This window comes from Hydra vulgaris, chromosome 06 (assembly GCF_038396675.1).
Source record: "Hydra vulgaris chromosome 06, alternate assembly HydraT2T_AEP".
In the NCBI taxonomy this organism is placed as follows: Eukaryota; Metazoa; Cnidaria; class Hydrozoa; order Anthoathecata; family Hydridae; genus Hydra; species Hydra vulgaris.
The window spans coordinates 53,145,615-53,217,703 of NC_088925.1; the positions used below are offsets into that span (position 1 = coordinate 53,145,615).

General features: G+C 27.2%; 3 protein-coding genes and 1 long non-coding RNA gene across 4 annotated transcripts; 3 read left to right on the forward strand and 1 right to left on the reverse strand.

The window, feature by feature from the left end:
- Positions 1-2,279: 2,279 nt before the first annotated feature.
- On the forward strand, positions 2,280-6,035 carry LOC136081975 (uncharacterized). Its single transcript, XR_010639310.1, has 3 exons — positions 2,280-2,518; positions 2,794-2,862; positions 5,795-6,035. It is a non-coding gene; the product is annotated as an uncharacterized LOC136081975 (long non-coding RNA).
- Positions 6,036-11,380: 5,345 nt separating this feature from the next.
- LOC100208899 (thioredoxin-like protein 1) lies at positions 11,381-12,370 on the forward strand. The gene has a single exon (XM_065800460.1). It carries the CDS (start codon positions 11,444-11,446, stop codon positions 12,329-12,331), a length of 888 nt encoding a protein of 295 aa, XP_065656532.1. The 5' UTR covers positions 11,381-11,443; the 3' UTR covers positions 12,332-12,370.
- Positions 12,371-14,828: 2,458 nt separating this feature from the next.
- LOC136081976 (la-related protein 7-like) lies at positions 14,829-47,381 on the forward strand. Its single transcript, XM_065800461.1, has 12 exons — positions 14,829-14,963; positions 15,065-15,140; positions 20,426-20,526; positions 23,076-23,156; positions 26,052-26,128; positions 30,424-30,511; positions 30,663-31,615; positions 32,917-33,220; positions 40,962-41,018; positions 43,714-43,801; positions 44,072-44,178; positions 47,114-47,381. Exons 1-12 carry the CDS (start codon positions 14,889-14,891, stop codon positions 47,141-47,143), a joined length of 2,037 nt encoding a protein of 678 aa, XP_065656533.1. The 5' UTR covers positions 14,829-14,888; the 3' UTR covers positions 47,144-47,381.
- A 6,785-nt stretch (positions 47,382-54,166) lies between these two features.
- Positions 54,167-55,439, reverse strand: LOC136081499 (uncharacterized). Its single transcript, XM_065798820.1, has 3 exons — positions 55,027-55,439; positions 54,616-54,868; positions 54,167-54,406 (listed from the first exon to the last, which is right to left on the reverse strand). The coding sequence occupies exons 1-3, from the start codon at positions 55,437-55,439 to the stop codon at positions 54,182-54,184; spliced, it is 891 nt and encodes a 296-aa protein (XP_065654892.1). The 3' UTR covers positions 54,167-54,181.
- Positions 55,440-72,089: the final 16,650 nt, after the last annotated feature.

The window sequence follows — 72,089 nt, forward strand, 5'->3', positions numbered from 1 at the left end:
AAATAAACAAAACTTTGTTACAATAATAAAAGTTAACAAGTCAAGATATCGTTAAGAAATAAATATTTAAAATAAAAATAAAGAACGCGGATTACTCAAAGAAGACCATCAGATCTTGTCACAGAGTAACCGCTAATTGTTTGTGGATAAAAAAACAAACAAAAAAATAAATAAAAAAGAATATACATTAAATATATACATATATTAATATAGATAAGGGATTTTCAAAAAAATTTTAAAATATAAAAGTAGATTAGTATCCCAGCAAACATGTCAGCGTTGAATCAACGTTGAAAACCGGTCGCAGCGTAGAAAAAGCGTTGCAGTCACAAAAACAACGCGCTTTCAACGTTGAATCAATGTTTGTTTTTGTATACTAAATCGCGGTAAATTTAAACGTTGAATAAGCGTTGAAATTGTAACGTAATTTAGCTTCTCAAAAAAAGACGTTTATTCAACGTGGAATCAACTTACGCAAAAAGCCATTTTAAAGACGATTCAAAATCTATGCTTCATCAACGTTAAAAATAAACCGCTTTTTAAACGTCACATTTCAACGTTGAATAAGCGTATAAATATTAACTTATATTATCTTCTCAAAAAACCGCGTTTATTCAACGTTGAATAAAAGTACGCAAATAATCACTGTAAAAACGTCGCAAAGTTGAAGGTTTATCAACGTTAGACATTGGCTGCTTTTTTAACGTATTTATGAAAGCTATTTATGAAACAACGCTTATTCAACGTTACATATACCAACGTTGAAAATGTGGTAGTTAAAAAACGTTGAAAAAGTGTTATTTTGCCAACGTTAATTAAACGTTGTTTTGACAACGTTGAGGATGTGACACATTGAAAATTGTTGTCTCATTAACTAGCCATTATAAAAATAATTTGCCGTAAAGAAAAGGCAAGGAATATTTAATAAAATGCATGCAGATGGTATAAAAAAAATATTTTGATAAAGTTATGTTTTATAACTTCTTTTTATTGCGGCTAATTTAAAACTTTTAGATTTTGCATCAAATTGTATATAATATACATAAATCTCAGAGTATATTCGGTTTATTCAGGTTATTTTTGTTGATGATTTATTTATTTTAAAAAGACCATTTTAATAAATTGCAAAGTTGTATTAAAAATGTTACTTCTAAGTTAAAAATAGCACTTAATTTTAATAAGATTCAGATGTTTTAAGTAATATCAAAATTAATAAAACATAATAAGTCAGACTAAATTTAGTCTGTTCACAGACTAATTTTTTTATTTATTTAAAAAAATTTAAACACCTTACACTAATTATCAACCAAATATTCAGTATAAAATCTTCGACCAATAATGAAAGTATGCATTATTAAGTTTTTTTTTATATAAAAACACGTTTGGATAAGAAACTTTATTTCCATTTTTTTGAAAAACTTCTAATTTTATTAGGAAAAGTATTAAGTCCTAATTATAGAATTTGTGGTGTATATTTATTTCTAACATTTATTCTTTATCATATATTTTTATTTATTTTAATAATATGTATTTATGCATATATATATATGGGTAAATTTATGAATATATATAAAAGAAATATATACATTTTATATATGTATATATAATGCTTATATTTCTAGTCCTAATTTTAGAGTTGGTGTTGTATATATAATTCTAACATTTATTATTTATCACATACCTTTGATATGTATTTTTATTTATTTTAATATTATGTATTAATGCATGTAATTATGAATATATATATATATATATAGATATATACATATATATATATATATATATGTAAATATATATATATATATAAATATATATATTTATATATATATGTATATATATATATATATGTATATATATATGTATCAGAAATATATGCATTTTATTTATACATATATATATATATATATATATATATATATATATATATATATATATATATATATATATTATTTATATATATGTATATATACATATATATACATACATTATATATATATATATATATATATATATATATATATATATATATATATATATATATATATATATATATATATTATATATATATATATATATGTATATGTATATATATATATATATATATATATATATATATATATATATATATATATATATACATATATATATATAAATATACATATAAACATATATATTTGTTTATAAATGTTTTATATTTTATATTATTTATAAACAATTATAAATATAAACATATATATAATTGTTTATAAATAATTATATATATTTATATATATATGTAAATAAAACAAATAATGCCTTTTTTTTTAGATGATCTATTACAATGACTTCACAATCTTGGGCTTAAGTTGTTTATTTTAAAAACAGATTGAAGCAGAGGCAGTTGCTCTATGTTGTTGGGTAGAAGATGGTTGGTTATTTTTGTCAACTGGTGTTCATGCAATGAAAGCTGCCTGTAATAGTTTTCCAATTGATTATTCATGGAACAAGCTTAAAGTTAAAAGATTTAAAGTTACTGGAGGTCATTAAATTTTACAGTACTCATTGCTATTTTAATTGTTTTATATGAATAAAAGAACTGTTATAGTTTTATATTAATGGTGAAGTACTATATCAAATAAACATCTAATAAATCTTATTTTTATTTTGGGATAAGTAAAATTTTGAATCTGTTTATTGTATTATGATTGCCTAGATATATATCGTAATCTGTTTGCACTGGGTCTACATTTTAGTTTTTACATTTTTGTTTATATTTGTTTTACTAAATAATTACTTATAAGTATCTATTATTAGATAAAGAAGAAGGCGAAGGATTTAATTTTACGACTACAGAGGACTCCAAAAAAGAATGAAAGTAATTATGTTAGTGAATGAATTTTTTTTTTAAACTTGATTGTAATCAAGAAAAAAAATATTTATAATTTTTTTTAAATCATTGTAAAAGTAACTCTATTAAATGAAATGAGCTATTTTACAATTATTTTAGATTTCAAAATTGCCCATATATATTTTCAACAGGGTTAAGGTCTGGACTTTATGGCGGCCATTTAAGGATGTTAGCTTTACTTTTTTTTTAGGAACTGTTGTGTCGCTTTGCATGTGTGTTTAGGGTCGTTGTCATGGTGAAAAAAAAATTTGCGATCAATTCTTAAACGGATTAGCATAAATTTTTTGAAAGCCAATCACATACAACTTTCCTGTCATTATACATTCAACATTCACCAGTCGTCCCACACTATTTTAATCAAAACATCCCTGAGCCATAGGCGAACCACCTCCATGCTAGACTGTTTTTGTAAGGTTTCTATCTAAGAGTGCATCACAAGGTCTGCGCCAAACTCTTTGTCGTTTTTTAAGCCAAGTATTTGACATTTATTCTTATCAGTCCATAACACTAAGTTCCAAAATGCCTCACACTTGTTAATATGCAGTTTTGCAAATGCTAAAAGTTTTTCTTTGCTTATACGACTAATGAGGGGTTTACTTTTCTGGAAAAGGTTTATTTAAACCACCTAAATTATTAAACCACTTAAATTAAGTCTTCTCTGTACAGTTCAATAGGAATCATTTAATTTAAGATTTTCAACAATCTGCCTTTAGGTTAGTGTTGAATTTTTTTTTTATCAGTGCAATTAGGATATTGGTTATTGTTGAAGTCTTAATGGGGCGACCAAGTCTTTTCTGATTTTCAGCAGAACCAGTTGTTTCATACTTTATACACATCTTCCTAACACCACTTACTGATATTTGATATTTTTCATCACATTGCTTGTATGTTAGGCTCTTTTTTCGATCAAAAGTGACCCAAGATCTGATGTCCAATGAATAATTTTGATGATAAACCATTATTATTATTTTAACTTTTTTTAAAAATAAATTCCAAAAAGTATAGTTTAAAATGCTTATTGTTAATAACTTTAACAAAATATTTTTGATGTTAATACTTTTAAGTAAATAGTTATTGACAAAGCATTATATTTCATAATAAAAATGTAGATGTTTCTTACTTTTGTCACATTTATTTTAGACAGAAAAACTGTAAGTTAGCAAAGTTCATTTAATAGAGTTACTTTTGCATTGAGTTAAAAAGAGTTATAAATGTTTTTTTTTCTCTCTGGAATCAATTTTTAAAAAAACCTTAAAACTTTTGCAGTTATATAGATTCTGACGTAAATAATATTGTATAAATATATATATATATATATATATATATATATATATATATATATATATATATATATATATATATATATATATATATATATATATACAAAGTTATATAATTTTGTATATATATATATATACAAAATTATTTTTGTATATAAATATATATACATATATATATATATATATATATAAATATATACAAAATTATTTTTGTTATAAATATATATATATATATACATATATATATATATATATATATATATATATATATATATATATATTTATATATATATATATATATATATATATATATATATATATATATATATATATATATATATATATATATATATACACAGTAAACTCACAGTTATTCGAACCTCCAAGGGGTATAAGAATTTATTTCGAATAACCCGAAACTCGAATAACTGAATATGCTCTTTAAAATGACCTACTTTAAGTTTCTTTCAAATTTTAATAAAAGTAGGAAGTAAAAAAGAAAAAGACCCTTGGAATTTGGTGGTACTTCAGTTTTATCCTTGTAAAATAATAAATGTTTTACAATTCATTGAAAATATAGTCCATTTTTTATTTTTTTTTTGTTCCTTAATGTGTTTTTTTATCTTTAAGGGGAGCAAAAATTGTTTCGAATAACCGAAATTTTGAAGAACTGCAGGTTCGAATAACTGCATTTCTGCATAACAGCATTTGCATGAGTTTGTTAAAGAAAATTCACAGGAAATAAAAATTGCTTCGAATAAGCAGAAAAATTTAATAAGCGTTATTTCGAATAACCGGGAGTTTACTGTATAATAATTATATATATATCTATATATATATATATATATATATATATATATATATATATATATAATTTATATAAATATATATAATTTATATATATATATATATATATATATATATATATATATATATATATATATATATATATATATATATAATTTATATATATATATATGTAATTTATTTATCTATATATTTTATATATAATAATAATAATCCATTTAATTAACCATAAAATATGAAAATTTACAATAATATTTATAAACTCACATAAATAAGGTTAGATGTCACTCATATAGTTAAAAACTAGTCAATGGAGTCATACCTGAACCTATAATTATAAATTATATGTATAAATAAGTTATATATATATATATATATATATATATATATATATATATATATATGTACATATATATATATATATATATATATATATATATATATTATATATATATATATATATATATATAAACTTTTTAAATTTAATAATAATTATACTAATTTAATAACATTTTTTTTTTACATTTGCTTTCAGACTACTAATGGTACAAGCTTTGCATATATATATATATATATTTTGTATATATATATATATATATATATATATATATATATATATATATATATATATATATATATATATATATATATAAGTTTTGTATACACACACACATATATATATATATATATATATATATATATATATATATATATATATTTACTTTTTAAATTTAATAATAATTATACTAATTTAATAACATTTTTTTTTTTACATTTGCTTTCAGACTACTAATGGTACAAGTTTTGTTTTTTGATTTAGATTCTGTATCTCAATGATATCCTGGCCTATCGATACGATATCCTGTTAAGTGTATTTTTATATATTACATAAATATATATGCAAACACTCACACACATAAATTTTAAAGAAAATATTTATATTTTTATATATATATCTATAAATTGTATATGTTAAGCTTTTTTATATTTATCATTGTATATTACTGTTTGTATTAAAAATTGATTTTGGAAATATTGCGGGGGCAGAGTTCAACTTACAATTTAGTTTTATTTGCCCATTCAATATATATTACAGCCACGTTTAATTACGTTTAATAATATTTTGCGATATTTTATACAGCGCATTTAAGCGTTGATTCAACGTTATATTTCAACCTTTACTCGACGTCTTTGAGTCACGTTAAATCGACGTTTTACTAACAACGTTACAAATCCTTGCAAAATAGACTGCTTTAACAGCGTTTATGCAACGCTTTTTAGGTAACGTTTTTTCAACGCTAAGTTGCGACGTTTATTCAACGCTTTTTATGTAACGCTTTTTCAACGTTTAGTTGCGACGCTTTTGTAACGTCATTTAGTAACGTTTTTTCAACGTTACGCAATAACGTTTAATCAACGTCTATTAAACAACGTTACATATCTTTGCAAAATCGATTACTTTGTCAACGTTTCCGCAACATCTTTTGCGACCGGTTTTCAACGTTGATTCAACGTTGTCATGTTTGCTGGGATATTATCAGTTGAAAAAATTTTTTAGATTTTGTTTAAAAGAATCAAAATTACATTCGTGAGAAAAATCTTAAGAAGTATTTAAAACTATACTATTCCATAAAAACGGTCCGCGAAATGAAAAAAAAATTTTTCCAAAATTAGCTTGAGAAAATGGTTGTCGAATTAAATTATCGTTCCTTAAAATATATTTATTTCTATCTCTTTGTAAATAGTTACGAAAAGAAACGGGTGATAGGTGGGTCTTGCATTTATACATAAAATAAAGAATATTAAAAACATTTAACTCATATATATTGAGTGCTTTCATATCATATAAAAGAGGCTTGGCGTGAGCAAAACGGTCCTTGAAATTTATAAGGCGTCCGACATGTTTCTGTTGCCGATAGAAAGGTTTAAGTTTACTTTTATAAGTGCTACCCCAACCAAGGTTTGTATAATTAATATGGCAATGAATTAACGAATAAAATAACTGAATTAAGGTATGTTTATCTAGAAAGTTTCTTATTTTGTATAAAATGCCTATACTCTTTGAAATTTTATTGCACAAGTTAGCAATGTGGCTTTTCCAATTAAGATTTTCATCGATATATACACCTAAAAATCTTGTCATTAGAACTCTTTTAATAATTATGTTATCGATAAAAAGAAAGGCTGAGTTGCTAGGCAGCTGGTGCTTTTTACCATAAGGATGAAAAAGAATCCATTTAGTTTTATCAATATTTAATGATAGTTTGTTTAATCTAAACCATTCGGAAATTTTGGCTAATTCAATGTTCATGTTGCTAAAAAGTGTAAAAATGTTTTTATAAGAAAGAAATAAGTTAGAATCATCAGCAAACATAATTGTCATTAGGTTAGAAGCTTTTGGTAGATCATTAATATATATTAGAAATAGGAGGGGTCCTAATATGGATCCTTGAGGAACTCCACATGAAATATTTAACAAATTAGATGATACGTTATCATCTGCATAAACAAATTGTTTCCGATTATTTAGGTAATTTTTAAGCCAAATTAATATATTTCCAGTAATTCCGTACCACTCCAACTTTTTAAAAAGAATTTTGTGATGAATAGTATCAAAAGCTTTTGCCAAGTCAATGAAAACACCTAAAGTAAATTGAGAATTTTCAAATGAGTCAGATATATTTCTTGTAAATTGTAAAATGGCATGTTCATCCATATTGATTGCTGTATAATAAATTGCTTAAAGTAAGATGATTATAAATTTTATTGTACAAAATTCTTTCTAAAACTTTGGAGAATACAGAAAGTAGTGAAATTGGACGATAGTTACTTATATTCTCAACGTCACCACCTTTTAATATTGGTATGACTTTTGCTAATTTTAGAGCTTGTGGAAAAATTCCCTGTTTAATTGATATCGAAAAAATCTTAAAGAGTATATCTTTTAAAACATCAAATGAACTTATAATAACATTTCCGTTAATACCACCAGGGCCTACTACTTTGTTAGATTTCAACATTTTAAATGCAATTTCAAACTCTTCAAAAGATAATTCAAAAGAGTTCAAGTAAGAGTTTAGAGGGAAACTTAGATCAATCATTAAGCTGTTTGCTATACGAATGTTTTTTGCAAGATTTGGTCCTACAGACACAAAATATTTATTAAACTCTTCCGTAATTTGTCTTTTATCATATAAAAATTTATTATTATGTTTAACTATGTTTGGCAAAGGGTGAGATGTACTTTTTTTGCTGCCAGTAATTTCTCTTATTACAAACCAAGTGCGCTTAAAATTTAATTTATATTTATCTAGTAAATTTAAATAATATATATATATATATATATTTTTTTTGAGGCTTTCAAAAAGTTTAGCGTAATTTTTATATATAATTTTATTTTCATTTGTTTTACATTTTAAGTAATTAATAAATAATTTTTTTTTAATTTTTGAAGACTTACGCAAACCCTTTGTAATCCAAGGCGATTTAAAACTTTTAGCTTTGAGATTTAAATTAACTTCAGGGAAATTAGTGTCGTAAATATCATAGAAAGTTTAAAAAAAGGAGTTATAAACTAAGTTTGTATTATCAGAGGCGTTAATAAAGTTCCAATCAATTAAAGATAATTGTTCTTTAAAAGATTCAAGGTTTTTATTTGTAAAAATTCGCTTTTTGAAAACTCGTTTTTCATTAGGAAGTAATTTACTATCTATATTTATAGAAAAGAAAACAGCAAAATGATCAGATATGTCATTTTTAATTGTGCCTTTTTTTAAGGATACGTTAAAAACATCAGTGGTTAAAATATTATCAATTAAAGAAACACTTGATTGAGTAATTCTTGTCGGTTTGCTAATCAAAGGAATCGCACCATTTTCAAAAATGCCATTATAAAACTTTTTAATGTTATTATTGACGTGGTATTGAAAACAATCTAAATTCAGATCACCCAATAAGTAGATAAATTTATTTTCGCAATTACTTTTTTTAATAACGTCATTACATAAGAACGAATTAAAATTTTAATTAAAATTTAATTTCACCTGAAGGTGGGCGATAACAGCATCTTAGAGTTTTATTTTTTAATTTATTGGTTAAAGTTTCAATCGTTAAAACCTCTTTATCAGCATCGGTGATGCTCGAGTCACGCCGGGTAAAATATTGTAAGTTAATTTTAACATAAATAAGAACGCCTCCGCCACGCTTATTTGTTTTTCGTGCCAATGAAATTACATTAAAACCCGGCAGTTCAAAATTGGTAAAAGAATTTACGTCATCCGAACTGCACCATGTTTCTGTTAAACAGATTGTATTAAAAAGATTACTAGTTTTTTCAATAAAATTACTGAAGATTTCAAATTTTTTTTTAAACTTCGAATATTAATGTGAATTGTGTTAATATTATTTTGATCAAGAAATCCTTTAATTTCATGGGTATAAAAGTAGTTGCATTTATTTTGCAAAGCATCAGAATCAGTAAAATAATTAAGATCAAGATCAGATTCCTCGTCTAGTAAGAAATCATTTGTTCGAAAAAAATCGTCGTATATTTTCTTAATATCGTCTTGAGTTATTGTAGGTAACTGGTTATTGAGTTATTGTAGGTAATATCGTCTTAAGTTATTGTAGGTAACTTAAAAGCGAATTGAGTTATTGTAGGTAATGCGTCCACTAAATTTTTATCTAAAAGTAGTTTGACAGTAGTAGAACTAGTTTGAAAGCAGTTTGAAAGTAGTAGAGTTAGTTTGACATTAACATCTTGATTTTCAATAAGTTGTTGCAACATGCTTATGCTTTAAATTTTTTTTTTTAGATTTGGAACTTAACCGTAAATTTTCAGTAAATGCGTTAGAAACCAAGTGGAACACTGTGATATTACCACCTCAACAGTTATTGAGCTTTCCTCCATTTTAAGTGTCTTGCAATGGATGACGTGATTTCTGAATTAAAAATCATGGGCGCACGCTGGACAAGTAGAGTAAAACCGGGTCAAACCACACACCATATCATTCCGCACACTGGTCAAGATTATCAAATAAAAACTAAACGGATCTGGCTATGAAAAAAATAAAAATAGATTCAAATACAGAGCTATCTCCTCTATTCGAATTGTTAAAATTATTTACTGATTCAACTCCATTTTATTCTTTTCTTATGCAACTTCAATAGGGAGTCAAAAATTTTTATATACTTTTTTATCCTTGCGAACAAAATGGCGCATGACCCGAAACTGATATGAAAATAATTTTCAACATCAGAATTAAAATTAAATTTCCAACAATCTTGTTGGAAATTTAATTTTAATTCTGATAGTATAATTTTTATGCAGCTAGAACAAAAGGTTAAATCAAAAAAGTAAAAAAAATCCTTTTTCTAATAAACTCACACCCTCGATTAATTACTTAGTTTAGTTTTTCAATCTTTATCTAATTAACTTTGTGTTAATTCCGGTTTAGTTAAAAATGAACTATAATGTTATTTTTTAATATAATCATCTCTAACTCATTAAAAACCAATTAGTATGTTATTTCTCAATATAATCACCACTCACTCAATCCAATTTAACTCACTCACTTTAACCCTTTAATGAAAAAAAAGATTGATGGTTCATGCGTTCCAATTACTTGGTGACTGGGGTTATGGTTTAATCCGAAATCAAATCCTAGAATTTGTATGTGGCTACCTTAAACGTAAAGATCAATTGCACTTATTCAAAAATGGCAAACCTGCTAAAGACTGGTATTATGCCTTTATGAGAAGATTAAAAAAAAATTTCAACAATAAAAGTAGATAACTTAGCATCTAAAAGAGCCGCTCCTTGTACGCCAGAAATAATTAATCGTTATTTTGAATGCGTTGCCAATCAACATCAACAGACTGGTATAACTTACTGGTATAACATGAAACAGATTTTTAGGGTGATCAAGGCAAAGCAACCGTAGAGCGTTGAAAAGGAACAAGATGTGCATTTAAACTTACTGGCAACACTAAAAAAAATTCATTATCTGTAAACAATTGCTGCAACGCTGATGGGCATTTTGCACCACCATTTGTGATATACAAAGCCACAAGAAACTTTCGTCCTGACTTGGCACAAGGTGGTCCAGCTGGCACCAAATATTTAATTTTAAAACCAGGCTGAATGAAATACAATACGTTTATTGCATGGCTGAAAGAAGTATTTATACCCGAAACTGAGAAAATTAATGTTTCATTAAACTACAAACTTATTATTGTTTACATTCTGTTTGTGAAAAATATTGGTTGCGTTGTTCAGTATGAACCAAGGAAAATATAAAACAACGCGCAAAAATAGAATCACCCAATATTATACCTACGACACCTATGGACTGATTTGACGTTCAACTCCGTTCAACTTTGAAAAATCGGTTAGCGATGATTAGTTCTCAAAGTTTTGAGTTGCGAGTGTTATAAGCGTTCTATAAAATTATTATATATAGTTGCTAAAATGGCGGCAAATGGCAATGTGAAAATAGTTTCTAATGATTCAAGTTTTTTGTCTGAAATCCAAAATGCTGGATTAAAGTTAGTCATAATAGATTTTCATGCTACATGGTGTGGTCCATGTAAAAATATTGCTCCTGTATTTGTACAAGAAAGTCTTAAATATCCGAATAGTTTATTTCTCAAAGTAGATGTAGATGTTTGTACAGAGACTGCTCATAAGTATGGCATAAATGCCATGCCAACGTTTGTATTTGTACTTCAAGGAAAAAAAATCGACGAACTAAGAGGCGCAGATCCTAAAGCTTTAATTGCGAAAATTAAACAACATTCTGGCGACTCCATGGGTACTGGTAGTAATTCTGCAGGAGAATCAGAGGTTCCTGGTCACTCTGATCTCATAAGCTACATAACGGCATCAGGGTGCAATTGTTTAAATGAGAGCGATGAACACACTCATGCAAATATTTTTAAAAAAGATAACACATACCTCGAAAGTGATTGTGATGAGCAACTGTTGTTGTCAATCTCTTTTAATCAAGCAATGAAAGTACATTCACTTAAAATTGATGCACCTACTGACGGAAGAGGTCCTAAATTTTTGAAATTGTTTGTAAACCAGCCAAACGCGATAGGATTTGATCAAGCAGAAAGTATGGAAGGTGTTCAGCACATAGATTTAACAGTAGAAGATATTACAGGAGAGAAATTAATTCCACTTCGATTTGTTAAATTTCAAAATGTTACCAATTTAGTGATTTTTTTTGCAAGTAACCAAGGTAGCGAAGAAACAACTGTGATCAAATATTTAAAAATTATTGGAAGTCCAGTTGAATCAACAAATATGAATGACTTCAAACGAATTGCTGGCAAAGCAGGAGAAAGTCATTAAAGCTTTTTTTATATTGTTTATTAAATATGAGTTACTCAATTTTTAGTGTTATTCTTTCATACCTATATAAAATTAAAGAAATTAGAGATATCAAAGGGAGCACAAAGTTTCTAGTAAAAATTAATGATATAGTTTACCATAAAAATAATTAAAAAAAAAGTTTTTTGATTATGAAAAATAGTTATTGAATTGAAGTTTAACAAGTTTTCATAATTATAAATTAATATAAATTTGAATACAACTTAATTATAAATTTATAATAAAAATAACAAATAAATAATATGTTTGATAAGTTTTTAAAAAATTTACTTTCCTCAAATAATAAAACAGTTATATTGTTTCTTTTTTTTTATAAGTCTTTCAATGCATTGAAGGCAAGGGTTGTTTTTAATTGTTATAGTAAGGTTTGGGTCTGATTTTTTCACTCATTCATTATACCCAAGACCATAATAGTTCTCTTAAAAAGTCTTAAACATACTCAGATCATTTTAAATTCTTTGTTCATAATAACCTTTCCTGTTTTTAAAAAAATATAAGCAACTTTTTGAAATAAGGACAATAGAAAATCTGTCAAAAATGGTAAATGTTTCAGATTAGTTTAAATCTCTTTCTTTAAATCTTTAAACTCTGAAAAATGCAATTTAGTTTCATTGTTATGCTATTATTTTATACAATCATATTTATTTAAGGATAAAAAAAAATCATTTAAATTATTTAGTAAATAAAAAAACTTCTAAAATTTGATTTATAATCTAAAGATTTAAATGAATTAGAAGAAATCTAGTCTCTTGGTGATGCCAGTTTAAGTTAGCAGGTTTTGAGGACATTAACAATGTGAAAATTTTTAGGCCATTTTTTTGAAGCCATTTTAAGAATTTTTATTTTAGTGCCTACAAATTGCTTCACCACTTTAGTAAATGAGCTGTTGACTGCTATTCACATGCTAATTATTTGACAGAGTGTTCTTGTTAGTTTTAAATAGCAGTCAACGCTGTTGACTGCTATTTAAAACTAAAAAGAACACTCTGTCAAAAGTTTTAATAACAGTGTGGTATATTGGGACTCGAAAGTTCTGGTTGATTGTATGCATTGTATATACTGTCAAAATTGTTATAGCTTTATATATATATATGTGTGTGTGTATATATATATATATATATATATATATATATATATATATATATATATATATATATATATATATATATATATATATATATATATATATATATAGTGCTCAAAGTGGAGAAAAAAAAGTAACTGTATGGTATTAGTTAAATTAAAAATATCATCTGGCCTAATCATTGTTATATATATAGATTTATAAAAAGGTGGTGGAATGGTTTATACTTTATAAGAAGGTAATAGGATAGAATCCTGCCACATTCCGCCTTACTCCGAGCACTGTGTGTGTGTATATATATATATATATATATATATATATATATATATATATATATATATATATATATATATATATATATATATATATATATAAATGTTTAGTATTAAGAATTTGTTATTAATAAAATCAGCTGAATATTATCTTCAAAACACTAAAAAATTAATAACCCAAGATCAAGCTAATACAAGCTATATCAAGCTAATATTAGCTTGAGCATTTAGCTTGATTACTAATGATCAACCTAATGTACAGAAAAGGTTAATGTTAAGTTAAAAAAAAGTCATAAAAAAATGAAATATTCAAAAAATAAAAATTACAATTTTTTTGACTGAATTTTACTTATATTACTATACTTTTTGTTATTACTACAACAGTTTTTTTTTTTTTTTTAATATTATTATTATTAAATGTTATTTCACCTGGTAAAGATATTTGGTGGGCAAATACCTTGTAGTCAGGCAATATAATAAAGTTTCCCTCATACCAATTTTGGAAAATTTGCAGCTCTGATACATACATATGTATATTTGGTTTAATATTTTTTGTTTTATTTAAAAACATTTTGTTACTTCAACACATGCTTTGACTACATATATTCATCATCAGTTAAAACTAGTATAAAAAAATCTGTTAAAAGCTGTATAAAACATGGTATATAATTGTAGGATAAAGTTTTAACTGATGATTATGATATGATTATTAATATAATATAAGACAAGTCAAAACATGTCTTAAAGTAATAAAGTATTTTAAAATAATAAAAGAAAAGTTTTCTTAATATTAAAAGCTTTTACGCATTATGTGCTGAGAAGAAGTTTTTGAAATATATAAAAGTAACAGAATGGTTTTCATTTATTTCAAACTACCAAGCTATCACCCCATACAGCTCACTTTGTGTATAGTTAATGAATACATTAAATGCTTTTGTAATAACTATTAATATAAATAGTATTAATGTAAATAATGTTGTTGAAAGTAATGTTACTTTTGGCTTTGCTTTATTGCTTGTGATATGGTTTTTATGACAATTATGTGATTCTTTGCCACTATCTTATTTTCATTATATATTTGTTTTAAATGTTACTGTTTTTTTTATTAGAAGTACCCAACATACAATTATAAAAAATCTTTAAAGTTTTTGAATTTTTTGAAATGCCTGAGCAAGATACAGCTGATAAAAAACATAGGAAGAGGCTAAAAAGTCTCTTAAAACAAGCTCGCAATCAGGTAAGTGAGAATAAGTATTTTGAAATTATTTTAAAAAAGTATTTTATAATTAAGTTTTTTTGTTGTTATGATTTGTATCTTTGAATTTCTAATTTTCATAGCTAGAGTTTTACTTCAGTGATGCAAACTTACGGCATGATCGCTTTCTTCGAAAAGAAATAACCGATAATGACGGCTGTAAGATGAACTTTTTAAGTCAGTTTTTTGTTTAATGCTTATTAGGAAATACATAATTTCCTTAAGATGGCCAGGAATTGCAAAATATATCACTAGGAGGTAGAAGCAATTGCCTCACTAAAGATTTAGAGAATAGAAATTTTTAACGATAAAACAATAACAAAAAAAGATTTCAGTTAAGTTTTTTTTCTATTATTAGATAAATACATACAGAATACAAAATTTAAAAATAATTTACAAAAAAAATACAAATACTAAGTAATAATTAAGTACAACTACATGGTATTAAAAAAATAAGACAAAAAAAATTATTCATAAATTTAGACACATGATACATTAGGAGGTGTAATTTATGAACCAATCAATATTTTATGTATCCGCTTTTTGCTTTAATACAACTTAGAACTCTTCTAGGCATAGACTCAACAAGATTTTTGCATATCGCTTCTGGGACCCTATACCAGGTCTCCTTAAGGATGTCCTTTAGCTGGTCAAGTATGGAAATTTGAACCTTTGCCAATTCACAGTCAATCCAAGCCCAAATGTTTTCAATTGGGTTCAAATCAGGTGAGTATGGAGGCCACGGTATTGTCTTGATATTATCGCTAAACCACTTTTGTATAGTATGCATTATGTGCAGTAGCGCCATCTTTTTGAAGTTTCCATAGTCTATCATTGAGCATAAGCAGGTCAATTGATGGAATTAGGTTGTTTTCCAGTACTTCTACGTATATTCCTGAGTTGATTCTTCCGGTGTATGTTTGGCACACATCAACACCTTTGTAATTGAAGCATGACCAGATTCCTATCGAGCCTCATCCACTTTGTAAAGTCGGTCTAGTGTATAACTTTTTGTGAGCCATTCTTTTGACTGTTATGTTAGATTTGCGATTGATAAGCTCAAAGTTACTCTCATCACTCCACATAATGTTTTTCCATTGTTGTCTTGTCCAATACCTTCTTTCAAGACACCATTTTTAGTCTCCTTTGTTTATCATATGGACGCAGGAGCAGTTTCTTTAAAGCAGAGTAGACTCCAATTTTGTATTTGATAAGTATTCGGCAGACTGTGCTTTGAGAAATAGATGTATTTCCTGTTGTATTGAATTCTATGGTCAACTTGTGGCCCAGACAACATACCTGTTATTGTCTTGCAGAAGTGTTCTCCGGAGCTGTCGTCTATACTCTCAAAACTGTTCAACAAGTGCTTATCAGAGTCTTGTTTTTCAGCCTGCTGGAAAGAGGCATCTGTTATCCCTATCTTCAAAAATTCTGGAGAGCGATCTGATTCGTCTAACTACCATCCCATTAGTCTTCTTCCTATCATAAGCAAGGTTTTTGAATCTTTAATTAACAAACACTTAATTTCTCATCTTGAATCTAATAACTTACTTTCTGATCATTAATATGGATTTCGCTCTTCTTGTTCTACAGCTGATTTGCTCACAGTAATAACTGATAGGTTTTATCGTGCATTAGATACAGGTGGAGAGGTTAAGGTTATCGCTCTTAACATTTCTAAAGCTTTTGATATAGTTTGGCAAGCTGGTCTTCTCCATAAGCTTTCTTCTTATGGTGTATCTGGTAACATCTTTAAGATTATTGAATCCTTCCTTTCCAATCGCAGTATAAAAGTTGTCCTCAATGGACAGCACCCTTCTTCTTATTCTGTAACTTCAGGGGTTCCTCAAGGTTCTATCCTTGGCCTTATACTCTTTTTAATTTACATTAACGATCTTCCAGATATTCTCACATCTAAGGTGGCATTGTTTGCTGATGATACTACCATTTATTCTTGTCTTGATAAGAAGCCAACACTCTCTAATTGCTTGGAGGCGTCTTTGAGCTTGAAAAGGATCTCACTTCTGCTACAGAATGGGGCTCACAGTGGCTGGTGAACTTCAATACAGATAAAACTCAATTTTTTTAGCCAATCGTTATCGCAATAAGTTTGTTCTTCCTATATTTATGAATGGTGATGTACTCGATGAATCATCTAGTATTCATCTTCTAGGATTAACTCTTACTTCCGATCTTTCTTGGAGACCATGTATCAAATCAGTTGCAAAATTAGCATCTGCTAAGTTACTTCTCTTTATCGAGCTCGACACTTTCTTACTTCGGATTCTATTCTCTATCTCTATAAATCTCAAATCCGGCCTTGTATGGAATACTGTTGCCATATCTGGGGTGGATCTTCTAATAATGCTCATTCTGTTTTAGATAAGGTGCAAAAATGCATTGTTAACATAGTTGAATCTGTCAATCGTTATCTTGCTCTATAATCTTCATCTTTTCTCTTCCAGTAACTTTCAAACTTATTTAGTGGTTGCTTGCAGCCTTGTTGGAAGCGAAGATGTTTAAAAAAAAAGGGTCTACCTGGCCTTGTTTTCTTGCTGGCACCACCAGTGTGAAGAAAGTTTTGCTTCGTTGTCCGAACGCATTTCTCAGAAACTCCAATTAACCTGGCGATTTCTCTATTACTTTAGGTTCCTTCTTTGATGTGAGCAATAGTTTGCCATCTTTCACCTTGAGTGATATGTCTTTTGCCCATTTTTCGCGTCTTTTTAGTGTAAAACTAACTTAACTTTTGTTTATTTATTAAATAATGATTAACTAATTCTAGGTAAGTCATATTTATATAAGGTTTATTGACAAAATCAATTAATTTAGGCCTGTTAATGAGAAGTATGGAGAAAAAACTACTAATTAACTATCAATTAACAAGATATAAGACATTTTTGACTGTGCGTCTAAATTTATGAATAAAATAAAATCAAGCTTATCAATTAACTTTTTTGTGTTAATTGGTATAGAATGAGTAATAAACATCCTGTAAAAAAAGTTAAGGTACTCTATAATAGAGTTTCACTTCTTCTATTAAATTATATATCAAACATAGTGGTAGCACTTTTATTTTATTTTTATTTTAAGTATTTTCTTACATATATGTAAAAAAAATGAGTGCGTCTAAATTTATGAAAACCACTGTATAAATGGTTTTTTGATTATTTGTAAAACCTGAAAGTTTGAGTATTTTGCATAATTCTCTTTACTGTTCTTGAAATATTCACTCCTCAATTCTGCTGATTTGTACCAACCCATTTAGTGAGCTTTTTTTTAAAATTTTGCACCTTTTTTTTTTTACACAAATGAGTTACATTGGATGATCATGTAGAAATAAAGGGGTCAGGTTGTTTCAGTTTTATAGTTCAAAATTTTATTTTTGATTAGTTTAGCTCTGTGCCATGCTATGTAAAAACCGAAATAATGTAATACTAGTTCTAATACCCTTGAATAGTATTAAGAATTTTTTAGAGCATTATAACTATGTAGTAAAGTTATCTGATTTATGTTATTTTTTATATTAAATTGGTGTCACCTCAATAATTTTTTTTGGGGGGAAGGGAGGCTTTTTTTAACTGAAAATATAGGAATCACTTTTAAAGCAAAGATTATTGTTCAATTTTTTATCTTTTTTAAATACAGTTTTGATGTATATATACTGAGTTGATATGAAATTTATTTTTATTTTATTTATAGCAAAAATAATACTTTATTTTAAGTTGTAAAAAAAGTTAGTTTTAGTGTGCTATTTATACATTTGCATTAGCTAGATTTTTCTCATAATGATGTTTTCCCAATATACATGGTTATGAGCTTTTTTTTTCTTAAACTGTAGCTTGTTTATCTGTATTCTTTCCAAGAATTTTTTATTTACAACTACCTATCATATGGCACCTAATCATCCTTATGCTGTACATGTCCAAACCACCTTAATTTTCACTGAGGCATGTCTATTTGGTTCCTATCTATTTTAACTCTATTTGGTTCTATTTCATCTTTCTAACTTTAAAGTCCTTGTAACAATTCTTCTGTTTCTGCAATTAAGCATAAATCAAGAATTACTCTAATAGTAAACTGAACTGCTCTTTTTATTTTTATTTTAATTGCTGCTATGACATTTTCATACATGCCCATGACAATCCTTTTAAACATCTAAAAAAATACCTAAAGCCCACAACACTACCTCTCTTGATATCTTTATTAAAAGATTTTTTAAGGTCCACAAATGCCATCTATTGGTCATTTTTCTTTTAAAATTTTTTTCTTGAACTTGCTTTCCAATAAATATTACATTTGTTGTTTTATTTCTTGGCTAAAAACCAATCGCATGTTAATGATAAATGCACTGCTAATTTTATTGCCAATAATTTATAACGATATTTTAAGACATGAACATTCTTGTGCATCTAATTTTTAAATCTACCATCCAACTTTTCTTTTAATGATTTTGGCATTTACTTTCATGTAAAATTGTATTACAAAGATCTGATGCATATTGAAAATCCGTATACTTAAAAGCTTTCAACGTTATTACTGAGTACTCTAACTATTTGATTTTTACTTCATAAGTTTTAGTTCCGCTGGTTGACTAACATTATTCACTGCAGGTAAATATTTATTCCAATTAAACTTTTAAGCAACTTTTCAAAGTCAGCCATCTACTTTGTTTCTTAACTTCATTTGTAAGTCTTTTTTTAACTAGCCCTTTAGAATTTTCTAAATCTTTATTTTTCTTAAATTATTTATTTAAACAAGTAATTTCTGCTCATATTTGATTACAATAGCAAAGCTATTTATTAAAATTTTTATTTCTGTATTTATTTTTTTTTAGTAAAGTTTATTATAAATTAACTTGGCGTCACTTATAACAAACTAGACAATGTTGTGACATAAACTAGACAACAGTAAAATAGAAAAAATTTTAAAAAAAGGAAAGAAGACACAGGAAATCAATATAAAATGATACAACACATAAAATGAAAATTAATTTTAAATAAAATGAATAAACAATAACAGTAATAATAATGATAAAAATAATATTGTTAATAGTATTAAAAGCCTTACCTTGACCTCTTTAAATTGAATATTTATCTAAAGTTAAACTACCTAAAATTAAAGTGTTTTAATTTAGTGATAAGTTAACAAAAAGTTTTATGCTGACTCAGCATTTAAATAAGCTTTACATAAAAGGTAAATTGTAATTAAAAAATACAAAAGTGCAATACTGTTTTTGTTTTTAAAAGTGATTTTTGATGCCTAATTTTTAAGTTGTAAAAAGGGTCAAAAAAAAGTTAGTCAACATCATTTGATTGCCAAAAATACCCCAAATTGTTTATCCTTATTATTCATCTATTGGTATTATTTACACTTAATTTTTATATTTTAACTGTTTTATGTTCATTATAACCATTATATCTGCTGTATTTGCATAATTTTAGATGTGGATTTGAAAACTATGCTAAAGTTTAACAAGCTTAAAACTCTCACTTCGGATTTGTCAGTACTAGTTAAAGCTGTTGAAATCTCTGACAGCCTGCAGGTGACTTTTGTTAAAAAATTTTACTAAGAACTTGTTAATTTAAAAATATTCAACAGCAAAACTATTATTTGGAAATGTTTTTTTTTTCCATTTTGTTTGCTTTATGTATGTTTTCTTAGAAGTAAATTAATTCGAAAAAAAAAATTTATAAGTTTAATTTTGTTAATTTTAGATATTTTGATTTCTTTATTTTTTGCTTTTATTTTTATAAGTGTTATACTATATTTCTCTCATTCACTTTTTTTTTTTCTCTTGATGAATTTATTGCTAAATCTAAATAAATGTTTTTATTTAAAAATGATACAGAAAATGTGCTTTTTACTCACAACAATCAATATGATAACAATAAATGTGAGAGATCTATATTTTTCTATATTAATTTTAAATTGAGTTTAATTCTTGTTAATTCAATTTAACCAAAGTTAAAAGGACTGCTATATTGATCCAAAAGGAATAGAAGAAAAAAATAAAAAGTAATGAAAAAAGTATGCATATAAACAACTCCAAAACATGGGCCTTGATGAACAAGGTCACTGTGCCGAGAAACAAGTTGAGCGGGGTACTACCAGGGATATGATGGGGATCAAACTTGGAACTTCTTGCTTATGAAGCGAGCGCTCTACAACTACACCACTACCAAATATATATATATTTATATATATATTCTCTCGAGGTCAGTTAGTTGACTTTTGTTTTTCAAGCTTTAATAATTAGCCATTTAAGATCAGTTAGAGCATTAGGGTTTATAAAAAGTCTTTAGAAAAGTCCTTAGATAAGGAAGTTTATTAGAATGCAAAAAATCTTAGACATGGATATAAATCTATTTTTTAAGTGGTTGATATATAAAACTTCTATGAGTAGCATAATTTGAAAACTTAACAATCTATTTTTTAAGTGGTTGATATATAAAACTTCTATGAGTAGCATAATTTGAAAATTTAACATAATTAGCATAGTTGTCTATTTGTTGGTCATGTTAATTTGAAATTTGATCTTTTTTTAAACATTACACTGCATGTAGACAAAAATTTCAGAAATTTTGAGCTTTTTCTCCAGTGCTTTTGATGAGGCAAAAGGTTTTTAAAAAAATTTGACTTATAACTTGACTGGTCAATATGAAGTACGTACTCAGGTAGGGCATTTACTTAAATAAATCGTGTTTTAATTTGAATTGTAAAAAGAAATTTAAATTATCATTTACTGTACTGAACAGAACAACCAATAAAAATTAACATTTTTTTTACTGTATTCACCTCCCTGAGGTGCCAGAGCTACTGCAGTTGAGGAGGCTGTGTTTTTAAAATTTAAAATTGTTGTGACAACCCTCTCTCAACCCTTTTGCTTCAAAATCAAAGGACACTGTTTGGAGAAACAAGTTAAGTGCAATACTACTAAGAATGTAGTGTTAAACTTAAAACTTCTTGTCTATGAGGTAAGCAAACTAATGCATTAAAAATTTTAGGTTTTTAATTTTGGTTTTTATATGTATAGTTGTGTGTAATGTCAAGTGTCAGGTATTGAAAAAGGTGCAGGAAAATCTACATACATCTATTGAAGGTCTACAGGATAAGACTGGTTTAGGGTCAGAAGGTTTACAGGATAAGACTGGTTTAGGATAAGAAGGTTTACAAGATAAGACAGGTTTAGCTGAGATTATTGATAGGTTTTTGTATAAATGTATTTACCAAAAGATTTACTAAATAAAAAAGATTATCTAAAATCTCTATTTCATTTGATTTACTTACCTAATGTTGTCTCTATTTCAGTTGATTAAAGGCTGTTTTCCACAAGACAAAATAAATCACGTGAAGCGAATTTTTTTGTCATGACAAAACATCGTTTTGATTAATATATGGATACTTTCTGTAAATATGGTAAATAATTGAATCAAAGTATAATTTTTAAATATAATACATTTTAAAATAGTATTTGATATAATTATTTTTGAAAATGGTTGAAAAAATATATGACAACCTCTGATAGAAACATATCTGTGGAAAACTGTTACAGCAAGAAGCAACAGATGGTTCAACTCTGAATGAAGATAAACCTCCTTGTGAAGTAAAACTTTTGGAATTGACAACATTAGTAAATTCAACTTTATTTGATAAGTTTACTAATGCTTGCCAATGTTCAAGGTGAATTTTAATCAATTTAATAAGAACACCAAGTTAAGCATCTTGTTCATTGTTGTTATTTTTATTAAAAAAAAAACAGCAACACACTTTTGCTTTTTTTATTGTTGACATCACATGATATACTATTTAAAAATATCATTGGTTTTTGCTCATAACAATTTGCAAAAAGTTAAAATGAATCTGACTTTTTTTTTTTCCTGCAGTGAAATGATTAATCAGCAAAATTAGCGGAAATGTTTTTTCTGTGCATGCTTTTCCACGAAAAAATTCATTTTGCACTATTATTTTGTCTTGTGGAAAACAGCCTTAAGTTGATTAATGATGGTTCATGTAAACTTTAATCAGGAAAGTCTTTTAAAGAAGTATTACTTGTTTGAATTCTTTTGTACCTGATTTTTTTTTAATATTTAGTTAAATAGCGATAACACAAAGTTGAAAAGAAAATTACCTCTTCCTATAATAGAAAATGTTGATCAAAAAACAGTTTATGTGGTAAGCACATTTAATTATTTAAATAAAATTTTTTATACTCCTTTTTTTTTTTAATACAGCTTTTGATCATTTTTTTATCTGTGGAAAAATTAAAGTAATATACCTTTATATATGTTGATGCAAAAGGTATGATGCTCAAGAGTTTTGATGCAAAGTGTGTATAAATGTGATGATCAATTAATTATTTTGCAATACAGTCATATCTTTCATTTTTGTACATGGTGTCTCCAGGTTCATCAACTCAAAGTAAATTATAGATATTTTAAAATTTTACACTATCAGTTTTCTAAATTTCTGAGAAATGCTTATTTGATGTCTCTGAAGTTTAGGATGTTGATTTTTTTTTTCTTCTGAAGTGTAGTGTCATTGCTCAGATAATTCAGTTCCAAAGACATTAAGTTATTTCTTCTTTCTTTTTTATCTTTTAGATAAAAAATCCATAAGAGTTTTCTTTTGACAGTAACATAAAAAGAAAACTTGTTTTTATGTGAAAGTAAAAGTTTTTCTATTTGTTTTTATATCTACAATTGTTTAAAAGTTCTGTTAAGAACATTTCTTTTACATATTCAACATACTTTGTTATCATATTTAATGACTAGAGTTACAACTGGTAGTATTTTGAATGCTATTATTGGTATGTGAAGCAAGTCATATTTTTTAGCATTATTACATGTTAACATTGCTAATTACACTCTTAGAAATAGGCCATGGGTAACAAAGCTAGGTTGGGAACAGTTTAGAGTAATATGCATCGATTGTCTAATCAAAGCTGATGCTAATCAACATCAACATGATGCTAAACTGATGCTAAGCAACAGTTTAGCATCAGCTTGATCTACTCTGTTACTTTCATACAATCTATCCTAATTACTTCTTTGTGTAATAATTCTAATGACTTTTTTTTTCAAATTAATAATAATTTAATGATAACATAATTTGTTTAGCTTTTATCTTTTATTTTTTAATCAAAATTTAAAAAAATTTCAGATCTCTCATCTTGAATCTAATCTCTCATCTTGAATCTAATCTCTCATCTTGAATCTAATAACTTTCTGATCATCAATATTGATTTCGATCTTCTTGTTCTACAGCTGATTTGGTAACAGTAATACCCGATAGGTTTTATCGTGCATAAGATAAAGGTGGAGAGGTTAAGGCCATCGCTCTTGACATTTCAAAAGCTTTTGATATAGTTTGGCATGCTGGTCTTCTCCATAAGCTTTCTACTTACGGTGTATCTGGCAATATCTTTAAGATTATTGAATCCTTCCTTTCCAATCGTAATATAAAAGTTGTCCTCAATGGACAGCACTCTTCTTTTTATTCTTTAACTTCAGGGGTTCCTCAAGGTTCTATCCTTGACCCTATACTCTTTTTAATTTACATTAACGATCTTCCGGATATTCTCACATCTAAGGTGGCATTGTTTGCTAATGATACTACCATTTATTCTTATCTTGATAAGAAGCCTACACTCTCTGATTGATTGAAGGAGCCATTTGAGCTTGAAAAGGATCTTACTTCTGCTACAGCATGGGGCTCACAGTGACTGGTGACTTCAATTCAGATAAAACTCAATTTTTTTCAGTCAATCGTTATTGCAATGAGTCATCCACTCTTCATCTTCTAGGATTAATTCTTACTTGGAAACCATATATCAAATATGTTGCAAAATTAGTATCTGCTAAGGTTGCATCTCTTTATTGAGCTTGACACTTTCTTACTCGGAATTCTATTCTTTATCTATAAATCTCAAATCCAGCTTTGTATGGAATCGGATCTTCTAGTGATGCCCTTTCTCTTTTAGACAAGGTGCAAAAATGCATTGTAAACATAGTTGGACCTTTTCTTGCATCTCCAACCATTATCACATCGTCGTAATGTTGCTTTTCTTTCTCTTTTCTACAAATACTATAATGGGCACTGCTCTAAAGAGCTAGCGTCTCTTGTGCCATCTACTAAAATTTATTATTGTGTTACTAGTCATTCAATTAAGTCTCATCCTTTTTCTGTGGCTGTTCCTAAGTGCTCCAAAAACTCTTATTTGTCTAGTTTTTTTCCTGGAACATCAGTTCTTTGGAATTCGCTTCCTCTCCTGATTCATACAATTTGTAATCCTTTAAGTTAACTGTCAATTGTTATCTTGCTCTATAATCTTCATCTTTTCTCTTCCAGTAACTTCCAATTCTAATTAGTGGTTGCTTGCAGCCTTGTTGGAAGAGAAGATTTTTTGAAAAAAAAAAAAAAAGCTGTCTTGACATATAAACTTTGATACTAATGCTGGCATTTCTTTAAATGTATTAACATAAAAATTGATTGAAAAAGCTAAAATTGGACTTGATAATGTAAAGTTTATTGCTGCATTTAAAGCAATCAATACAGTTAGACAGTCATACTCTATAAATATTTTTATTTTATGTTTTGAGAAAGCATACAATAACCTTGAAATTACCATTACACCTGAAGTTGTGTGGTTATCAAGCACATACCTCTATCTTGGTACTATGGCTCACAGTGGTCTTTTTTGATCAAGACTATATTCATAAATACGCATTTAAAAATTAGATATTTTACATTCTTTACTTACAAACATGAGACCTTGTGTTTGTACATAAAGTCTCGTGTTATGTACCTTTTTTGATAGAAAACACTCTTAAAAAGATATTACCAAATGAGTTGAAAATATTAAATTTACTTTCTCAAATGGTGAAAACTTTTAAAAGTTTCGAAAATCATATCCATACAAAAAAAAGCAGAATAAAAACATTTTAGAGAAAATTATTTTGACCCTATTTTTAACATTCCATTTATAACATTTATGTTCATCAAGTATTTATAACTTTTATATTTATAGATGATTTTTTTATAATACTTTAATTCTGTACTTTTTTTTAGGAACAATTTCCTAACGACATTGACCATGACTGGTTGAAAGAAATTTTTTCCAAATGTGGAACAGTTGAATACATAAGGTATTATATAGTAAATTTTTGTTGTGTCATAAATTTTTCATAAGATTTTATCCATTTAAATTTATGATTTCTTTTGAGTTATTATTTTGATTATTTATGATATTGAGAAAGAATGTTGTAATAAAAAGTTAAGCTTTTTAAAACTCAATGGATTTTGTACTATAATATAATATACAGAAATTTTAAACAAGGTTTTATAAAATTTTTTATATTTACTTTTTTTATGCGCACTAATTTGTAAAGTGGTGTTACATTGATTAATGCGGTAGTGGTGCAGTGGTAAAGCGCTTGCTTTATAAGCAAGAGGTTCCGAGTTCGATCCCCACCACATCCCTGGTAGTACTGCGCTCAACTTGTTTCTCCACGCAGCAGCCTTGTTCGTCAAGGTTCGTGTTTCGGAGTTATAGAGTTGAGAGAGGGTTATAACCACTATTAAGTAGCCTCCTCATCTGTTGTGGCCTTCTCGGCCTTGAGGAGGTGAATAACAACAACAACAACAAAAAAATTAAGTTAAGTGAGAAATTAAGTAAAGTGGTGTTACATTGAAACATCTTTAGAATATATAATTTCTTTTGATGTGACAAAATGTTGATATGAAATATTTTTATGTGTTTACCAATGATATTATTGATAGATATTTGATTTTGTTTTGGGTGTGCAACTGTCAATGTTGCCTTTATATAGGGTAACATTGACTTCTATTTTTCTTTCTTTTTTTTCTTTTTTCATTGTTTTTTAATTTTTCCCAAAATTTAACAAATACTTTTTTTCTTATAATCTAAAAAACTTGTTAATGTAGTTTTCATAATATTTGTTTTATTGTGTGACCTTAAAATCAAATAGTATAAATTCGATTACAATATTATCGGCGATATTTTCAAAGATAATAATAAATATTTTTTTCTTTTAAGTTTAATGTACTACTATGTATACATATATATATATATATATATATATATATATATATATATATATATATATATATATATATATATATATATATATATATATATATATATAAATTAAAGAAGTGCGTTCAAATGTAATTCCTGACCACGCATAAAATATTTTGTTTTTACAACTTGACCACACAATCTGTTCTGACGCACGCAATTCTGTTCTTGACCACGCAGTTCTGTTCTGACAACTCTAGGCATTTCAAAATGCGCTGAAAATAAAAAGAAAATTTGTAAAGATAATTTATATAACAAAAATTAAATCTTAAAGAAAAAACTAAGCTCAAAAAACTAAAATTTGAAAAGGAAAATATTTATATTACATTTTTTTAAAATTATTATACTATGCGAAATGCTTTGTAAATTATTAAATACATAAATTATTATGTAAATATATTAAATACATAAATTATTAGTTTTACTTATTACTTTATTAAATAAAGTAACAAATTAATTATAATGTTTACAATAAACTCATTTTATTTAAATTATCAAAAGAACATTATATGTAATTACATTTATATAAATATCTATTTTTTTAAAACTTTTTCTAGGATTAATTTTATAAACACTATTAATGGTGTGAAAACAAGCGTTACATAACAACTCAAATTTAGTAGTGTAATAAAAAGTTTCTTTAAGCATTAAAATAACTATTACATTAACATTTTTATAAAATAAATTTATAAAGGGTTTTAAAAGCTAAAATGTTTATTTGAAATTTATGAAAACCATTGGACAAAAATGAAAATAAATACCTAATTATAAATTTAAATTAATAACTAATTGCAAAGTTTTAATATAAATGTTAAAACTGGGCTACTTATCCAAAAAAATGTAATGCTTTGGCTTTTTTTTTTAAATGGATTAACTCAAAAAAATTACGTCTTTTATTAATGTAGCCATATGTTGAACTTTACTTTTTGTTTTGTATAAAAAATAAAAATACAAAAAATAAAGTTTATATACAATACTGAATTTATTAATAGTTTTGGAAAAACTAAAATGGTTCGAAAATAAATGCACATAAAATATGGGTTTGACAAAATGACCGATAGATATCATTTTTATCGGACAAGTGCCGGACAATGTCCGATGTCAAGCACTTATTTTGAGCTCTGCATATATATATATATATATTTATATATATATATATATATATATATATATATATATATATATATATATATATATATACATATATATATACATATATATATATATACATATATATATATACATATTTTTTTTTTTTTTTTTTTTTTATGTTATTCGCCTCCTCAAGGCCAAGAAGGCCACTACAGATGAGGAGGCTACTTAATAGTGGTTATAACCCTCTCTCAACTCTATAACTCCGAAACACGAACCTCGACGAACAAGGCCGCTGCCCGGATAAACAAGTTGATATATACATATACATATATATATACATATATATATAGATACATTTACAGTATATATATATATATATATATATATATATATATATATATATATATATATATATATATATATATATATATATATATATATATATATATATATATATATATATACATATATACATACATAAAATGACCAATAGATATTGTTTTTTGCCGGACAATGTCCGATGTCGGGCACTTATTTTTAACTCTGTATATATATATATATATATATATATATATATATATATATATATATATATATATATATATATATATATATATATATATATATATATAAATTAGTAAAAAACACTTATCTAACTCTTCTACTTTAAGTTTCACCATTGCTGGATCATCAGGAAGAGTTACTAAATCTCAAAAAAAATTCAATTTATAGAAATAAATATTTTACAGGAAGTTATAAATTATTATAAAAAAATTTTTAATAACTATATTTTTTTTGTTTACGAGAAGTTACACGAAAGTAATTATTAAATAATTTTCTTTGGAATGAGAATAGTTTAATTTATTCATTTGTTTTTATAATTTTTTAAGATGTATTTATTTTCGTGCCTACATTTAGAAAATAATTCAGATTTTTTATTTAATAAATTTTCTTGATTTAAATGAGTAATTATTTCAAATTTTTCTTGCAAACATAGCATACATTTTTTGGAAATGTTGTTATAGGCAGGGGCAGATTTTAGAATAGACCATTGTAAATTAAAATTTTTATTTTTTTCTTTTAAATCCCAAATATATTTTGACAGCATAGTCTCTTTTGAATATTTTTTGTGTTTAAACGATTGTTTGTGGTTGGTATAACGTTTTTTCTATTCCCCTCGGTTAAGCCAATATATTGTTTATCAGGGTTATTTTGCGAGGAAACAATGCACTTGTAAATTATATTTTTCGAAAGGCATTTTCCATTTAGAGGGCAATCTATTTTTTGTTTACAATTACAATAATCAGTGTTTTTTTCTTTTATATGTTCATTTTTATTAATTAACGCGTAGTTGTGGCCTTTTATAATTCTTTCTAAATTTTTGAAAAAATTTTAGAAAAGTTTAAAAAATTTATTTTATGGTCTAATATTAAATGCCTGGTCTAATATTAAATGTCATCTATTTATGTAATGTTAAGACAAATCCGCAAGATGAAGGCAGATATTATATTGGGCTTACAGAAAAAACTTTTAAAGATCGCCTTTACAAGCACAATAATTCTTTTCGTTATGAAAGTGGGTCAAACTCTACTGAACTTTCTAAATTTGTGTGGAGTGTTAAAAAGAAAGGTTTAAATCCTGTCCTTTCGTGGAAATATTAGACCAAGCTGAACCGTTTAAACCTGGTGGTAAGTCATGCAATTTATGCTTGGTGGAAAAATATCATATAATTTCATCCCCATTGCCTTTACTAAATAAGCGAAACGAACTTGCGTCTAAGTGTCGCCATGAAAACAAATATATGATGAATAACTTTAATGTCATCAAAGATGAAACTCCACTGTATTTTTAATATATATATTTTTTTTGTCGATGTTTTTTTTGAGATTTGTAACATCTGATGAACGCTATTTGTGTGAAACTCGGAGTAATGTTTTAAATAAATCAAGTGTTATAATTATTTAGTTTTTTTACTATATATTGCTCTACTTTGGTATTGAGCACTCTTTAACAAGAAATATTCACACAATTACTACAATATATATATATATATATATATATATATATATATATATATATATATATATATATATATATATATATATGTATATATATATATATATATATATATATATATATATATATATATATATATATATATATATATATAATGTATATATATATATGTATATATATTTTATATATTAGTGATAATTATTGTTTGTAATGTTTTTTGATTTATTTTAGCTTACCAAGACATAAGCACAATAACAAAGTGAAAGGATTCGCTTTTATTGAATTTGCAACTCAACAAGAAGCTGAAAAAGCTTGTCAGGTTTAAAATGGCTCAATACACTTTAGTAGAAGATTTCATAAAATGTGTTAAATGCACATCAAATATCTAGTACTTTTATTTGGATTATATGTGTAACTTGAATCATTTGTATAAATAAAGTCTTGCTTACTCAAACATTTATCTGATTTAGATGCTCAATAAAGCTGATAAAAAGATGAAATGGAATAAAAAAATTGAAAATGAGAATGATGAGAAAGCGAAGAAAAATATTAAAAAAAAAATTAGTGATAAGAAAAGTGAAGATTCAAAAAGCTCTGGAAACAGAAAAAAAAGTAGTGTAAGTGAATGCTCAGATTATAAAAAAGATGAAGAATGTAAAGAAAATTTGCTATCAGTAAATAAAATTAAATCAAATTCTATTGAAAATGATAAAAAGAGGTGCAGTGAAAGTGAAAAGTATGATACTCCAAATGAAAACAAAGAAAATAAAGTAAAGGAAAAAAGGAAAAAAGCTGCTTCAGATGATGAGCAAGATGAAAATATTGTAAAAGCAAAAAGAAAAAAACTTGCTTCAGATGATGAAAAAGACGAAAGTATAGTTAAATCAAAAAAAAAAAAACTTGCTTCTAATGATGAAAAAGAAAAGGATGAAATCAAAATCAAAAAAAAAAAACTCGCTTCAGATGATGAAGAAGTGAAAGCAAAAAAAAGCAACGTAGCTTCAAATGATATCATAGAAGTAGAAAAATATAGAAAAAACAATGTTTGTTCAACTGACTACAACCGCATTAAAAAAGAGAAAGCAAAAGTAAATGAAATTGACAATGATATTAGTAACACAGAGAAAAAGTATAAAGTTTCATCAGATGAAGTTAAAACATTTGAAGTAGAAACTTCAAATGACAATTCTATTTATAACTCTAAAAAAACTTCAAAATCTAATAGAAAAAATAAAAATGACTTTTCTGAAGTTCTTTGTTCAAGAGACCTTCAAGTAAGCAAAGAACATGATGGTGCCCAAGAGGATGAAACACAGGTCAGTATAAAAGATGATGAAAACATTAAAGCCAAAAAACATAGGAAACACAAACGTAAAGAAAAAGATATTAATTCCAAACCTCTTCCATTATATGTCATATCAAAGTAAGACGTTATTTTTAAATCATTTTTTATTGAATACAAACAAAAATGAAGTTCATAAAATTTTTGTGAAAATTTGAATAGATATTAAATACTAAGTTAAGTTTATAAAATTATTTATAAAACTTTTTTTACACAATGTGCTTGGACAAACTTGTTTTATATAATTCATAAGTATTTTTATGCAATTAAAACATGCTTGAACACATTTGTTTTATATAAAAAAAAATTTATTGTTTTTTTAAATATTTTTATAAAATAAATAAAAATTTTGGCCCTAAGAGCATCAGTTGATTGTTAGATTTTAACTAATTTACACAATTTGTATTTATTTTTTTGTTAATTTGGTCTATTACATAAAATAAGTATGTTCAAGCTTGTTTTGATTGCATAAAACGACCTGCTTATGAATTATATAAAACAAGTGTGTCAAATTTAAAATTATTCAAATTTAAAAATATATATATTTTTAAATTTGTATAAAGTTATATATCAATACTATATAATTAAGAAAATATTAAAATAAATTCTCTCAATATGAATAATGGTTTATTTTAGAAAATATTTGCTTAATTATGGTCACCATTAGTTTTATCTCTTAAAAAATTTTTAATTTATTTTACCAGCTAAATTTACATACTAAAATTACTTACATAAACTTTCTCCAGCAGAAGGTCAAGGTTTAAAACTGATAACTATTATATTGATATGTGTCACTGAATGTGTTCCACAAGTTTTTGTACCTAGTGTACCTACTTCATCTAGTATTTATTGCTATAGTTTTCTTGTAAACAGGAAAATTACTGCAAGGGTAGTAATTAAGAAAAATGTTATGAAAACTTTTTTAAAAAGAGATAAAAAATTTCCCTAACAAACTTAATAACTAAAATTTACTGTCAGTAAAGAGTGTTAACATGAGTCTGCTTTTTTATAAAAATGTGTTTGTGGTATAATTAAAAAGTTATCTACAAGTGTGTAAACGTCATATGTTTATACACTTGTTGGATTTGACAATATTTGACAACTTTGCCTTAATAAATTTTTTTTTTCCTTTTACCGTTGCTTTTTACTGTCTCCATAAGAATTGTTTGCAATAAACTTATGAGGTTAACATTCTTCATGTTATGTTACATATTTTAATTATATAAGTTGTTAACACTCTTCATGTTATGTTACATATTTTAACTATACAAGTTATAGGTTGTGTTAATATGAATGATTAAAAAAAGAAAAAAGTTTGGACTTGTTTTTAATTATAATTATTGCTTTTTATTGCTTTATAAAGTATTTTACACCAATTTCAGAACAGAGTGGTTATCTTTGAAGCACGAATATAAAGCTCTTCAAAAGCAAAACTGCGGCCAGATTAAAAAAAATCTCAAGTTGCTTGCTAGTGAAAAAGTAAGACAAGTAGAACTTATGGAAAGAATCCGTGAAACTATTGAAGCAAAAAAGAGTGCTGAGTTGACCAATGAGTTAGTGCAAGAGAACAAAGAATCAGCCCAGAAAAGTTGCGGAGAAATTAAAAAACCTAAAATTGAAGTCATTTTAGGAACAGTTCTTATGATGAAAACCGATTCAAAAACTTTGACTAGAAAGGAAATTAAGGTTAATAGTTATTTTTAGGATTTCAAAAAATTTTTGTTTAAGTTTAAATTAGAGTTAAGGTTTATTTTCCTTTTAAAATCCATTTGGTTTAGATCTTTTAAGAATCAATATTTTGGTTTGCCAGATTCAAATCAAAAATATTACATAATGTAAGGTCTACAAATAAATAAAGATCTGTGTCCTAGATATATATTTATTTATTTACTTTGTTCCTACATCAAGATATATTTTAAAATATTTTACCCGCAGTTCTGTTTATTTAAAAAGTGTGGTTCTCCTTTTTTTTACAGTATCCTAAGTTCTGCTTTATTTTTTTAAGAATTCTTTGTCAATTCTATTTTTTCTATGTATCATTTTTTAAATAATTTTTTTTTAATTAAAAATATATATATTTCTCTTATAAATTAAAAAAAAGTTTTTGGCAAAAATACCTCTCTTAAATATTTTTAGTCTTATCGGGAAAGAATAGTTCTTTAATTTTTTAGTTGTTTTAATTTTTTAAATATGGTTAGCAATTGTATGCAATTAAAATTTTTTAAATAGATTACCTTATGACTTGTAATAAATATCACTTACATATATATATATATATATATATATATATATATATATATATATATATATATATATATATATATATATATATATATATATATATATATATATATATATATATTATATAGTATAAATATTTATTATATGCTTTTAACTTAGTTTATTGTTTATATATATTTGCTAATATATTGATACTAAACTTGTTTGACTTTGTTCACATATTTTACAACTTCCATTCCAAATAACCCTTTTTAAAATTCTTCATTAAAGGTGACAAACTATACAGTTTAGTTCCTTAGCAGAATACTGAATTCCATCCAATATTATTATTGTATTGAGGAATATGAAAGTCTTTAGATATTCTGGTATAATGACTATGCATATCCTCATTTTGAACCCACATATTTTTTAATAAAGACATATTTTCTAATTTGATAACGTTATGTTTAAATGTAAGAATGTTTAATTTAATTTATTTAATTGATAGCCAATTCAATTCATTAAGCATATCAATACTATGTGTAAACCAATTACATTTGAGGATCGATCTCAATGCTCTGTTTTGCATGTTCTTTAATATTAAATAGTGGTATTTAGACTATTGAATATTAATGTTCTTTAATATTCAATAGTCTAAATACCACACCTAGATTTAAATTCAATAGTCATCTAATACCACACCTAGATATTTGACATTTTCACAGAATTTATGTACAGTTCCACCCAATACAATATTTTGGGAAATGGGGTTAGTGAAAGCTTTTAATAAGCATTGACATTGATTTATTAACATTTAATATAAGACCATTTTGACTCAACCACTCAGTGAGCTTCTTTAAGTCTTTGTAAAGCTTATTCAGTGTTTCTTCAAAGTGTTTTCTTTTTGATGCACACTTGTGTGTCATCTGCAAATAGATTGATGTCTGCAAATTCTGTTACACTGTCAATATTGTTCATACATGTTATGAAGAGTAGAGGTCCAAGCACACTGCCCTGTGGAACTCCAACATTACACAGTAGTTCTTCTGGTATACTTTCTTCAATCTTGACTATTTGCGTTCTACATTATTCAGATAGGTATAAATCCATTTAAGAACTTTACCTCTTACTTTATATATTTTTTAACTTTCATTAAAAGACTTCTGTTAATTGTTTCAAAACAATTCAATGGCTTCAATGGTTACTACAAATTATTTATTATTATTGATCAAAGATCTCTAACTAAAGACAGTAGTTTGAAGTGCTGTTTTTGTTGAGCGACCTTTTCTGAATCCTAATTGTTTTTTAATAAATAGATTATCTACTTCAAAATAGTTATATATAGATATATATATATATATATATATATATATATATGTATATATATATATATATATATATATATATATATATATATATATATATATATATATATATATATATATATATATATATATATATATATATATATATATATATATATATATCTATATATATATATCTATATATATATCTATATATATATATATATATATATATATATATATATATATATATATATATATATATATATATATATATATATATATATATATATATATATATTTTAACATCTTCGCTTCCAACAAGGCTGCAAGCAACCACTATTAGATTTGGAAGTTACTGGAAGTGAAAAGATGAAGAATGTAGATCAAAATAACGATTGACAGACGACTTAAAAGATTGCAAATTATATGAATCAGGAAAGCAATATGGAGGAAGCGAATTCCAAAGAGCTAATTAATTAAGAATTTATGGAGCACTTAGGAACAGTCACAGAAAAAGGATGAGACTTAATTGAATGACGAGTAACATGAGAATGAATTTTAGTAGATGGCACAAGAGACGCTAGCTCTTTAGAGCAGTGCCCATTATAGTATTTGTAGAAAAGAGAAAGAGAAGGACATTACGACGATGTGATAATAGTTGGTTGGAGTTTAAGTTCAAGTGCAGGTCCAACTATGTTTACAATACATTTTTGCACCTTATCTAAAAGAAAAAGAGCATTATTAGAAGTTCCGCCCCAGATATGGCAACAGTATTACTTACGAGGTCAGATTTGAGATTTATAGAGATAGAGAATAGAATCCGGAGTAAGAAAGTGTCTAGCTTGATAAAGAAATACAACCTTAGCAGATGCTAATTTTGCAATAGGTTTGATATTTTGTTTCCAAGAAAGTTCGGAAATAAAAGTTAATCCTAGAAGGTGAAAGGTAGATGACTCATCGAGTACATTACAATTCATAAATATAGAAAGATCTAAATTATTGTGATAGTGATTGGTTGAAAAAAATTAAGTTTTATCTGAATTAAAGTTCACCAGTCACTGTGAGTCCCATGCTGAAGTAGAAGTTAGATCCTTTTCAAGCTCAAATGCCCCCTCCAAGCAATCAAAGAGTGTTGGCTTCTTATCAAGACGAGAATAAATGGTAGTATCATCAGTCAACAATGCCACCTTAGATGTGAGAATATCTGGAAGATCGTTAATGTAAATTAAAAAAGTATAGGGCCAAGGATAAAACCTTGAGGAACCCCTGAAGTTAAAGAATAAGAAGAAGAGTTCTGTCCATCGAGGACAACTTTTATACTACGATTGGAAAGGAAGGATTCAATAATCTTAAAGATGTTACCAGATACACCATAAGAAGAAAGCTTATGGAGAAGACCAGCTTGCCAAACTATATCAAAAGCTTTAGAAATGTCAAGAGCGATAACCTTAACCTCTCCACCTGTATCTAATGCACGATAAAACCTATCAGTTATTACTGTGAGCAAATCAGCTGTAGAACAAGAAGAGCGAAATCCATATTAATGATCAGAAAGTAAGTTATTAGGTTCAAGATGAGAGATTGAGTGTTTGTTATTTAAAGATTCAAAGACCTTGCTTATGATAGGAAGAAGACTAATGGGACGTTAGTTAGACAAATCAGATCGCTCTCCAGAATTTTTGAAAATAGGAATAACAGATGCCCCTTTCCAGCAGGCTGGAAAACAAGACTCTGATAAGCACTTGTAGAATAGTTTTAAAAGTATAGATGACAGCTTCGGAGAACACTTCTGCAAGACAATAACAGGTAAGTTGTCTGGGCCAAAAACTGTAGAAGAGTCTAAGCAGGAAATCACTTTAGATACAGATGCTGGAGTGTTATGAATGTCAAGCAATGGATCAACCTGTTTGTTGGCAATATCAGGTAGAATGCAACTAGTTGAATCAAGAGATGATATTGATGAAAAGTTTTTAGCAAACAATTCAGCTTTGTCTTTAGGTGAGGTGATAAAGTCTGAACCATACAAGAGAGGTGGAATAACAGATTTGCTCTTATTATTGATACTATTAAAGATTCTCCATAAGTCACGAGAGCCTAATTTTTGAGATGAAATACGAGATTTCATGACCCGAGAATAGCGGGTTTTGGCGTTAGACAAAACCTTTTTACAATGGTTTGTAGCAGTAATAAACAGACGTCTGTTTTCTGGAGAACTTTTTTGCTGATAGATATGGAAGTAATGGTTTCGATTAAAAATTGCAGCAGCACAATGTGAGGTAAACCATGGAGAAGAGTGAGGCTTGATCTGGATTTGTTGAGAAGGAATAAAAGGTTCCATGCCAGCCTGAATCCACAAAGTTATGTAAGAAGCACATTTGTCAGCAGGAAGACGAAAGATTTCTACCCGAGGGCCATCATGAAGAAAATCACAGAAAGATTCCCAGTTAGTTTTAAGTTAGTTGTAAAAGGTACGATGATAGGGGGATTCAGATGATGAAGAAGAATAGGACAATAGTTTTAGAGAGATCAAACCATGATCAATAGCACCGAATGGTGAATGTGAAGAAACTGAGCACTGACTAGGATCAGAAACAAGACATAAGTTGAGTAGAGAAGGTAAATGATTCGGGTTGTCAGGAAAGCGAGTTGGAAAGTTGATTATTTGAGTTAGGGATTGAGAAAGGCAAAAGTTGTGGACTTAAATGCCTGCAGAGTCACTGACACTAGAGTCGAGCCATTCGGTGTGATGAGCATTGAAGTCACCGACAACAACAATATTGGATGATAGATAAAGAAAGAGGGGTTAGTCAATTTGATCAGAAATAATATCGAAAAGAGTGCAGTCTTGAAATGAAGGAGAGCAATATAGAGTATAGAGAAAGGCGATGAAGTGAAGTGGTGCTAAGCAAAAGTACATAAAAGAATAGTCTATGGATTCAAACTTAGTTTCCTGACAAATATTAGTGAATTCTTACGAATGTAAATGCCCAGGCCAAGAATGTGACTGTTGGAATCTTTACAAATTAAAGGAAGATAACCATCAACACTTAGATCACAAGATGAGACAGCTGAACTCAAATTAGTCTTAAAAAGAGCAAGTAGGTCTGTTGAACTTTGCAAGAGATAAGACTCAACAAAAGAAAAGTTACTTTGAAGGTCACAAATATTAGTGAGTGATAGGTTTAGAGATCTTGGTGATGATGATGGTTTTTTGTGTTTTAAAGTTTTTGGTACTTTATTCATTTTTTAAATTTATTGATGAACTTGACTCAAAGCATAGACAGTACTCAATACACTGTTTAATAGCCCAAGCAATTGCCTCATTACTATTAATGAACCCTAAGCTGTAACAAAGGGCTCCAAATGTGACCTTGGCAATGCACACCAAAAGTACAAACAGGGACACCATCCACGCGCAACATGGCACTGTTAATACTTTGATATTTTTCAGCTGTTGATGGAATCAGCCTCTCTGAGAGCTATAACAGAGTTCAGGAAACCTGACTACCTGCCTCAGAACCATAAAACTGAGTTTTAAAGCTGTACCCTCATTAGGAGATAATAAAATGATTAGCCTAGTCATAAAAACAGAGACACAAACAAAACCCATGCACTGAGTTAAGAAGATCCTTGGCTTCTCCTAGCCTTTTGCCTAAAAAAGCGTGTTCTGCAATGCTGCAGGACATGAAGCAGATTGTACTGGGTTACATGTTACCAGTAGCAGGATAACCTGACCTGACAAAGTAACCAATAACAACAATATTGTAGAAAAGAAACCAATAACAACAATTGGGGTAAAAAGAGAGAGAATGGTCAATTTGATCAGAAATTATATCTAAAAGAGTACAGTCTTGGGAAAAAGGAGAACTATAAAGAACAAATTTAAAGGTGATAGAGTGAAAAGGTGCTAAGCGGAAGCACATGAAAGAATGGTCAAAGAATTCTTTTATATTATATATAAGATTGTTATTAATAATTGTTATTTGGTTATCATTTATTTTCTTTGTTTTTATCAATATATTCAATTTCACTTCATCATAATTTTCTTTTTTAGTTAGTGGTAATTCATGTCATAGAGTTTAATAGTTTTATATTGTAGTAACACATTTTCATATTTCTTAACTTTGATATAGAATTTATATTTGACACTATATTTGATATTACCTCATGATTTGACATTTTTGCCACAACATATTCATCACTTTCTATATCCATATTTAGTTTACAAATAATTTGATCAATACAGGTACTTGTATATTCAGTAATTTTTGTTGGTACACTAGAGCTGGTACACTAGAATTGTTTATTATTTATGGATTAAGATTCTTGTTAACTTTCTTATATACTTTTGAGAAGTTATTTTCTTTTAGTACATTAATGTTGAAATCTCTCATAATAACAACTTCTTTTTACTTAATTTTTACATTACTTATATAAGATCCATAAAAGTCAATAAATTCATATATCAAGTTTTAATGAGAAGACCTATATATACTTATCACACAAATAAACTCATTATCAAATGTTTCATTGTTGTTTTTATTAACCACCATTTTCTGTCTTTGATGGCTATTTCATAGTTCATTATTTTTATATCTTCTCTAACATAAAGTGTGCGTCCTCCTTTATGAGTACTTGATGATTATACACTTCTTTTGTTATATTCATTTATTTTTATTTCTTTCTTATTATGATCTTTTGTTAAGTTATTTAAATTCACCAAATATTTTAGGTTTAAAGTCCATAACAAACTGTTGCACCTCTGTTATTTTGTTGATTAAACCATTTATATTAACTAGCAAACATTTAAATGTTCTATAAGTCTTTGGTTCCTATGTGATTCATTTTTAAATCTATTCTTTCCTTGCTATATACTTAGGACAGTTACAATCATTTGCATAGTAATCATATTGAATCTGAGAATCCTTGACATTTTCTCTGTAGCAGTGGATGCAATATTTAAGTGCCCATTTGGACACTTACATATGTTTTTTTTTCAAAATGTTTAATTGCTGATTGTAGACTTTTTCATGCCAAAGAAAATCCTTTAGGATCAGTATTTTAAATAATAGTTATTTCTTCTTACTTATTTATTCTTCTTATTTATTTCCATTTTCTGTTATGATGTAAGACTTGAGTTTTATCAAAATTTAAGAAAATTTTATTACAATACAATAGAGATTAATTTTCAAATATTTTCTATTTTCTTTTTTGTGTCTTTTGTAGCTTGATAAACTCTTTTTTTGTAACAAACTTGCAAATTTTTTTAAAGGATATAATAGATAAATAAATGAACTTACCTAGATAAAATATAACGGCAAAAAAAAGTCCAATTAAATTTGCAGTTTTTTTTAAACTGCAAATAAAAATTTTATTTTTAGCCAATGAAAATTAAGATATTCGAAAACATTTAGACAACAACTAACTCAATGATTTAATTTGCATTTTTAAATCTGTTTTCATTGGTTATAGACTATATAATAAATATATAAAATGTTTTGAATGTAAAACATGATTTTTTTTAATTTTATTTATTCTTATCTGGGTTGTTAACTCTAATTTAGTTCAAAAATGTGAAAAAAATTACAGTGTAAAAAATATGTGTATTGTAATTTATTGTGTAAAATAATAAATTATAATTTCATATTTATCAAAGTTCACTTAGACAAACAGAATAGTGACAAAATCACTGAACTGTCTCAAAGTGAACTTTGACATTTACAAATACAAATGCTTTGTTGTTATTGCAAATATGTCTATATAAATATGTCTAAATGTTGTAATTGCAAATATGTCTATAATAGTAATTATTTGTTCATTTATAATTATAATGTTTTAATGGCTTTGTTTTGTGTATTTACATGATAACATATTTACTAACTTTTTTAATATACATACAGGATAGTTTGCTTAATCATGGTGTTGCATATGTTGACTATGTTGATGGAAGTTTGCAAGTAAAAATTTTAAATAAATATTTTATGTTTTTTTTATGAATTGCATATTTGAATATTTATTTCTATAAATTATTTTACAAATTTAGTTTTTTAATCATAGTTCATAATTTTTATGAACTCTGTTCATAAAGCTGTTCTCTATTCATAGTGTTTATGTGATTTGTTATTGTTTCAAATTAGTTATCACCCTTTGATTTTAAGTTCTTGGCTGTTGTTTTAAAATATTTACCGTCTTTTGAATTTAGGTTAGCACTCTTGATCATTAATCTACAAGAAATTTGTTGAACTTTCCTTGTTTGGAATTATTTATCTATTTATTAGGTTTTACATCCTGGTAGTTCTCTAAATGAAGCCGTTAGCAATAAACAATCATGAACACTATTTAAGACATTTTAATCAGTGTCTGTGAACCAAAAATTATAGTTTTTATTTAAATGATGAGTATTTGCTTGTACACTGCATGTAAAACACTTTTGCTTTTACAAAGATTAATTAATGTAAACCACAGTTTTCAAAAAAGATATTTTTTTTTTAACTCTATATCATAGAAATACTAAACACTTAAAAAAATATTTTGTGAAAAGCTTGGTTTAGCCAAATATTCAATGACAATATGGACAATGGAAGCAAAAAAAATGTGCTTTTGGCAACAACAATGATTTTTTCATACAATGTTTTGTTTATTGCTTTCAAATGAAAACAATACCTGCCTCTCTGTCATGATATGCAATATTTAGATGGAAAAACCGAGTTTTACTTTTTAGGATTTTATTGAATTAATGACATAATCAGATTTTTCCATTTTATACTTTATTAAATGGTTTAAGATAAAAATGATGCTAATAAAATAATTGTATTCTAAAATGTAGAGCATCCTTTGATAATAAGAACAATACTGTTTCACAATTTCGAGCCACAAATCTAAATTTAATATCAGATAAAAAGTTCATTTCTGGAGATTATATCCATATGAATCATTGGCAGTCTGTTAGTGTTAGTGAACCTCCCTAAACTTCCTTTAATTTTAAAAAAGAGTTTTTCACATTTTCAATTTAATTGATTTTTTTAAGATTACTTTTCAGAACTGAGAAAGGATTGCAATTTAAAGATTGTATTTAATATTTTAATTATGTATAAAATTTTAATTATGTAAAGTTTTAATTATGAGTAAAGATTGTATAAAATGCTTGTTCATCTGTTTGTGGTAATGAGGCAAGTGGTTAAGTTTTGTAACTTTATAAATTTAGGGCTTTTGCAAGTGACAAACTTAAAAACTGCATTCTTATCTAAGAATATAATTAATAAAAATTATTTTGACACTCATTAAATGGTATGGCATTTTTTTAAAAATAATTCAAATAATTTGAAAAATTATTGAATTCTCAAAAACTGACAAATTTGGCAAACTGGTATTTGCTGTAAAAAACATTGGTAATTGCTGGGAAGTTTTAGAAAATAAATAACTGTGAAAGATCACTTTAAACTGTATATCTGGGTAAAATTTAAAAGAAAAAAAGTTAAATAAATAGTACCAATAACAAATTAAATGAAAGGAATTTCATTTAATTTGTTACTGTTACTATTTATAAAAGAATAAATAACCATTTTAATGGTTATTTATTCTGTTTCTAATTCAATAATCAATAAGATAATTAGTTTAATAAGGCATTTTAAAATCCTAATCAACTAATCCTAAATTCTGAATATACCATATTTGTTCAGTAAAGTATAGGCCATGTTTAGTAAGCATGCCAATAGGACAGTACAAGAAGAAAAAAATTTCATGTTTCCAAGCAGTTCAAAAGAAATTGAGCATTAACAGTTGATTGTACATTCCATACATGGTTTTTAAAATAAATAAAAGTTTTTGTGAATAAAAATCTATTATTTATATGAAAAAACTTTAGAATGAATTATTTATATGAAAAAAAATCTTATATATGAAAAAACTCCATGAATTTGCAATAGATTTCAATTTTACTTTGAAATCTTTCAACTGTAAAAAATTTTAATCGTTTTTATTTAGTTTTACTTTGATGCGTTCAATTAAGACTTTCTTTGGTGAGGCTTGCAAACCTCCCTAGTAAACCTGCTGTGTCATCCTGTGTTATTCTCAAAATTCTCTAAATCATTGAATGTGTTTTAGGCACATTCAATGATTTAGAGAATTTTGAGAATAATGAGAACATGCTAAATTTGGCCAAAATAAATATTTAAAGTTACCATGATACTTGGGAAAGAATGGAAAAAGCCATTTTTCTAAACATTGATTAACATTTCTGTGCAGTATCCAGAATTTCCAAGCACATTATCACTTGCTAAACATTAAAAATTAAAAACACTGTTCAACGAAGTGCATCCTGTCAAAGCTCTACAGGTAGTAATACATATTTAAAAGTTCATGTCTCAATGTACATATCTCAATATATGTATCTCAAATTACCTTAAAGTACATATCTCAAAGTACTCATCTAAAAGTGCAAATCAAAATTTTACTAAAGTGACCAAAAAAAAGATAAAAGTTTAACATTTTATGATAAAATCTGATAATAAAAAAATTACAAAAATAAGAGCACAAAAAAGATATTAAAAAAAATTTCGAAATTTTCTTAGCAGTAGTAGTTGTTCTTTTTGTTGTTATTGTTGATGTTGTAGTTGTTGTATAAATATAACATCTAGTATCGTTATACATTAGGGTTATATTCGATTTAAAACAAAGGAACATGTGGATGAAATAATGAAAAACAAACAACTTGAGAAGTTTTCACTTTCAAGACTAGAAGGTATCTAAATTTATATTTTGTTTTAATAAATGAGATTAGAAGGTACTAGTGTATCTAAACATTATTTTGTTAGAAGGTACTAGTGTATCTAAACATATTTTGTTTGAATAAATGAGATTAGAAGGTATTAGTATCTGAATTTATATCGGTATGAATGAATAATTTTTTTTGTGAAAGAATCATTATTTTGGTGTTCTGAATTAAATAAAATGAAGATATTAAATTTTACAATATTAAAATGTTACAAATTATTTTATTTTGGTGATTTAGAATGTGCGGAAAAAGCTTATTTTATAAAAGCTGAAGAGGACAAGATTAAAAATTACCAACAGAATGAACGAAAAAAGAACAAAAAGAAAGAGCGTGGTTATGACAGGGTAAGGTTTTAGCACATGTGTGTTATACATTGCTGATATTTGTCTGATGTTTCCTAAAAACAATATACTTCCCTAAAATTTTTATTTCTTACTGTGTTTTTTTTATCACAAAAGTTTACTGGGATTTTTTTTAAGTTTATTTATTAATTATGTTGATAAGAGGGCAATATATTTAAATTATAACTTGCTTCAAGATATGCCTTCATTTTTTTGGAATAATAAACATTTTTGATCTAATTAATTTATCTTTTTTTTTTTTTAATTTTTTTCAACATCTTCACTTCCAACAAGGCTGCAAGCAACCGCTATTAGAGTTGAAAGTTACTGGAAGAGAAAAGATAAAGTCTATAAAGCAAGATAATGATTAACAGATGATTTAAAAAATTGCAAATTATATGAATAAAAACAAGAAAAAGAAAGCAAATTCCAAAGAACTGATGTTCAAGGAAAAAAACTAGACGAATAAGAATTTTTTGAACAATCAGGAACAGTAAAAGAATACAATACAATACGTTTTTGCACCTTGTCTAAAAGTGAAAGGACATCATTCAAAGATCTTTTCCAGATATGGCTACAGTATTACATACAAGGGCGAATTTGAAATTTACATAGATAAAGAATAGAATCCTGATTAAGAAAGTGGAGAGCATGATAAAAAGATGCAGTATCTTAGCAGATACTAATTTTGCAATGAATTTGATATATGGTTTCCAAAAAAGATAGAAAGTAAGAGTTAATCCTAAAAGACAAAGGGTAGATGACTCATCAAGTACATTACTGTTCATAAATGTAGGAAGATCTAGATTTTTGTGATAACGGTTAGCTGAAAAAAAGCTTTACTTTAAATTAAAGTTCACTAGTCACTGAAAGCCCCATGCTGTAGCAGAAGTGAGATCCTTTTCAAGCTCAAATGCCCCCTCCAAGCAATCAGAGAGTGTTGGCTTCTTATCAAGACAAGAATAAATGGTAGCATCATCAGTAAACAATGCCACTTTAGATGTGAGAATTTCTGGGAAATTGTAAATATAAATTAAAAAAAGTATAATGCCAAAGATAGAACCTTGAGGAATCCCTAAAGTTACGGGATATGAAGAAAAGTGCTGCCCATTGAGCACAACTTTTATACTACAATTGGTAATGAAGGATTCAATAATCTTAAAGATGTTACCTGATACACCATAAGAAGAGAGCTTATGGAGACGACCAGCATGCCAAACTTTAACAAAAGTTATGTAAATAAATCTTTACTGGTTGTGATTGACAATACTAAAGCACATTTTTCAAGTACATGCATTCAGTTAAAAAGGATGTTGCTAACGCCAAGTAGAGGGATAGAAACATTCTTTAGTCCAACAGTTTTTTATTTAACTAGATTACATTAAATTACCTTAATTGATGAAAACGCCTTTTTTTGCAGAATTGTTGCAGAATTCAATTTGGAGAGTTTTGTTTTAAAAGTTTTATTTTATTACAATCTTTGTTAAGTGCTTTCACAAACTGTTTAGTAAAGCCTAATTTTATACAATTAAGGTAATTTAATGTAATCTAGTTAAATAAAAAACTGTTGGACTAAAGAATGTTTCTATCCCTCTACTTGGCGTTAGCAACATCCTTTAGTCCAACAGTAAAATTTCTCTTGGGCCATACTTTCTCTTTCTAATGGCTATGCTCGTAAATCCCAAAAAGACATTGGGATTTATTAGCAACAGAGAGGAAAACAGGAAACAACAAAACTTAGTATATTTTACTTGTAGTCAAGTTAAGGCTGCAATAACTTTCAGATAAGCAGATATCATCCACTTATTATACCGTTTAGCATTTATTACGTCAAAGCTTTATTACTTTACCAAAGAGGTGCTTTATTCGGTCATGCAGTCAACTACCCTGAAAAGTTAGCTAAAACAATTTTATCGTTTTTTGATTAAATGTCTTTTTGGAGGTCCAGAATTTTTATGTTGCGCTCAACCTGTTGCAAATCTTTCCTCTGAATTTCAGTTTGCTCAATGTCAACATATTGTTAATACAGTAAATAATATTGATAATTGCCTTATATAGTTGAAAACATTTGCAATAATTACACTGATGGTAACCGTGAAAATCAACGATTTTTTGAAATGTTCAAAACAGTTGATAGTAAATCATGGTTAACAACATCTGGTATATATATTTATTATATGATTATGTGCATCTCTTAAAATCTATACGAAACAATTGGTTGACAGAAGAGACTGGTGAGCTTCAAGTTTTGCACATTGGAGAACTTTGGCTAATTAAAGTGATCTAGAAACTTTATATAAAACTGAGTGCAATAGTCTTTTTAAACTCTCTAAACTTACAGCTAAATCAGTTTATCTGAAACCAATAGAGAGACAATCTGTAAAGTTTTGTTTGTCTGTTTTTTACAAAGAAATAGTAGCTGCCATAAAAACGCATCCAGAGATTGAAAATAAAGCGTGTGAAGTTACTTGCTGTATTTATTGAAAAAATTATTTCTTTTTAGAATGTTGTTAATGTCAAAGAACCTGGTGCTGGCATTCGGTTTACAACTGCTATGAGATATTGTTGAACTGTCAAATTTTAAGGGTCCCCTAAATTTGCTCGCCTCCCTCTCCCTTATTAGGGTGTGTAGCCTAGCCACGGGTTTGTATGTGATGACAGTATTTCACTGAACTACTTTTTTTTAACTTTAGCGTATAACTTATTTTTTTTTTTTAACTTTAGCATAAGTATAACTCATTATTTTTTTTTAACTTTAGCAAAAGTATAACTCATTATTTTAAAAACAAAATCAAAACTATTAATTTATAAAAGGTTTTTATTAGGAGTCTTACGTAAAAAAAAATTTGCTTCTTTTTTTACATATTTCAAAATAATGTATGTTAATCATTTTTACTATATGATTTATGGTTGTTTATATATTTTGTTTTTTACGTAGTTGACGAAAAGAATCGATGCATGTTCTTAGAAACGATATCAAAATTAGCATGTGGGCGTTCCAGCCAGTATTCTTTCTTGGAAGTAGAGGGGAAAATGATTGTCAAGATTATGAAGTATCTCACCAGAACCTTCATTAGAGCCGAAGTTAAAAGTTTAACTAATTGTTAATTTAAAGAAAACATTTTTATAATAAAAAGTGCGTAATTTCATACGCAATGTACAATATTAGAAACAAGTGAGACAACTTTATTAAGCTTATTTTCTTATCAAGTTGATTTTCTTTTGCAATAGTTCCGTTTTTTATTTCTTACCAATGTTACCAATGACAACAAATTTATAAATTCAATCCCTCCCCTTCCTCATTTTTAAATATAGACTATAAGAAAAACTTTTGATATTAAGTAACAAACACTAGAATAAAGCATAAGGTTAATAAAAAAAAGTAAATTTTTTTTGGTGTCAACCCAGAAATAAGCAAAAAAAATTTTACGCCGGCCAGGGTTCAGCAAAAAGTAATAAAAAAAAGCTAAGTAAAACTTTGGTAACAAATTTATAATTGGTTCATTTATAATGTGTGTTTTAAACGGAATAGGCTTTTTTTTAAAAAAATTCTGGTTCTGAGGACCCGGCCGCCTAAAATATTGTCAGAAAGAAAAAGCCATTATTTGAAAATAGCGGATTTTTCCTTAATACATTATGTTTCGTTTAAAACATAGTTCTTAGTAAAAGAAAGATGATGCAGAAATTTCAGACAAAAAGCATAAGTGGTTCTCTAGTAATTGGGGCCGGCAGATTGAAAAACTTAAAACTTAGAAGACGCGCAAAAAGTAGAAATTAAAAAATCTACTGACATCTACAAAATTTAATAAATTTACATCTACAAAATTTAATAAAAAATTAAAAAATCTACTGACTACTACAAATATCTAAAATAAAAGTTTTGTTAATTTTTTTCATCTTTTTACCTTTAATTTTTGACGACACAATTTATTATGCAGTTTTCCTCGATAAATCGACAATTTAATGCGGATTTTGTTAATGTCATTCAAACCATATTGTATAACACCCTGAAATAATGTTAAGTTTTTCATAAATTATAATTGACAATTTCATTTCAATAATAAATTAACTACTGCGTCATACGCAATAAACTTAAGCACTCTCAAAGTGACAAATTTTGTTTTTGATATGCGATTCTAAATTTTTCCATTAAACGACTCATTCGCATTTTGAGTCTTGCTATGAAGGCATTTTCGAAGCTCATCTTCTTTAGTGAGATCCTCAAAAAGGTCTGATCTTGCATACATTCCCTAATGAAAGACCAGTTTGCAGGTTTTGGTGCCATTCGCTTTGTCCCTATTAAATTTACACCAACTGCATGCAACCGTAGGTCATTGTGCGTAGTGCCAGTTGTTAATTTTTGATGATGCAACATGAAAAATAGTAGTAGGCCCAGCTGATTTCATGGCAACTAAATCATCAATATTTTGTCTGATTGCTACACCAAAGAAATTTTGAAGTCGATTAATTATTGTATCGGAAAAATGACTAATTCACATTTTAAAAACAAATTTGTAAAGTATTTTATTAAACATTATAATTACTATGTTGAATTTTAAGAAAACTGAATATTTTGTTCAAAAAGTCTTAAATTTATGTTGAATTTTATGAAAATGTCATACTTGGTTGAAAATTCATAAAAATAACTACATAAAGGGATTTTTGTAAAGGCTATTTTTAGAAAAATTAGTTAATTTTTTCATATTTTAGACAGTTAATGTTACCTTTGGGTGTGCCGTCTTTTCCTGTTTATATTAAGTTTTAAGAATAAGGGCTTTTTTTGTTTGTTTTTTTAATATATTTCGCTGTTCATATAAAAATAAAATGATAATATTACAATGAAACTTTTACGTTACACAAAGAATATATATAAAACAGAGAGAGGCTCAAAGATGATACGGATGACTGGTGTCACCACAATCTTTTTATAAAGCCCCTTTACAATAACGTTTAAAGCCCACATGGCTTTAGTAAGTTTACAATAAAATATTTTTTTTGAAAAATACTATGTGAAGAATATTCGTTAAAAATTCATGTATGGATATATACACATATATACATATACACATAAACACACACATACGTATACAAACATACTTACATATATGTCAGAAACTAAGGAGATGTAATTTTATTTATCGTTTAAAAGAAAAAGTGCTTTTCAAATTTTTTATATTGCTATTTTTTAAATGATTTCATAATGACGGACCTTGACTAATAATTGAGAATTTTGATTGGTCCCAAGATTGATTCCTGTGGGACTACGCATACAATATCAAGAGCTCCTGACTCCTCCACGACAACAACCTGTTTTCTATTAAAAAGATAACTTATAACCCACTTATATATTATACCTTTAATATCGTAATGATTTAACTTTGAAAGTAAAACTCCGGGATTAACAGTATTGAATGCCTTAGAGAGATCGATAAGTACTCCTAGTACTTGTAACTCTTTATCAAAGGGCATAGATATTTTATTGGAAAGTTCAATAATAGCATGTTCAGTAGAGCAGTATTTCTGAAACCTAAATTGATTTTTGAATAAAAGCGTATTTGATGTCATGTCATTATAAATTGTATTAAAAATTACCCTTTCAAATATTTTTGAAAAGACAGAGTATTGATATAGGACAGTAGTTGCAAACAGAAGAACATTCAGCATTTTTAAAAACTGGGTGAACTTTAGCTGATTTTAATTTATCAGGATTAATGTACTATTCTCAAATGAAAATGCTATTAAATAAATAATGGTTTACTTATACTATCCTTAACAGGATAGCTTTACAGATAGCATAACATAAATAACATTACTGGTAATATCGTCATATTCACATTACTTGTTACGCTTTAGTTCAAATAATAGACCAAAACTTATATTTTTAAGATCTTAATCGTTTTACATTGACTATACCACTTATTTTTTCTTGTTCGCAAAATTGCGTACTTTTATGTATAAAAATCAACAACAACAACAACAACAAACTCTATATAAAAACATCGTTCAATAACAAAAATATTTAATAAACACTATTGTTCAAATAGTCGCCACATAGTTGTTAGTTAGTTTGTTATAGCCATAATGGCGCTATTTACTGGTTATAGCTATCGTGGAACTGGTATCGTGGTACTATCATTATGCTATTTATCAAATCGAAAACTATTTGTCTATTATAATAATAATAACATATATATATATATATATATATATATATATATATATATATATATATATATATATATATATATATATATATATATATATATATATATATATATATAAGTTGTTTAAAATATCCTGTGGTGTTCCGCAAAGTTCTATTCTAGGGCCACTTTTGCTCTTGATTTACGTATTTACGTAGATGACTTTTATAATGCCTCAAATCTTTTAATTATCATGTTTGCAGATGATACCAATTTATCTCTCTCTAATAATAATCTTTACCTACTCTTTTCGACTATGAAGATTTAGTTACAAAACTTTTAGGTGTTTTTCTTGACGAGAACAACACATGGAAACAACATATTAATTACATTTGCGCTAAAGAGTCAAAAACTATTGGAATCTTATACAATGCCAGATTATTTAAATAAAAAAAGTTTAACACAACTTTATTACTCAGTTCACAGTTATTAAGGATGTACCGATGCATCGACGATTTAGCCGATGCATCGGCATCGACATCGTTCTTGGTAACCATCGGCCGATGACGATTGTTTTGAAAATCAGACTTTTTTATTTTTATGTTACTGCATTGTATGGAAAAATATAATTATTCTATAAACCAAAATCTATGTATAAGCCTAAGTAATTATATAGACATATCTGCAACCACTGAACCTTTAAATATTTTTTGAACTGTTTATTTTTCAGGAGCTCCCGCATTTAGTGTCTTTTTATTATTTAGAAAAGTGATTGTATGATTTATGGATCCAAATTATAGAAAGAGATAAGTTTAAATCAAGAAACGTAAATGTAATGTAAAATATAAAAAAAAATTTATACTAGATGTTCCTTTTCTTGATATTTGTATTTTGCAAAATTTTCAAATTGCTTTACACGTTTATTTTCATCTATATTAAAATAATCTATAAAACATTTAATGGCTTCGCTCATTGTCGATATTTTTTTATTTAAGTTTAATTCCTCGAATATAGTTAGAAATTTTCAACAATGAGTGAAGCAATTGTCCATTCAGCAATTTTTAGTAAGTAAGCAGGCATTAAAGTTGACCGTTAACGCTTTGTTTAAAAAAAATTCCTAATTTTCCTATTAGTAAAAAAAAAGAGTACAAATTCAAATTTAGGGTCTATGCCGATTCATCGATATCGGCCTGTACCAATCGACATTGGCATCGGCATCGGTCAAAAATAGGCATCGGTGCACCCATAACAGTTATATAAATTATGCAATTACTGCTTGGGGTAGTACAGGCAAAAATAAGTTAAAACGTATTTGTCACCGTCAGAAACACACCATGCGTTTAATCAATTTTGCAGATCAATTCTCACATACTAAAATATTTTTTATAAAAACGAGAATGCTCAATGTATATGAATTAAATGTATTTAATTGTTTTATGTTTCATTTACATGTGGAAAAACAATTTATGCTTTTTAATTTTTAAAGATTTATTTATTTTGAAACCCATAAGTAAATACACCTTAAGAAATAATAATTTTGTAAAATCTCTGGAATAGGATTTTTTTACCAAATTTTGATTTGTCGAACAGTCTTCATAATTAAATTAAAAAGTTTTATTCTCTCAACTAAAAATATTATTGAATTCTTTTGATAACGTAGCTATACAATATATAATGAAATTTTATGATACAATATTTATATATTTTACGAAATTATATTTATATTATAACTTATTTCTTTCTGGTATTGTAATACTTGTTGTTTTTGAAAAAAGGCATCTGCGATAAGATTATTAGGATCTTTTATTAGATGCCTTTGTTTGTATTTTAATTATATATATATATTTTCTTTTTTTTGTCATGACTGAATTTACAAGTCGGGTTTTACATGTTGCAAAGGATTTTTTTATGTAATACGAACACAAAATATTTAAAAAAAAATTTTTGTCTTAAATTAGTCTTAGTTTTTAGATTTTTTGTCCAAAACAATGAAAATAGGTTGCTAGAAAATATTTTTTTGAAAATTTCTTTTCATTCCGGAGATATTGGGTCCAAAATTTTTACCAATTTTTGGAAAAATATTTTTTAATAATTTTTGAAAAAAAGGCGCATGGAGCGCCTTTGGTACTTTTGCAAATGCTACAATTGCTAAGTTAATTTTAGCAACATGAATATAACAGACATAATTCTTCTGTTAATCTGGAAAGTTTTCTATAGTAAAAGTAAAAATTCAACATGGTTACAGTTTTGATTGTCTAAATATCATAGTCCGAAATCATTAAATTTTAAATTATACATTAATTTTGAGCATTATTATTTCTTGAGGCCATAACTTACATATAGTTTTCCTAGGTGGTTTTGAAAGCCACTAGAGCATACAATCATTATATGGGGGAAAAAAATATGTACATGCAAGGGCCTGGAAAGAAGTAACCTATCAAAAATTAGTTTTTGCGGTCAATACGCTTTTTTAGGTTACCAGTAAAACCCGTGGTCTTCAGTCTGCCGTGAAAAACATTAGTTATTTGGTTTTCTTATACATGCATTTTTATACACAAATTTTAACGAAAAAAAGCCCTAGCAACGGTATAGATATGCTTAACAACGGCTACATAAACTATTTCAATAATTAGTAATGTAATTAAAAACTTGGTTAAAAAACATTTATGTAACGGTACAGTACAGCAATACTTGATAAAAGTTACATACGCTTTTTTAACATGTTATAAATTACTTTAAAAATTAACAATGTTATAAAGTACTTTAAAAAAGATTCAAATGATGAACTGGCAAAAATGTAATATTCGAACTAACTGTAAAAGAAAAATGACTGCAGATTGTGACTACTTGGTACATATTATGCTTTACATAACATTCATTTCTTTTATTGCATTTATTTTGATGACAAAATATTGATGCAGTTTACAGTTGCAGAATTGAAAAATGCTTGTAAAAGCTACGTTTGTTTAATTTTAGACAATAAAAATTTATGAAAAAAAAGTTAAAAACAAAGTATATCAAAAAGAAATAAGAGCCGTTTTTTTCTAAGAATCAGGCAAATTCCTGAAACTGTGGAAGTGACCTCCTCCAAATTGCTTGAATTTTTTATATATTGATCAGAATATAGAGAAAACCTGTTGGGGAAAAAAAAAATTTTCAAAAATGTTTCGTTCACTCGGAATCTGAGCTTTAATTTTTGAGATTTTTTTAAAAATTTTTAGAAATTTAGTTTTTGCCACCTTTGAACCCATTTTTTTGGCAAGGCAAAAAGTTGCACATAGCTTTTGTAGTTAATATTAGACGTAACCCAAAAGCTCTCTCCAAAAAATATAAAAAAGTTGCGTGACACTGTGCGGTTGGCTAATTATCATAGTTCAAAAGTACAAAATCAATCAGTTTTGTCAATTTTTAATCGGGGTTAATTCTAGCGGCGAAGTGTTGCACACAATTTTTCTTTTAGGATTTGAAATTATCAAAGGTATTGAGTCTAAAAATGCAAAGAAAGTTATGTGATACCTAAGGCCTATTAATATATTAAGGCTTGAAATTGGAAAAAAATGTTTTAGTATACTTACAAAATGAACCATTACGGCAGAGACGCTTAGTTTTGTAAAAATGTAAACATATCCAACTGTCAATACAAAAAGGTCCTAACATAATAATAAAAAAAATTCGTGTGATTTTGTCACACGCATGATATAACATGAATTAAAAACTGAACAAAAATCTAACATCAAGATAACTATATTGCTAATTAAATAAAACATAAATCAAACATTTAAATGTTTTTCCATTTAAAAATTAGTTTTTCATTTATTAATAGAGTCATTTACACACATTATCCACCACATCACACATAATTTCTACTCTGCTGCAGTAAGTTTCTCTAAGAATAATGATATGACTGTATTATAGTCTTCTTCGGATAATGAATAATCGCCACAACCACTGATTAGAAAAGGAGCATTTACTAAACAGATAATTTTATCAGTTTGGTTATTTATCTCCTCGGTAGTAACTGGCCAGCGAAAAGTATTCTTCTCTTGCCCGTTAATCATACAATTAACTCTGATCCCAGTTATAGATACCTAAAAGTATTAGCGCAACATTTAAAATAATATAATAAAGAGTTTATGATTTGTTTAATTTTGCTTACATTCAATAAAACTTGTAAAGTCTTATATAATGTCATTCTGAAATTATTTTTACATTTTATTTATATTCCTTTTATTTTAGAGCACTGTTTTGTAAAACAAAATAAAAACTTGAAACTAATATATACTTTGAATAATATTACCTCCACAATATATCCAATATTCCATTGTTTTTCATATGCAACAGCAACCCAATCATTCACTTTCCATACAAGACAAATTTCTTTTGCAAGATTAGCGATGTCTTCCTCATATTTATTATCATCTTCATTGTCTCCTGCCAGATTAAAGTCATCATTTTCGCCATAAACTTCTTTGTTATCGTTAACCTGACTATTTTCATTATTTTCTGTTGTCGGTTCTACCAGCTTACCTTTTCTTTTCAGGTTACTAAATCTATAACAATATCAATTGTACATATTTTTAAACATATGTAAACAAACACACAAAATTATAACTTTCACCTAAATTTTAATTTCATATTTGTAAAAGAACTATTTAACAGTCAGAAACATAATCTAATTTGCAAAAGTTTTAATAGCAACAATGCCTACCTTGAAAATAAAGATCTTATCTGTTGGCTAGTTACATATTGATCAGGCGGAAGTTCTCTCCTCAGCTGCATGTGAACCTGCTCAAGGCTCATTTTATTACCTGATTCTTCTCCACGAATAAAGTATTTATACAACAATTCTTTCTGCTGATTTGAAAATCTAAAAGAACTTCGAACTGGTAATGCCCAACCTTGCAATAGAAAAATGTTCATGCAATGTGGTTTGTCTTTTACGGAAGCACTGTTAGAGGATGAAGAAATTGGCATATTTAGTTGTGAAGTAATTTTCATCTTATGAACAAACGAGTTGCGAACTTTATCCAATGATTTTAATGATTTCGGAACTGTATGAAGACCGGATAGCATGTGTTCTTCTAACTCAGCATCGCTTTCAAATGATAAAGTACAATTCATTTCAGTGCAAAATCTTAATGAATATAATTGCCTGTCACTTCTTTTCTGTTTTTCTTTAAGTGACTTGTTACGCTTAATTGAATTATCTGTTTTGCTATTGGCAACAACAACTTAATCGAGGGTTGAATTTTAAGATTTCCATACTCTTGTTCAATTCCCTCACCGATATTGAAATAACGCCACATCTTCATACTTTTCTCACCAAACTCAAATGAGTGATAGTTGCTAATGTTCTTAATCTTTGGTCCAGTAACTACAGTTTTATCATTGCTAATTTGAGCAACTGCTACTTTTGCATCTTTAGCGCCAAAACTATAATGCATAGCCTTGTGTATATCTTCAGCAGTCAAAAGATTATTACCAGAGTCAACGTAACTCCTTAAAATTGTCTTTACAACTGCACTCTCCCTGTCACATTGATCTTTTCCACAACAGGGTTCATTATAATCATATCTCAGCAACTTTATATCTCTCTCTTTGCATACATTGTAGATTGCTTCAGCTGAAAGATTTCCCTGATAGCAGCCGGCATTATCAGATTTGGTAAACATTTTCTTGATATGCGGTTGATCAATTCTGAATTGGTCTAAAACTGCAGTGGCTAACGAAACAACATCACCTATTCCCTGATCACACCTATACATTGAAGTAAAGTAAACACGTTTGAATAACTTTCCTGCTATTTTTATGAAGAATATATCCACATGTAAACTCATTCCTTTCTTGCCAAAATACTCTCTTTGGCCCTCTCTGTATCAAACCGGAAGAATTTTTTGACAAAAATCTTTAAGCCAGAAAGCAGTTTCATCGTTTAATTGCTTAAAAGCTTCGATTTTTTCCTTTTTCTGTTGAGAATCTCTCATCAGGTGTTTTATGTAGTTGAATACATCCTTTACAGCAATTTCCAAATCATAAATAGAATCAGCATCGTCAGAATTTTGAATTGTTAGTTCTTTGATCATCTCGATAGCTTTGCACAAATCATAGCAATCGGCACATACCACTTCTGATATCTCTGTGTTGGATTGAAGATTTTTTTCAGATGGATCTGATAAGGCATGTTTTGAGCTATGAGAAGAAATGTTTGAGTCATTGACACTACAATTGGTTTGATAACTTGTTTTCAAATACCTTTTTCCTTTTTCAAGGGCAGCTTCGAGAGATTTAAAACTAAATCTTTGTGCCAATTTTTGTAATGTTTGAAAACCATTCATGCCTAAAGCAGTAACATCATCTAATCCAGCTAAGCTTTTTCGACTTGAAGGTTTTATTGCATGCAATACTTTCCACAAACTTGAATCAGATAATGGTATATAATTGTTTTCACTACAACTTTTTCGATAGAACATGATAGCGTGGATATATTTTGTCGTCAGTATTGCATGCACTATCTTTTGTTCTTCACCGCTGTCGTATTTTAATTTGGTTATTCCATAAGCAACATCATGCAATATACCGCTTGTAAATATAAAGTCTAAGAAATGTTCACACTTTGTTTGATCAAGACTAGATCGGACGAATACTTTCTTCTCTGGAAATGCCAACCCTTTATGAGATGCATGCCATTTTCTTGCTGTTTCTATACGATGTTTGGTACACTCAAATGTGTTCATTATAAACTTTTTGGTATACTTGGTATGGTCTAATAATGAGAGGATAACTAACTTTCCCATGGAATCACTTTGCTTATATACTTTCTGAGCACGAATAATTTCAATTGGGAGAGGGCTATTTATTTCATCAACATTTTTACTGTTAAGAAAATCTATAAGTATTTCCTCTTGTCCAGGAGCAACAGCTTCCGCAAATTTTTTCTTTATTAAGTTTTCTAGGCGAACATACTTGCGTTTTAACTTATCTTTAGTAGTATCTTCCAGATATTCGAACTTCCTTTTTAATCTAAATTTTATTGGACTTGCATTAAGAACCTCAGTTACACTCTCACGGCTTCTTAGAGATTCGTCCAAAATCTCCTGTGAAACATTAATTTCACCGGGATCAAATTCTTCATCTGGAGTAGCAGGTGTCATATATGTTTGTTCTTGTTGTGTTTGTGTTGGAGGACTCCATGCAATACCAAACGTGTACCGGTGAAAAGCACATATTTGTTCATCCTTTTCAAGATTTCTTTTAAGTCTATTTGCAATAAGTCCATTTTCTTCCCAAATATTATTATCGTTTAATCGCATGACCTAAAAACAATTTTTTAAACAATTATTAAGTGTGTCATTTAAAGCATTGTTTATAATCTGACTCTTCACGAAAAATGTTTACAAGTTTGAAATACATTGTTGTTATTATTAAAATACAATATTGCAAGAGTGTGATTAATTTAGTGATTATTTATTAAAAGAGTGAGGAATTAATTAAAAGAGCTATTTTTTTTTGTTTAAAGGACTTTGTCTCAAAATCTTATTGCAGAGAAGTTATAAAGTATGTAATTATAAAAATTATATTACAGTCTGCGTAAATTTAAAATACATAATTACCTTTAAGTTGATGAGGTGTTTCTTAACATCAACATCTCCCAGCTGATGAATGTAGAACATTTTGTTTATAATTTTATGTTTTTTGAATGATCCACAATTTCCTTTTGAAAAGCAACAACAGTTTTCATAAAAATATTTGTTTTGTTTCATACTCAACTAAAAACAAGTTCTATTTATGCAGTACCTATTTCTCAATAGCAATGATAAAATATCTACTCTATTTATGCAAATTTTAAAGATCGTTAAAATAAAGTTAAGACATTTTTATGGTAAAGTAAACAACCGCTCACAAACTTGTTTCTCCACAATCGTGATATCAGCGATTTTTCTTCCATTCGATCACCACAAGTTATTTGGTTATGACGTAAATTTAAATAATTCACTTCTGATCATGTATTGTTTTTTATTATTATTTATTTCAATTGTTATGATTTCTATATCATAGTCAGAAACGCTTAAATTTTTTCTTAACATTACGTGCAATGTTTTGTGTAATGCTAAATGCTAATTTTGGATGATAGAAATTTTATTGTGAGCGAAAACCTCATCTGTGTGTCCAAAAAAATATCTCTTCGTACTTAATCATTTTTAACAATTTGTACCTTTATTTTTAACTTAATATCTAAAGATCACACGAATTTTTTTTATTATTATGTTAGGACCTTTTTGTATTGACAGTTGGATATGTTTACATTTTTACAAAACTAAGCGTCTCTGCCGTAATGGTTCATTTTGTAAGTATACTAAAACATTTTTTTCCAATTTCAAGCCTTAATATATTAATAGGCCTTAGGTATCACATAACTTTCTTTGCATTTTTAGACTCAATACCTTTGATAATTTCAAATCCTAAAAGAAAAATTGTGTGCAACACTTCGCCGCTAGAATTAACCCCGATTAAAAATTGACAAAACTGATTGATTTTGTACTTTTGAACTATGATAATTAGCCAACCGCACAGTGTCACGCAACTTTTTTATATTTTTTGGAGAGAGCTTTTGGGTTACGTCTGATATTAACTACAAAAGCTATGTGCAACTTTTTGCCTTGCCAAAAAAATGGGTTCAAAGGTGGCAAAAACTAAATTTCTAAAAATTTTTAAAAAAATCTCAAAAATTAAAGCTCAGATTCCGAGTAAACGAAACATTTTTGAAAATTTTTTTTTTCCCCAACAGGTTTTCTCTATATTCTGATCAATATATAAAAAATTCAAGCAATTTGGAGGAGGTCACTTCCATTGACTGCCTGATTCTTACAAAAAATGACTCATAAAACCTTCTCATAGTCTCTATGAGAAATGCTCGCAATAGATAAAATCTCTTTTGACTCTAATTTTTAGAACAAAGGTGGAAACTTTACATGCTTTATATATGAGAATAATATGTTAATATCTTTTGCATTTTTGTTGAAAGAAATAATATTTTTTAACTCCATAGATGGAAAAGAGCAGTATTGTTTTATTATTACCGCCGACAAATTAGTGGAATAAAAAACCCTAATAGAAAGCCAATTAAAAACCTATCTTTCATGCTACGACTCACTATATGCGTCGTTTTTCTTTGAGTATTGGCTGAAAGCAACAAAACAGTTGTCCCAAGACATGAATTTTAAATTGGTAAAAGTGCGTCAAAAGTCTTAATGATGTTACAGTAGCTGGTATAAAAGGAGAGCTTTAGCTGGTCTTGATGATGCTACAATAGTTGGCATGAACAGGTTCCAAACTTTGATTGCTATTTATTAATAAAGGAGGTAAAAAGATAAATGATATCCGAAAAGTAATTGTCTCTCGAAATGTAGTTAATGTTCTACTTTTATAACCAGTCTACTTCTTTTGCCCTTTCAGATAATAGATCTACACTAAAATAAAAACACTGTAGCTACTAACAATAAAAAATGGGTTGATTGTGTTAATCTTATATCAGAAATAAATCAGGTTCGTGAGTTAGTTATAGAAAATGAATATAAAGATCTTTTACACAATTTTAATGTCGTTATAAAATTCGTTGAAACCTATATGAAGCATCATATCCGTGGTGCACACTAAAAAAGGCAAATATAACGAGCAATTTGATAAAAAGTTGTGTTAACTAAAATCCGTGAAGGCCAAAAGAAGTATTTTAGAAAAAATGACTTGTCATGTTGATTTTTTTGTCTTTTCATTTCTTGGAAAATGGTCATATAAGAAAAAAAAATTCACTTCTGTGTATAGATCAGCAATATCTGGCTGATGTTGTCGTGGCAAAAGTTGAAAATTTTTCTTGTTTAAAAATATTTTTATACTAATTAGCATAAAAATATTTTTAAACAAGAAAAATCATTTTTAAATTTGATCAAATTATATATTCACTGGAATCAAAAAGACTTAATTAGGTCGAGACGTCTCAGACCAAATTCAGACGTCTCAAAGACGTCCAGTGAAGACGTCTTTATTATGACGTCTTGGTGACGTCTATATTAGGATTTTATTAGGATATCCATATTCAGTCGTCTTATTGACGTCCCTACACACACACACACACACACACACACACACACACACACACACACACACACACACACACACACACACACACACACACGCACATGCACACACATATATATACAGTATTGGACAAAACATTTGCAACCAACATCAAACAATGCTAAAAAGTGTTCCTAGTTTTACATGTCTTAAAAACGAAACAAACTATATTACCACAGCAAACAGTTCAGGAGTCTGGAGTCATAGCATGCCATGACATGAGCAATCAACTGAGAGGTGAAAGCACACAGGCAGAATTTCGTTGACAAGTGCCATTTTGCAGCGGACAAAACAAGTGCAACTTTTTTGGTTTGTTTCATTTTCTTAAGTCTGGTCCGTGTCAACGTCACGGAAGTTTTTCAATAATTAAAGGAAGTATCCAAAAGTTTCCAGAAGCATGCAGAAGCTTCCAGAAGTTTCCAGAAGAAGCATCCGGAAAATCCAGTAGCATCCAGAAATATCCAGAAACATTCAGAAGCATCCAGACGCATCCAGAAGTTTCCAGAAGCATCAAAAAGAAGCATCTAGAATCTTCCAGAACAGGTTCACACAGGTTCATTTTACTATATAAGAGACATGTAAATCGACATGTAATTCAGTCAGTACATGGAAGTCAATCAGTCAGTATTATCAAGACAGTTTATCGAAGTGAGTTTTATCAAAGTGTTTTATCAAAGAACATCAATACAAGAAGTGAAATAAAACAAGTGTTTCATTACATCAATACAGTCCACATCCAACCAAGACGTTGTGTTCTACAGAGCATTATTGTATCATCACAAGGTAAATCTAACACGGTAAGCCTTGAGAAGCGTGATTATTTATTTTTATTATTTTTATGACTTCAAGTGCAAAAATGGCTATCGAAAGTCTTGGATTGGAACTAAGAAAGAAAATTATTGACGATTACGTAAGTGGAATGTCACAAAAAAGTATTTGTGATGAATATCGCGTGAAAAAATGGACCGTATCAAGACTATGTTCAAAATATCGTTCTACGGAGAAGTTGGCAGCAGATAACAAAGATGGAAGACTGCGTTCCACCACTTCTAGAGAGGATTCTATGAACGTCAGATCCGTCAAGAAGGATCCCTGGATATCATCAGTCGAGATACAAAAGCAATTAGAGCTGCCTGTATCGGACCGAACAATCAGACAACTTGCTGTTGAAGCCGGATTGTTTTCTCGACGCCCTGCAAAGAAACCGCTGATTTCACTAAAAAACCAGAAGAAAAGACTCCTGTTTTCTACATCTCATATTGACTGGAATATGCAGAAATGACGAACTGTCCTGTTCAGTGATGAATCGAAGTTCAACATCATTGGGAGCGATGGCATTTGCCGTGTACGTCGACCCGCCGGAAAACGCCTCGATTTACGTTACTGCCATAAGACCGTGAAGCATGGTGGAGGCGATGTAATGGTCTGGGGGTGTTTTTCTGCTAACGGTCTAGGTCCAATACATCGAAACGATGGAATAATGAACCGTTTCATGTATAAAAATATCCTGAAAGATGTTATGTTACCTCATGCTGAATGGAATATGCCAATAAAATTGGTTTTTCAGCAAGACAACGATCCGAAACACACTGTAAAAATAGTCAAGCAGTGGTTTCAAGACAACCACCTAACGGTGATGGATTGGCCGCCTTAATCTCCAGATCTCAACCCTATCGAGAACCTGTGGGAGATCGTCAACCGCAGAATTAATCGTGAAGGTGTTCGTAATAAGGATCAACTGTTTGAACAAATCCAAAAGGCCTAGGAAGCGATTCACAAAGTTTCATTGATCACCTGATCGAATCTATGCCTCGAAGATGCAAGGCTGTGATCGACAACAAAGGATTTGCCACGAAATATTGATAGCGAAATACGGCTTGGTCAACATTTTGTCGAGTTGCACTTGTTTTGTCCAGAAGGAAATCAACTTTTTAAAATACTTTTAATTAATTTATTAATTTTCGTGTACAAATAATGAACTTTGTGATGAATAAAACTTGAAGAACTTTGTCTCTAAACAGTAACATAGTTATTTCTCTAAATTGAAAAAATGCAGCACTTTTATATAAAGTAAATTAGCATTATTTGGAAACTAAATTAGCATTATTTGGATGCACTCGTTTTGTCCGATACTGTATATATCTAAAGTTTCTCTTCAGCACAAAATGTGCAAATATTCTAATGAAAACAAACTTTTTAATTTTTGTTAAAATCATTTATTTTATAAAATACATGTTTCGACTATATCTTAGCCATCATCAGTTAAAATATATTAAAATGCTTAAATCAAATTAGTAAAATTAACTTGAATTAATAGAGATCTTATAATAAAAAATACAATAAAAAAGCAATTAAACAATGTAACAAATATTTTAAAAAAGACAAAAGAACTTGTAATGTTAAAAGGAACTAGATCAAAATTGTTCATGGAACTAGATCAAAATTTTTACGTGGTATTTAGATGACATTTTTGCTGCTTTCACGTCCGAAAATCACACCAATTTTATTTTTGGAGTATATCAATAATAAACATAATTCTATTACTTTTACAATGGAAAAAGAAATTCAATCAAAATATCTTTTTTGGACCTAACTCTAAATAAAACAAACAATTCCACAATTACCCCTATTTTTCATAAGAAAACTTTCTCGGGACTCTACACAAACTTTTTTAGCTTTACTTCATTTTCATACAAAGTTAGTCTCGATAAATGTTTAATTGATAAAGCTTATAAAATAAACAACACTAGTCTCAGTCTTAGTAATGATATTAACGATCTTTTTAAAGTTCTCAAACGCAACTTGTACCCGTCTTGGTTGATTAAGAAAATTCATAGCTTTTGCATTAACAACACCAATATCGACATTTCATCGCGTTCGGAAAACCTTCAAAATTATCAATATTTTAAACTTCCTTATATTGGAAAAATATCTGATTTAGTTAAACAAAGACTAAACGCAATCATTAGAAGATATTGTAAATTGGTCACCGTAAGATTGGTTTTTACTTCATTTAAAATTTCAAACCTTTTTTCCGCAAAAGATCTCTTTCCTACAGACTTTAATTCTTCGTTGTCTATAAGTTTGAATGCGCAGGCTGTTAACCTGTTATACTAGCGAAACTACTCGCCATTTATAGACACGAATAATCGAGCACCAAAAAAGGGATAAAAACTCACACTTTTATAAACATATTCATTCAAATGAAAGCTGTTTTAATAGTTTTAATCGTGCTAATTTTTTAATTTTGGATTTGGCCTCCAACATATTTATATTAAAACTCTAAGAAAGCATATATATAGTTGGGAAAAACCCACTATTAATAAACAAATGAACCATGTAAAAATGACAATTTTAATCTAGTTCCTTTCAACATTACTGGTTCTTTTATCTTTTTTAAAATATATGTTACATTTTTTAATTGCATTTTTATTGTATTTTTTATTATTTTAAGGTCTCTATTAATTTAACTTAATTTTACTAATTTAATTTAGGAATTTAAATATATTTTAACTGATGATGGCTATAATATAGTCGAAACATGTATTTTATAAAATAAATGATTTAAACAAAAATTTAAAAAATTGTCTTATTTATTAGATTACTTTATACATACATACATATATATACATACATACATATATACATATATATATATATATATATATATATATATATATATATATATATATATGTATATATATGTATATATATATGCAAATATATATATATATATATATATATATATATATATATATTTATATACATATATATATATATATATATATATATATATATATATATATGTATATATAAATATATATATATATATATATATATATATATATATATATATATATATATATATATATATATATATATATATATATATATATATATATATATATATATATATATATTAGGGGTATGACTAAAAAACACATTTCATTTTTTCGAAAATGGCATAACGGCAAAAGATGAACCTTTAATTGTATTAACTTAAAATAATAATACTTTTTCCAAATTGAAAAAAAACTCAAATCCCACCAGTGAAGATAAAAATTTGCTCCCAGCTGTCTAAAAATGCAAAAAACTCAAGTTTTTGCATTTATTGTAGGGGTAGGGTCACTTAACAAAATTTTAAAGACACCATGAGAGTTGTTTTTGTAAAATTTAAACAATGATAAGCTACAACCATTAAGTTTGCTTCTCCGTCTTCCTTTGAATCTAAAAGTTTCAATGAGGTCTCGACTAGAATTAGAAGCCATAAATTAGAAGCACGTTCTACACTTTAATGTAGAGCAAAAAGGCCAATGACAAATTTTTAAAAATCTTTTATAATCTGGAAATAAGTATATAATATATATAGCGAGATATACACATAGCCCATAGCCGCAATATATTCCAGTTTGATGATCTGGTTTTTAACTATTCTTTCTAAAGTAATGTCATTTTTAACAAATTAAAGAAATATCAGTTTTCAGGTCCAAAAAATTTTTTATTGTCATATAACTTGCAGACTTTTCCGTTTGAGTTAATTCAAGACCTAGTTTATGTAATTACTTTACAGAATAAAAATTGGAAAAATATATATTTTTTAAATTTTCTAAAAGGCTGGAGATCCTATTATTTCCATTACCGCAAGTATCTGAACATTTTATTGTCTCCTCAATTTTTTTGCTAACCGACCTTTTTTTGTTTCCTAATGGATTCTTATAACCTTTTAATTTTTTTCTTACTTCACTTTCTATTTTGCAAAATTTTTTTCGCGCGAAATTTTTTGAACTTGCAATCATTTCTAATCATTGAGAAAATATACAACTTCTTGTCTACTTTTTAAAACTTTTTTTTTATCTTTCAAGATGATGAGTTTTTTATTTTTCATTAAAAAAACTTCCTCTTTTAAAATCACATTTTTTCCTTTATGGTTTAATGTTTGTTTAAATTCTTACTGTTCCTTTTTAAGTAAGCATTCTTGTCTCAAAATGGCATATCAAAACTAAAAATATTTATATATTGATATTTTTATCATAAAAACATATTACTGTATTGTTAATTTGGGCTGAATTGTAAATTTATAAGCATTTTACTATAATATAGTAAACATCGGATATGTTAGTTAGTATTTTCTTCACCTAATAAAGGGCGCGTGGTTTTTTTTTTTCTTTACCATGAGACAACCTCCTATTTAAATACATTAAGCCGTAAAAAAATAGACATCAAGCTATATTAGTTGTAGAAATGTTTGGAAAATTAGCACATATGATAATCTCTGTAATACAGTTTCCTTAATTAGCAAGTGTTGTTGGTTATGTATTATGTGTAATGTGTTATATATAAATTCAATTCTTTTTCCAACATGAAAATCTTCAGAATGAGATATTTTGTTTTAACAATTGCTAGTTGACATTCTTTTTATTTACAAAAAAATTAAAAAAATTCTACAAAATTCTTTTTTTACTCCTACCCCTCTCCTCCCCTTCCTCCCACTCTTAACAATCCATTGAAACGTTTAGAAACAAAAAAAGACGGAGAAGCAAACTTAATGGTTGTAGCTTATCATTGTTTAAATTTTAAACCAATAGATAAAAAATCTTGGATAAAAACCATAAAATAGTCTTTTTTTAAATAAAAAATGTTCAACTACAAAAATGTTTTATATTTAAAGTACATGAAAAAAAATTAAAAAGCCCCCTCCCCTCTTCCCCAACCTCTCAAATATACACATGATTGCAAATGGTTAAGATCAACTCTTCCCATCATTTTTACCAAAAAAAAAACATAATCTAAAAGTAGATAGATTAATCTACAAAAATAACTCTCATGGTATTTTTGAAATTTTGTTAAGTGACTCTGCCCCTACAATAAATGCAAAAGCTTGAGTATTTTGCATTTTTAGATAGCTGGGAGCAAATTTTTATCTTCACTGGTGGGGTTTGAGTTCTTTTCGATTTAAAAAAAAGTATTATTATTTCAAGTTAATGTAAGTAAAGGTTCATCTTTTGCCGCTATGCCATTTCCGAAAAAATGAAATGTGCTTTATATGAAAAGTAAAATCATTTAAGTTAAGCATGCAACAAGAGATTTTTTGCATTAATTAGTTTAACTCAACTTCTTTCTAACCATATATAGAAAGTACTAAGCTGTATATGGCTTCACTTATAGATTTTACTTTTCAAAGTATAAATATCTAAGATACAATCATCATTATAAAATTTCAAAGCACTGCTAATAAAATACATTTTTGTATACTTAGAGTGACAATGTTTTGTCTGAATATGAATAAAGTAGTTTAAAGAAAAAGAAAAAATTTAAAGCGTTGATAAATCTATGTAATGCTATCACCGATATGAACATTAGCTTATAACAAACTTTTAACTACTTTAATTTAATATCGTTATTTTTTTAGATGTTGTGCATTTCTAGTTATTTTAACATTGTAATAGCACTGATTTTGTGATGTTGATGAATTTTTCTTATTCTATTTAAAAGATACTGTTTTTAAGTCTAATAAAAACGCGACTAAAGCAGAAGCAATGTAACTAATTGTGATTAAATAGAGTATCCACTAGAATTAATAAACGATGATTGAATTAAATTATAATTTAAGTTTTATTTTTTATAATTTAATTTACTTTTTTAATATTGAAAGATAAACAACAAATGTAAATTTAATTAAAAAAATAAACAAAAAAAATATCTAGTGGAAATTTTTTTAAGAAAAAGGAGTCCTAATGACAGTTTTTTTTGGGGAAGACCTCCAACTGACCTCCAGCTGCGGCATTGAAAGTAAACGTACATTAAAAATTTTTTTTATTTTCGAACGTATTTTTAAACCATCAAAAAAGTTGTGAACCCGCGAGATTCTATTTTTATATATATTAGATATTGTTCATTTAAGTCTATTCTATAGATTCATTAAAAAAAAAAATCTTTTTTGTCTACTCCAACATTAAGTGTTTTATCTAGTGCATACAATGATTTTTTGGATTTAACAAGCGTTTTTGTTTATTTTTTTGTTTTGTTTTCAAAATAATCAGTGATATTGCATATAAATTTTTAAGAGGAATAATATTATTTTAAAACTGATTTTGTAAAATCCTATACAAAAAAAAATTTTATAGTGAATACCCAGTGGGCACGGTACGTTTTTAAAACGTTTTTTAGACGTTTTTATAAGGTTTAAACCTAATAAAGACGTCCAAAGAACGTTTTAAAAACGTATTGTGCCCACTGGGTAATTCTTTATTTTTGCTATTTTAAGGCAAACTTAAAGAAACCAAGAAAATATTTGATCCTGAATATATCACTGTAACCCTAACAATCGCATAAGTAAACCTGCTATCTTTGTTAGCTCACACATATTTACAAATTTTAAAAAACTCAAGGAGACAGTTACAATTTGTAACTGTCTCCTTGAACATCAATATTTTATCAACATTTCGTTATTATTATAAGTTTTTATGGTCGTTACGGTCATACCGAATATAAACATATAGTTTAGCTGATGGAGGCAATTTAAATGTAAATATTTTTCTGACTTCACTTGAACCACTAGCAGCATTTTCCGAATAGTATCAAATGCCTTCAATTGGTCAAAAAAATACTCAGTTTGTAGAGAGAAACTTAAAAACTGAATAATAGAGTTGTGTTTTTTAAAACTAGATTTGTTATATAATAGTAAATCATTGAAAATTATTTGAAAATTATTTGAAAATTAAGTCAATTAAATTAAATTAAATGAATTAAATTAGATTAAATGAAAATTAAGTCAATTATTGCAATCAAGTAAAACATCCTTAATCGTAATTCTTTCTTAAACTTAGATAAAATTTAGATAGAACAGAAATATAGAAAGAACAGAAATATAGATAGAACAGAAATGGATCAATAGTTGTTAATTTTAGTTCTAGCGCCTTCTTTAGAAATTATTGCAATTTTAACAACTCTCAATTAATCAGTTGTTTGTTGTATTGACGCTTTGAATACTTTAAAAGGATCATCTTTTATTTAGTTTATTAATTTTATTTACTTTTATTTTCTTAAAACAGTCTATTTTTATAATACCATGTATGTCATCTGCTTCAATTGTTTTATTTTGTTCAAATATTTGAATTTTCTGACTTTTCAAACGATAATTCTGAAGACATTTCATTAGTACTAGAAAATCAATGAGCACGTTATTCACGTTTTTTTAGTGTATTTGCTCTCTCAACTCTATAACTTCGAACTACAAAACATGACAAGAACTAATGGGGATTTAAACTCTCGTATGTACTTCCCGATTTGTTCTGCTTTAGAATAAAATATTCAAACAATTAAAGCTTTGAAACAAAGAAATTAAAATTTTTAATAATAACTGAAACCATGATAATTAAACATAGTTTTATTCAGCTCTATCATATTTTTATATATTAAACATAGTTTTATTTAGCTCTATCACATTTTTATATATTGTATATTTTAAAAATTCTAAAAAATAAAATTGAAAACTTAAATTAATTTTAGTTTCCCCAATTATAGTTCTGTATTTTCAAAACTTTATTTATTTTCAAAACTATGCAAATTAATTTTCTTGGTTTACATTAAAGATTGTATTTTTTATTTGTTTACGCCTTATGTTTACAAAAAACCGAGAGCTGTTATCACATATGCCAAGACTCTCTTACCAAAATGTCACATTAAAACATTACACTCTAACACACTGTAATATCCTACTCTTACACACTAAATCATCACACTCCCACATACGGAAACATCACACTCTCACACACTGAAATATTATACTCTCAACACTGAAGTATCACACTCTCACACACATAAATATCACGTTTTCACACACTAAAATATCACACTCTCTCACAATGAAATACCACCCTCTTACATAATGAAATACCACACTCTCACACAATGAAATATCACACAGCTTTTGTAGCAAGCAAACATTAGAACCAATTCTTAAAGATTCTATCTGGCAAACAAATTTTAGTCATCCAGAATGCTTCAAAATAGTATAGAATTGTACGATTGCTCATTATGTTTCTCATTATTTGTAGTTTTCTCACACGACATCAACTAAATTTTGTAACTTTATTATAAAAAAAAAACTTGCGTATGTAATCAAATCTAAAGGTTGAAGATTTAAAAACATTTGTTAGTTTGTTTTAAATTTCCTTTTAAGAAGTTTTAGCTTTTTTAGAATAAATTAAAATTTATCAGTAACATTGATTTTAAAAAAAATCAATTTCTAGTTTAATTTTTATTTTAATGTTTTAAATTATTTAGAAAAACTACTAACCTATGGTTAGTAGATCTAACTTAACTCGATGATTTGGGAAACTTCAATAACGAATTTACTAAATGCGTCGTCAGCACAGACCGTTATGCTTAAGTGTTAAATGTCAGAGTTTTGGAGATTGGGTTAAATATTCGAACTATTTGAAAAAATTCAAATTTAGGCTGAGTTAGACTTTGGGCAATACAATTGTGAAAGGAAAATACTGTTGTGACAGTTTAAAAATACCTTTGTTCTATGTTGCACGCTGACAATCTGAGAATAATGGGAGTGCAAGCAGTAAGAAAAAGATATAGGCTTTAAAATGAAAATGTCAAACTGACAAATAATGCGTTAAAATTTGACAAAACAAAATTTTAAAATTTCTACTACAATGCAGTTGAAGAGTTTTTTATTGTAAAAGATGAAAAAGTAAAAAGATGTCAATAAAAATTTAAAGAAAGTAAATCTTAGAGTTAAAAGTAGGGATGTACCGGAACTCCGTTCCGGTACTTATTTTTTACCTTTTTTTTTAAGACATGTGACACAGACTGTGTAAATTAAATCAAAAAACCATTGTTCTACTGGGCAATGAAGAACCCTTGGTAAACCTAGGTAAAATTCTTAACAAACACAATGTAATTTTATTTGCAATTATGCAATCAATTATGCAAGGATTTCTAGAAGTTTAGGAATATTGTGGTGCAAAAAGAATTCCAGTTTTGGGCAACAAACTAGCTTTTTTCATCGATAATGTTACCTGCCTCCTCTGTTACCTGACTCCTCTGTTACCTGCCTCTGAGAATAGTCTCATTTTAAATGTAACTTAAATTCAAATAATTAAAAAGTATAGGATGCCTATTACAGTAAATATTTCAATTTTAACCTAAATAGAAAAATAGAAAACAAAGAAATAATTCTTAATATAAATATTATGCAGGTTAAAACTTTCATTAAATGAAATTATAAAAAACAAATAAAAATAACATATTAGATTTAAATGAAAAAAGAATCAAATTAATGAAATAGGTTATATATATATATATATATATATATATATATATATATATATATATATATATATATATATATATATATATATATATATATATATATATATTATAGAGTATAAATATATATATATATGTAGCCACGATGCTAAGGTACAGGCTTTCACTTTCAATTATGAGGTTGAAAATTACATAAATGTAATTTTTAATTCTAGAAAACCGATTTCCATTCCGGTACACCCCTAGTTAAAAGTTATAAAAATATTTTTTTCTCAATACAAAAAAAACATTCAAATAATTTTCATTTAAACATCAATTTGTTATAACAAAATAGCAAAATGTTTTACAAAATCATTTTGTTAAACATTTTTTTATATTATATTTCACATTACATTGACGCATTTGCTGAGTTTTTTCCGTAAATCAAATATTGTTATATATTATTTAAGTACCAGTTAAGTTTATATTTATGTATGCTCATATACAAGATTAAAAGATAAAAATTTAGTAAGTTAAAACAATTTATTTTTGTCTTCCTTTGTTTTTTTGTTTTATTTTTTTAACGAAGGACGTTCAAATTACTATTTCTTCCTTCCCATGTTTACAATTCGAAAAATATCTTAAATTTAACCAACCCCCATGCCCTACCTCTCCATGACGTCATAAATTTATATAATGTTTAATTGAATAATGCTTTGATTTTTTTTTATGTATTAATATATCAATTAGTTTATTTAGATTAAGCAACCGCTCCAAAGAGAAAATCTTGTTGTTAATAATAATAATAACGTTAAAAATAATAATAATAACAATTATAATTGAAAAAAGATAAAAATGTGCCCATTTTTTGCTTTTTGGAGCACTTATATACGCTCTAGTAGCATTTGCATAAGCTTTTGGAGCACTTATATATGCTAGAGAATCACTTAAACCTTTGGAACACTTATATAAAGTGTTGAAGCTCTTCTATAAGTTTTTGGAGCACTTATGAAGCATTTAGATAAGCTTGAGACGATTTAATAACATTATTTAAACTTCTTTTTAGAGATTCAAGCGTCGACTAAACAAATATACATTTTAAAAACTTTTTTTTCTGTTTTAAATTTTTATATTAAAAACAGTAGTCAAATAATACGAAGAACAGTAGTAAATATTAATAAAATAATAATAAGCTTATATAATTTTAGTAACAAAGTATTATAATTGAAAGCATAAAATATTAAAAAAATTCGTAGATAACCATTTTTCGAAGAGTTAAGAAGGATCTTAACGTTTGATATAAAGTAACTCTTTCTTCTTCTAAACTTTCACAAATTGCATGTCTTCGTTTTGATAAGTATGCAGAGGGTGACATAT

Coding starts and splice junctions, on each gene's coding strand:
- LOC100208899 (XM_065800460.1), top strand. CDS start 11,444: ATGGCGGCAAATGGCAATGTGAAAATAGTTTCTAATGATTCAAGTTTT.
- LOC136081976 (XM_065800461.1), top strand. CDS start 14,889: ATGCCTGAGCAAGATACAGCTGATAAAAAACATAGGAAGAGGCTAAAA. Junction 20,527..23,075: donor AAATCTCTGACAGCCTGCAG/GTGACTTTTGTT, acceptor TTTAATATTTAG/TTAAATAGCGATAACACAAA. Junction 23,157..26,051: donor ATCAAAAAACAGTTTATGTG/GTAAGCACATTT, acceptor ACTTTTTTTTAG/GAACAATTTCCTAACGACAT.
- LOC136081499 (XM_065798820.1), bottom strand. CDS start 55,439: ATGAATTGTACTTTATCATTTGAAAGCGATGCTGAGTTAGAAGAACAC. Junction 54,869..55,026: donor ATAAGATCTTTATTTTCAAG/GTAGGCATTGTT, acceptor ATATTGTTATAG/ATTTAGTAACCTGAAAAGAA. Junction 54,407..54,615: donor ATATTGGATATATTGTGGAG/GTAATATTATTC, acceptor TAATACTTTTAG/GTATCTATAACTGGGATCAG.